Source organism: Hyperolius riggenbachi, chromosome 9, assembly GCF_040937935.1.
Source record: "Hyperolius riggenbachi isolate aHypRig1 chromosome 9, aHypRig1.pri, whole genome shotgun sequence".
Classification (NCBI taxonomy): Eukaryota; Metazoa; Chordata; class Amphibia; order Anura; family Hyperoliidae; genus Hyperolius; species Hyperolius riggenbachi.
This window is the reverse complement of record NC_090654.1, coordinates 195,522,730-195,594,818: the sequence shown is the minus strand read 5'-3', so window position 1 is coordinate 195,594,818 and position 72,089 is coordinate 195,522,730. Positions and strand designations below refer to the sequence as shown.

The following is a 72,089-nucleotide window of genomic DNA, read 5'->3' as shown; positions in this document are numbered from 1 at the left end:
GAACTAAGATGTGCCAGCGCGTACCTACAGGTGGAAGTCAGTGGTTCGGAGTCTGGTCCTCAGGAAGTGGATTACTGGTATTGCTGCTTTCCTATCTACTAAGATATGTGCCACGCGTACCTACAGGTGTAAGTCAGTGGTTCGAGTCTGGTCCTCAGAAGTGGATTACATGGTATTGTGTGTGTGTGTGTGTGTGTGTGTGTGTGTGTGTGTGTGTGTGTGTGTGTGTGTGTGTGTGTGTGTGTGTGTGTGTGTGTGTGTGTGTGTGTGTGTGTGTGTGTGTGTGTGTGTGTGTGTGTGTGTGTGTGTGTGTGTGTGTGTGTGTGTGTGTGTGTGTGTGTGTGTGTGTGTGTGTATGTATGTGTGTGTATATATATATATATATATATATATATATATATATATATATATATATATATATATATATATATATATATATATATATATATATATATATATATATATATATATATATATATATATATATATATATATATATATATATATTTATATATATATATTTATATATATATATTTATATATATATTTATATATATATATTTATATATATATATTTATATATATATATTTATATATATATATTTATATATATATATTTATATATATATATATATGTATATATATATATATGTATGTATGTATGTATGTATGTGTATGTATATGTATGTATGTGTATATTTTTTTTCATCACCTGTGCATTAATTACAGAGCCTATGTATATTTCTGATGCAGTTAAAGAGACTCTGAAGCGAGTATCAATTTACTTTTTTAAAATGCAGTAATGTTAATCAGTATAGCCGCTATCCTGCGGCAAAACGAGGGGTCTTTACCCCCAAATCCCCCCTGCCTCCATGCGCATCAATCGCCGCATGGATCTCCGCCTCTCCTCCGCCCCTCTCTGTGAAGGCAGATTGAAAGGGGCGGGAGAAGCGGTGATCAGGGCTTAGCTCTACCTCTTCAGGAAGCGCTGCCCCCCCCCCCGAGCTTACAGATGGGATTTGGGGGGTAAAGACCCCTCGTTTTGCAGTGGGATAGTGGCGTTTTAGCAGCGGTTATACTGATTAACATTACTGCATGTTAAAGTGAATTGATACTCGCTTCAGAGTCTCTTGAACCTAGCATCATGTGGGTGCTGTATATTCTGCAATGGTTTGTAGAGTATCACTTTGTAACAGTCTCTGCAGAAGTGTAGTGTAATGTTCCTGACACATTCACACACTCTAGGGGCAATTGTGGTCCAAATAATTTTGCTGTGCTTGCGATATTAGAGTTATCTGTCGCACTTGTGGAAAGCTCACGCGGGCATGGGAAAGATAAGTAGACTGCATGCAGACAGTGTCCTTGGCAGGACTGGAACCCAGGCCTATAGAGGAGTAAAGCCTTGTACACATATATGAGGACTGTCACTCGGAAGGGATCAGAACTCCTTTCCTTGGATGACAATGCAGGGCCAAGGCTGTATAGATGCACTGCTAGTCCTAGTGACGTGTTCTATTGCTATGCAGGGGGTGGAGGGCCGACAGAGCGGCACAGAATGGAGCTGCAAAGAGCTAGCATGGGGAGAACAATGCCCTCTGCCAAGTCAATCCTCCAGGTGGCTAATGCACTGATCCGCTGTATACACGCAAAATTCTCAAAGGCTGAGTTTATTCTTGCAAGTGTATGTAGCTTTAGGATGACTAGTTTGCCAATGCTCTGTCTGTTCAATATCAGGCTTAGTAAAATGACTAAAGCTTTCTATACATAAGAATTCTAAATATAAAATCCACGCAACAGTGTTCACATATAAGGTAACTTGCTTTTCTCCACGGTTCTGTTTTTAACTCTCAATACCATTTGTCAGTCGTCTTAGTCATGAAGCCATTTGAAGTGATGGTTGAGTAACAGCATAAAATGATTTCCATTTTCTCTATTCTGGAGTCACCTTTGCCCCAGGGGATTACTGACTGTGACATTGCTTTCTTGCTCTCTACAGCAGGAGAATGATCACGTGACTCAGAGGTGAAAATTACTGTGTGTTAAGTTACATGCTTGCTTTCACAACCTGATGACCATTACTTGTGCTCATAGAAGTCTCATCACTAAAAAGGATTAAATGCCATGTACAGTCTTTACCTTTAGCTTAAAGCACCCCTGAACTAAAAAACAAAGGCTGAACAAGCATATGTTATAAATGCACACCCCCTGCGGGTTCAGTCTGGCTTCTTCTTTTTGCTATGGCGTCCTGTTCATCCGCTGCTAGTTTCAAAAAATATCCTCCATTTTGAAGATGGCAGCAAATCCAGAATAGCTTCGTAAGTTGGGTTTTTTTGCTCTTTAAGCCGTGTGCGCTCTGCAGAGAAGTAAGGGAACGTTGATGGATCAGCCAGTAAGGGGTGGGAAGAGGTTGCCGACCGGGGTGTGAAAAGGGTACAGACTGGGTGGTACTGGGTGTGGAAAGAGGTCTGCCTCTTCCTTGTTGTCCATACGCAACTGCAGTGGAAGATTTACAGCAGGAATTGCGGGGATCAGGGTGGGGGAACATTATAGAATGGAGAATGCTGTGAGGTTTGTGTCAGGTATCTGTGCATGCTTGTATGTTTACATTGATTACATAACTCGCTTCAGGTGGTTTTTAAAGGAGTGTACAGATATTGAGCTTTTGATCACCAATCAGTCTTGAATGATTTGACTGTCAGTCTGATGTCTCTGCACCCATCAAGGGAGATGAGCAGTAAGCCATGGTGGAAATTTTTAGCCTTGCTTTGTTTTTGGGTGTTGCAGGAAACCTCTTGTTCCTCCCCCTTCCATTGGACAATATGTTTCGTCATGCATGGCTGCCACTGCCTGACTGCAGACTGTTGGCTTAAGCAATCACAAACTGTTATTTCAGCTGGCAAAAACTAGTGTTTGTCCAGGCCTTAAGTCTGCTGGTAGCTTGGCAAGCATCTACAGCAAGCTTCCCATTCACAGGCATGCCCATAGATCCCAGAGAGAGCAGTGTCTGTTGAAGCAGTGTGTATTAGCTGTTTCATCTGAGAAGGATCCACTCATTAAGGCTCATACACACGGGGTACAGCCGTCGCGGCAACCACGTGGCACGCGCGTGTTGCGGCGACAGGTCGCCCGTGTGTATGACGCGCGCGCCCCGAACCGTCGCCCGTCGGAGCTGTCGCCAGGCGATTGACATGTTCAATCGCCGGCTACAGCTGTCGCCGCAACTTCGCCGGAACTGTCGCTAGTCCCGCATGTGTATGCGGGCTAGCGACAGCAACCCACACACAGCACACGGAGCTTCCGGCAGGGGGGAGGAACCTCGGCGACAGCTTCCGCCGCATCGATAATCCCTCTGCTGCCGTGTGGATGCAGAGGGACTTGGCGACGAGCTGTCGCCGAGCTGTCGCGCACACGCTCCCGTGTGCTAGCGACAGCTACAATTGTCCCCTGTGTGTACTTAGCTTAAGTGTGCGATGCAGGGTTTAATGTAGTTTCTCCATTCATTGCTGGCAGGTTGCCATGGATATGCGATGCTCCCTGATCCTTGGCAGAAAATACCCTTTCTGGTGCATCAGGATTTTGTCTTGAGAGCGATTGCTTATCAGCGAACGCTGATCAGATGACTGTCCGTTTGTAGATAGGCCTACATTGGCCGTTTCAGCAAACCTAAGCATCATGTATATGGGTAAATATACATAGAATCGCAGGCTTTCTGGGGAGTGCTTGTTTTTTTACGTGTCTGTGGTATAGAATTTTTCAGCACAGCAGAATAAAACATATATTGACATTATCACACTGCCAGGTTTTGACTTCTTGTATCAAAAAACCTTAAACTACTATGTAAGATCCAACATATACAGTGCTATGTTGTGCATTGATATACAACCTCTATCAATACAGACTTTAAATAATTGTACTCTGAACTGATTATTGGGGAACATGTCAAGAGATGTGCAGGCATCCTGCTCTGCCCAAGACCGGATTTATACTTTTGCGCCCCTAGGCAAAGTATGTTGTGGCTCCCCTTTCTTGTGCCAAAGCAGCACTCCAATTCCATGCACTGCTCCCTCTTCCATGTGTATCACCCATGTACAGTAACCCCTTTCTTTTGTGAACAGCTCCCTTTAAGGACCACTATTGCGAAAAATTTTAAATACGTGTAAACATATACAAATAAAATTATTTTTCTTGCAGAGTAAAATGAGCCATAAATGACTTTCTCCTATGTTGCTGTCACTTACAGCAGGTAGTAAAATCTGACAGAACCAACAGGTTTTGGACCAGTCCATCTCTTCATGGGGGATTCTTTATAAAGACTTCCTGAAAAGGATTGATACAATGATGCTGACCAGCCTCCCTGCTCGTTTCACACTTTTAATGGCAGTTGGACAGAGCAACTGCCATTCATTAAGTGTTTTTGACAATAAACCAAACCCTGAGAATCCTTATGAGGAGATGGGCTAGTCGAAAACCTGTTGGTTCTGTCAGATTTCTACTGCCTACTGTAAGTGACAGCAACATATGAGGAAAATAATTTATGGCTTGTTTTACTCTGGAAGAAACATACCTTTTTATTTGTAAGTGTTTACATATATTTTACATTTTACAAATTGCGCGATAGTGGTCTTTTAAGCATCAGCTTCCTGTTTCATGTTTTACTCCCCATTTTCACCCTCCTATTCCTTATGTAGTAACCCTCTTTCATGACCAGCTGCCTCTTGTCCTGCAGCCACCCAAGGCCCGGGACTTTATGGCCCAGAAATCTGGCTCTGCGTATGCAGTGGGGAGGGGAAGAAGCGAGATTGTGCCTTGCTGTAATGACAAAGGTATTCCCTGCAACTGAAATAGTGACGGGATCAGAGCAATTTGTTGCACTGAATTGTTAACAAGCTAGTGATTTCAGAGGAATGCAGTACAGATTCAATATTCCTTTCTACTAAACAAAATAAAACTAAATTATCTCTTGCTTTAAAAGGTAAATAGAACTTAAAGTAAATGTAATTTAAAGTTATGAATGCACAGATATGGAACCGGCATCCACATAGATGCAGCCAAAGCAAAGGATGGAAGGCAACAGCCATATGGGTTGTATGGACACCAAGAGTAGAGAGGGCTCCTACATGATGGGCAACTGCTGTTCAGATTTTTTTCAGGCAGATCATTCTTTGTACTCTACAGCTTGACAAATGGCTGTGTGGCTTGTCTGAATGTCTCCAGCACGTGCTACAAAGGGAGTGGGGGGCAGGAGCAGGGGACAATTTTGCCACTGCATGTTAATTGGCGAAAGGAGGAGGGGGGGTTGCAGTAATGACCAAGCAAGCTTTACAGGTTTCCTTGTTTTTTTTCCCCTCAATTCACTCTTCTGGAGGCATTTGTCAAGAGAGCCACACACAGTCCAGATGAAAAGGACTGGCTCAGCCAGTTATTATCTCTTTGTCTTTGGGTACGTTTTAGTAAAAAGGCTTAAAATGCAAATGGAATGGAATGCTAGGTACAGTCAATGAGATTTTCTGGCAGATTTACTGTCTGATCGATTATTTCCAACATCTGATTTCTAATTGATTTTCAGATAAATTTTCCATCAAAGTGTGCTTCTAATGTGCCGCGCCCATCGCGCGTACGAGGCACGCGCCCGTCCTCCTCCGGCTCTCCGCAGTGTCTCTGCGTCTGTCCCTGCACATGCGCAGTGCTAAAAAGCACTGACACGGACAGACGCAGGGACATTAGGGTTTTATTATATAGGATTTAAACAATGATGCTGGCCAGCCTCCCTGCTCGCTACAGTTTTTTGGCAGTTGGACAGAGCAACTGCCATTCACTAAGTGCTTTTGAAAATAAATAAATCCCTGAAAATCCCCCCATGAAGAGATGGACTAGTCCAAAATGTGTCGCTTCTGTCGGATTTCTACTACCTACTAGTGCAGGCTTTCTCAACCAGGGTTCCTTGAGGACTCTGCAGGGGTTCCCTGGCATTTTACCCCATCGTGAGGGAAGTATAATAGAGCACATTGTAATAGGGGGTACTGTTAAAAGAAGCACTAAATTGGGGGTCAGAATAATAATGAGCACAGTATAATAAGTGGCAGTGGAATAGGAGGTAGTGAAAATAACAGCCTTGCCTACTTTTTTTTTTTTACAAAAAAAAAAAAAACTTTTTATAGAATTTTTGGCCCTACAATAAAGAAATTCAACAATCAAACAGTGGAACATAAATTATCTTGTTACTTCTTAGAATGACAAGTAATAAACAATATGTAAGTACAAGTACTCTGAAAAGCCGTTATAAGGTAGTAGCAGATGAGGAGCCAAACCTAGGTTCATAGATGTTAGCTTAAAGTCGGTATAATGGGCTCTCGCCCTTCCAGAGGATGGTTCTAGATTTGGATTATGTAATATACTCTGAAGATGGATATCCATTAGGGAATGGCCTGAATTGGTCAGCTCTTATATAAACAATGTAGGTATGTAACTAAATAGAAAAATTATATAGATAGGAAGGGGAGTGCGAGATGGAAGCGAAGATAAAGAAAGAGAAGTTCGAGGGAAGGGAGGGGTGTGCTGCTACTCCACATCCCATTTAGATAGGTACTTACCACCTATTAGTTAGGGGGGGAAGCCAGTGCATAGATTGCAACAAATCTGGAAGTTAGGACACCAAATTAGAGCATGTCCCGTGCTTTAGTGGAATCTCGAAAGTCTACCCATACTGCCCACCTCTTAGTAAATGCTTCAGCAGAGCTTTGGGTGTCGGTATAAAGTTCCTCCATTCTCATGCCATGGTTGATTTCCTTAAAGAGTTCTGTCATGGAGGGTATAGTAGTGGATTTCCAGTGGCGTGAGATGAGCAATCTGTCTGCCACCATTAGCTGAGGTGTCAAGGATTTTTTTTATTGCAGAGGTTTTTCTAGGAAGTAGGGTTAGCAATGTCGTGGAGATTGATGGTTTGAGAGCTCTGCAATAGAGGTGTTTGTGGACCAGGAAGACCTTGGCCCAGAAGGGTTGGATACAGGAGCATCCCCACCATATATTGAAGAATGTACTGGGTACTTGTGAACATCTCCAGCATGTAGTTGGAGTGTCTGGGTTGTATTTAGCAACCTGTACCGGGGTACGATACCACCTAGAGAAGACCTTATAATTTCTTTCTTGGTGAAGTGTGGATATAGAAGTTTTGTGGATGAGTACGAAAACTTTTTCCCACTGCTCTGCTAACGGGGGGTCTCTATCCTATGTGTCTGTAAGTTTAATTAGGTCCTTTTCACTAATGGAGCAAATAAGAAAGCCTTGCCTACTTTTAAAGACCCTGCCGCCTGCAAAATAAATGCAGGGGTTCCTCAAGATCAAAGAATTGTTTGCAGGGGTTCCTTGAGATCCAAAAGTTATTTGCAGGGTTCCTCCACGGTAAAAAGGTTGAGAACGGCTGAACTAGTGTGTGGCTGGATAGTGTACTGGTTAAGGGCTCTGCCTCTGACACATGAGACCAGGGTTTGAATCTCGCTCTGCTTGTTTAGTAAGCCAGCACCTATTCAGTAGGAGACCTTAGGCAAGTCTCCCTAACACTGCTACTGCTTTAGAGTGCATCCTAGTGGCTGCAGCTCTGGCGCTTATATAATGTTATTTGTCTTGTCTACTGTAAGTGACAGCAACATAGGAGAAAAGTAATTTATTACTCATTTTACTCTGGCAAAAAAAGTACTGATCTCCTTAAATTAGTACATATATTAAATTTTTTTCGCCATAGTGCCCCTTTAACCACTTGCCGACCGCACGCTTATACCGTGCGTCGGCAAAGTGGCAGCTGCAGGCCCAGCGACGCAGTTCTGCGTCGCCAGCTGCAGGCTGATTAATCAGGAAGCAGCCGCTCGCACGAGCGGCTGCTTCCTGTCAATTCACGGCGGGGGGCTCCGTGAATAGCCTGCGGGCCGCCGATGGCGGCTCGCAGGCTAAATGTAAACACAAGCGGAAATAATCCGCTTTGTTTACATTGTACGCCGCTGTTGCGCAGCAGCGCCGTAAGGCAGATCGGCGATCCCCGGCCAATCAGCGGCCGGGGATCGCCGCCATGTGAAAGGGGACGTCCTGTCACTGGCTGCACAGGACGGATAGCGTCCTGTGCAGCCCGGATCACCGGGGGGGAAAGGTAGGAGAGGGAGGGGGAGAATGTCGCCGCGGAGGGGGGCTTTGAGGTGCCCCCCCCCCCGCAACTAGCCTGCACGCAGGAGCGATCAGACCCCCCCTGCACATCATCCCCATACGGGGGAAAAAGGGGGGCGATCTGATCGCTCTGCGTGCACCCTGATCTGTGCTGGGGGCTGCAGAGCCCACCCAGCACAGATCACAACAAACAGCGCTGGTCCTTAAGGGGGGGGGGGTAAAGGGTGGGTCCTCAAGTGGTTAACGTATCGGTATGGTTTTGGCATGTGGGAGGAAATCTGAATGCATGGAGGAAACCCACGCAGACTCAGGGAGAACATACAAATTCCCTACAGCTGCCTGGAATTTGAGCCAGGGACTCAGTGCTGCAAGGCGGAAGTGCTATCCACTACGCTGCCATGCTGCCCAGCTATGCCGCATACTGTTGAGTAGATTAATTTAATGACCATATAAAATTCTTCTAACAAAGTCCTTTCTTGTACATTTGCATGTCAAAATAGAGATGCATATCTTCCAGTTACAAGCTGTTGCTACCGTAGCAGCAAATGCATATCCAAGTGAACATTCTACAGATTGCTGAATTACCGTAATTTGGCGGTCTAGTGCCGGGGTGGACAAATCTGTATAGAATTCAGGAATCATTCTGTGGAGTCTAGGAGCAAACAAAAAATGTATATGAACCAGCTCTGTTGACAACAGAAAGAGTCAATTCAACCATTGGGCAGTTAAGTATTTATGAAGGGCCTAGATTGCCTGTCTCCAGGGATTTGTCCAGCCCTTCTGTAGTGGGTCACTGTGTACATTTCTGATAGTAAAGTTGTGTACACACGCACTATGGCCGCCGTTCAGAAACAGACTTAGCAGTCCGCCGACAGCGCGTTCATACGCACTACTGTTGGCTGAACATCCGCACAGCGAGAGGGTCTGACGGACCCGTCGTTGCCGGATGAAATGCGTGTGTACGCACCTTAAAGAGAACCTGAACTGAAAATTAAAAGTCAAAATAACCATACACAGGTCATACTTAACTCCTGTGTAGTCTACTAATCAATCTCTCTCCTATTCTGCATCCCATTTGTCCACTGTGATCAATGGATTTCTCTGTCCTCCATTTTAAAAATGGCCATTACCCCATAACCGCTTCCTGGTCAGCACACTGTTAAACTGTAATATCACCCACTTGAGCCATAGGGAAACATGGACATTGCCTTGCACATTCAGTTGTAACTGACAGCTGCTGATATATAACTGGTATATTTCAGTTCTGACAAAATATTGTCAGAACTGGAAGGGATCACTGTAAGAAGAAAATTGTGAACTTTTGAGAGGAACTGGCGGTGAGGTTAGTATGTAATATTCATTTGCAGCTACGTCATGTGTTTATTTTAAATAATTTTCCTTGCTTCAGGTTCCACACTAAACTTTCTTCTGTTAACTCTTTTCACTGCAAATACCATACTGTGAAATACTGACTGTATTCTCCCTGATGCAGCTGAAATTCTTACCTCTTAATTGTGGCCTTCCTTATCTTTTGTTTATTTTTGTTGACGTCATCTATGGGATTTAATTGGTCACTTAAAGGCAGCCATACACTGGCCGATGTGCCATCAGATCGACCAGCTGACAGATCCCTATCTGATCGAATCTGATCAGATAGGGATCGTATGGCTGCCTTTACTGCAAACAGATTGTGAATCGATTTCAGCCTGAAACCGATCACAATCTGTTCAGCTGCTCCTGCCGCCTGTCCCCCCCCCCCCCCCCGTATACATTACCTGATGCGGGCTCCCGGGCGTCTTCTCTGCATCTTCTCAGCGCTGCACCCGCTCCATCCCGGCGCTTCCTGTGTCACTCCGTGACCAGGAAGTTCAAATAGAGCGCCCTCTATTTGAACTTCCTGGGTCACTGCAGTGACCCAGGAAGCGCCGGGATGGAGCGGGTGCAGCGCTGAGAAGATGCAGAGAAGACGCCCGGGAGCCCGCATCAGGTAATGTATTTTTCATCGGATCGGCCGCCGCTAGCGACGCGCACTTAACCGCGGGCGATCGAGGGTAATTTCCCGCACGGCGCGATCGACGGACCGATCCGATTTCGGGAGGAAATCGGATCGTCGGCGGCGTTTACCGCGAACGATTGGCAGCAGATTCGATCCCAGGATCGAATCTGCTGTCGAAACGGCCGGGAATCGGGCCAGTGTATGGCCACCTTTAGGGCAGTATGTGGTTTTGAAAAAGTTTTTCTCCAATCAGGAAAGACCGTGTTACCTGACAGAGGATATAAAGTTCAACACAACAGTTAAATACTTTTCCTTCCCCACCATAAACCAAAGTTTGTTTACAACCATCCTGGCACAAGTTTTATCGGCATATTTTTACTGACTCCTGCCACAGTGTGGGTTCTCTCATCTGACTGTATGTGATAGCCTAGCCATTCTGTGGTGAAGGTAGTCTGCTGCCATGTGTTACATTATTTAAAGTATTGCCTTTTGGCTCTTGTCGGTACACACACCACCAAAGACGTTGTGAGGCCAGATGTCTGGCTCTCTTGTGCTCGCATGACACGCGTGGAGGCTGTGGTAATGCAATCAGTATTACAAAGCTAGTGTGCATCAGCGGTTCTATCAATATTCAGATTTCTGATGAAATTTTATTGATCTCGAGTGGTGAAACTGTCTTCACTGAGTTTCAACCATAAAAATACATGTCCTACGTATACATAGTGCATGCCTCGTTTGCGCAGCACGTTTCTGGCAGCGGGAGTGTGATTGCGAGAGGCAGGCCTAAAAACTGCTGATAGAGGGTCCCTGGAGCACAGTGGAACTGTGGCAAGGGACACATAGACTTCTAGGGTCTGGGAGAAGCCCCGGGTAAGTAAAGCTGTGTATGCTATCCAGGACTGTGGAGTCGGTACAAAAATCATTTGACTCCTCAGTTTATGAAATCTCCGACTCCAGGTAACCCAAAATAGCTCCGACTCAACTCCAACGCCACGTCTCCGACTCCTTAGACTTAAGGCCCATACACACGTTGGATTTTCCCGAACAATTTTTTTGAACGTCCCTTCGTTCAGTCGTCCGCACGCCAAATCGGGTGTGTGTACAGTCCGTCGTTCGGGTGATAAGACTGATTTTGAGACCAGTCTTATCACCCGAACGACGGACTGTACACACACCTGATTTGGCGTGCGGACGACTGAACGACGGGACGTTCAAACGACCCGTCCGGGAAAATCCGACGTGTGTATGGGCCTTAATCCTTACCAGAGCTGTGGATTTGGTTCAAAAATCATCCAACTCAGTTTATGAAACCACCGACTCCGACTCCAGGTGCCCAAAATAGCTCTGACTCCTTGACTCAGACTCCACAGTCCTGATTATATTTTCACCTTTATAATACAATACCCTTTGTAAAGCACTTTTTTCCCATAGGACTCAAATCGCATACATATGTCCTTTAAGGCTTCCCAGCAGCACTGCTGCAACCAGTATTTGCTGGGAGTTTTGTTTGGCACTGACAGATGTTTCTGGTCAGGGTGAACTGCTATATTTGGGTTTGTGTGTTGGAGCATATCTATCTTTTTGTACTGTAGAGTTAAGGTAGCCACACATCAGGCGACTTGGTGGCCGATCGACCATCCAATTTGATTATTGTTGCTGCCAATTGCATGCCTAACCGACAATGCTACCAATTTCGGCCCCAAAATTGGTTGCATGGTCGATTTGCACATGCTGCAAGATATTGGGCCAAATTGCTCGATCAGGAACTCTGTGGTAACGGCGTGCAATTTCGGGACAATCGACTAATGCGATTAAACCCCCGGCGCAGTCTCTCCCTAGTGTTAAATGTTCCCCCCGGTGCCTAGTGCAAGTGATACATTACCTGCCCTCGGCCTCCACTTGCCGTCCGCTGCTCCGGGCGCATTCTGCTCTACATACATGCGTGCCCCATGTCGTTGCCTAGTAAGGGCGTGCATGTGTACGCCAGACATTATCAAGCAACAACATGGCACGCATGTATGGAGAAGCAGCGGAGGCCGCGGATAGGTAACGTTTCACTTGGACTGGGCACCGGATGGAAGGGGGGGGGGGGGGGCGCTGCACGCGGATTGGCCAGAAGCAGTGAATATGTATGAGTGTTAATGAGCGGGGGGGGGGGGGGGGGCGGATCCACTCGAGCAAGCGGCCGGGCACGTACAGCATTACCAATCACTGGCTAGCGATGGAATGACGGCAGCGGTAGGCGGAGCTGTATGCTCTGTACAGCTCCGCCTACCACTGCCATCATTCCATCGCTAGCCAGTGATTGGTAATACTGCTGTATGTGCCCGGCTGCTCGCTCGAGTGGATCCGCCCCCCGCTCATTAACACTCATACATATTCACTGCTTCTGGCCAATCCGGTCCGCACTACCCGGTTCGCTGTCTGTAATACCTTGATTCTGGCCCCGCTGTGCGTGGATTGGCCAGAAGCAGTGAATATTGCTTGCTGTGGGCAAGATCCGAGATGTACAAAGGAAAAGTATGATGGATGGATTTGTATGCCAGGAAGAATAGTTGGGGAGGGGGGGTTGATAGGTAGGGGGAAATTTTGATGATGGGTGAGACATGAGTGACTCCTGTAAACTCCAAAAAGTTGTCCAGAACAATATCTGTGTAGATAAGTGGGGCCCGATAGTGAGTTATACATTACTTTTCTCCTATGTTGCTGTCACTTACAGTAGGTAGTAGAAATCTGACAGAAGCAACAGGTTTTGGGCTAGTCCATCTCTTCATGGCAGATTCTTAGCATGGTCTTTATTCTTTATAAAAACATTCCCTGAAAAAGATTTAAACAAAGATGCTGGCCAGCCTATCTGCGCACTGCACACTTTTTTGGCAGTTGGATGGAGCAACTGCCATTCACTAAATGCTTTTAAAAATAAAGAAAACCCAGAGAAACCCCCCCCCCCCCCCCCCCCCCCCCCAAGTCCAAAATCTGTTGCTAATGTCAGGTTTCTACTACTTTAATTTACAGCAACATAAGAGAAAAGTAATTTATGGCTCATTTTACTCTGGAAGAAACTTACTGCTTGTTTGTATCTGTTTACATGTAGTTTAGATTTTAAGATTTTTTGTGACAGAGGTCCTTTAAGCACTGTAACGCGATCGCTCGAGAATCGTGGCAAAATGCAGCAGACATATTTCGTGATTGCCATTAATCGTGGAACGCCTGGCATCAGTGGCGATTGCGGCAGTGAGATCACTGCCATCTAATTATAATTGCGCTAGCGCTTAAACGATTAGTGGGAATCACCTGCTGGTTTACTTTCAAATAAGGTGTTTCTAATTTTTTGGCCAGTCAGTGTGGATCTTTCATATAAAAGTAGATTGCTGCTTTTTGTGGTTCAGAGCCAGTAGCAACAGACCTTGTAACATCACATGCATATGGGACCTGTGCTCACATAATCTCTCATAATAAACTTGGTTGACCAAAGCTCATGTTGTGATTTTTGCTACAGTGAATTTCCTGCTTGGAACAGGTGACATGTCTGTAAATTCCACATTCCTTTCCTGCTGTATGAAGCCGCACCCTCCAGAAGCTTGTCTTCTCTCTTGGCATGATAGCAAGACAATATTTAGACATCATGAACTTTTAGTATTGTAAGCACCGACTAGAAGTAAAGTGGAAGCACAGAAAACAGAAGACCACTACCTCAAACCAGTGAAGGAAAACGTGCAATCGGATGGGGGAGGGGGGGAGTAAACAAGAGTTGGGCTGCTTTTCCACTTGCAAGCGCAATTGCGTTTGCAAAAGTTTTTTTCCACTTGCGTCGATTGCAACATGAGCAGTCGGGAATGAAACGCAATTGCACCAATAATCGTGCAGCCTGACAATGGCGATTTGTGGATAATCGAAACACACTAATGGAAAAGTGCACCGTGATTTACATGTAAATCACGGTGCACTAGCGATCAGCAAAATGCCGGCTTGTTCAAGCGGATTGCGGCTAGTGGAAAAGGGCCCTCATACCAGGCTCTTGTTCTGAAGGTGGCCACTAATTTGCCGAATGATTGTTTACAAACAACTTGATATGAATGATCAAAAATTATCGCTTGGGACCACAAACGGACAAAAATCTCCTAACCAATCCGAGCAGATTGACGGGATCAATCTGAAAATTGAATCGATTTCGTTTAATCTGACCGGATTGACTTGGAGATATTTTTTTTCCATTAGTGGTCACAAATGAATATTTTAAATCGTTAATACACAGAATCGTTCATAAATGATAAATGACGATACGTTAGTGGCCATTTTTAGACTCTCCCAGGCAATAGAAACATATAGTATCCGTCATTATGGCCTGGATTTATGATAATCCGCGAGAAAAGTTTCCTGCTTAATATCAAACCACAGCCACGGTTGCTGAAAGGGGTGGATGAGGTCTGCTTGAATGCAGATACTAGTCTGTTCAGTCCAGGAGTCAGTAGGAATATTTTTGGAGCCAGCTCCAGTGATAACAATTATTGATACATTCAAAAGTGAAGCGCCAATGTAATTTTTAAGGATCCTTTGCTTTCTCTTTCCTGGGTTAGTGGATGCATTTATGATGACTATAGTTCAACCACGAATACTATTAATACATTTAAGCTTTGTTCACAGACGCAGAATGGCCGTGCGATCGCAACTCAATGCACGCGATCGCAAGGCATCTGCGCCGCTTTGTGCTGCTGATGACATTCATTACAGTAAATGGGTTCAGCGCTGCGCTTGGCTGGAGATGCATGCAGCAGTGCGATAGCGCATCGCACTGCTGTGCAGCGCATGTGATCTGAACTGTAGAAGCTGTCTATGCACTTCTGCCGTTCTTGCGTGTCACAAACCATACGTGCTGCCGAAATGAGCACGGCAGTGCATATAGTGGGAAAGAGGCCTTAAAACCATCTGATGAGAACAACCGATAGGACGTGGGCATATAGTGTGGATCTAGCATGAACAAATCGATGTGGTATCCTTTAAAGGGAATGACCAAGCAAATTAAAAAAAAAAAAAATCTACTTATCTGGGGCTTTCTGCAGCCCCTGGCAGCCGATATATCCCTCGCCGCAGCTCCGCTCCCAACCGGTGGCCTGGGGTCCCCTCTGATGCAGATGCTGACCTCGCCAGGTCAGAATCTTCTGCGCCTGTGTGAGCACACCTCGCAATCTCGCTCACATGGTCTGGAGTGTTCTGCGCAGACGCGCAGTGTGTTCTCCAGACCACGTTAGTGTGATGCCGATCGGCATCTGCAACGGAGGGGACCCCGGCTTAAAGCGGAACTGCAACAAGGGAGACATCGGCAGCCAGAGGGGTAAGTAAATGTTTTTTTTTTTTTTATTTAGTTTGCATCTGTTTTGAGACATTTATAATTCATGTTACTGATTTGTTCCTTTTAGAGATGTACAGAGTCCATACGAATAGTGTCTTGACCAGGATTTAGCTCTGCAAGCCACAGAGAGCAAAGATGGCTTGAGGTATAATAGTATGGAGAAAACCAAGGTATAATGAGATACAGGAGGTATGTGGAGTTGTAATTCAATGCACTGAGTAATTCAGTTGAGTTTGACAGAGGCCTGGTTATACAGACTAAAGTTGAATGATGCTCTCAGTATGATAAAATATAGATTTAGAGCATTAGTAATGAGAAGAAAAAAATTATTTTAACCTTCTAATTGCCCCTACCGAGGAGGCGGAAGTTGGGATTAGCTCAGTTGAAGCTAACTATTGTTAGAATTTTTAATATTTTTTCCACTGTCACTACGTCTGTACTGAGTAGTGACGTGTCTGCTCATGTCTGATTCACGACGTTTACAAGTTTAGCGCATAAGCATTTGGACAGCATGGATATTGTAAAGAATGCTTCTAACGTTAAATGCCTGTAAGGTGTGTCACTAACACATCTGACAGGTTCAACCAGTTATCCTGTGTGTAGCTGGATATATCTTGGGAGGTTTCTTTATTTAGATGAAGGATGTTCTAATACTGGCATCAAAGGATCCAAAGGGTAAACAAGGTCGCCTCAACTGGACACCTCTATTTGTTCTGATGTTACAGAGTAACTACTTAACTCCTTACTAGTGAAAGAGGGACTGAGGCATTTTGACATGAGTCCTAATTTTGGAACCTGGACCATTTTTGAAAAAAAATACTGTACTGTTTTATCATGTTATCCTAGAAACAGTACTGTGTGCTATTTGCACAGTGCTTTTCTTCACTATAAGGGTTAATAACCCAGTGTTTCAAATAAATCTATCTGTAGTCCAATGGCTGCAGTGCAAGTCTTCCTGATAAACCAACTACAAACACCAAAACTGTAGCAGTGGTTGGATGGTGTATTGGTTAAGGGCTCTGCCTCTGACACAGGAGACCAGGGTTCGAATCTCGGCTCTGCCTGTTCAGTAAGCCAGCACCTATTCAGTAGGAGACCTTAGGCAAGTCTCCCTAACATTGCTACTGCCTATAGAGCGCGTCCTAGTGGCTGCAGCTCTAACGCTTTGAGTCCGCCAGGAGAAAAGCGCGATATAAATGTTATTTGTCTCATCTGGCTTGTGTGTGGCTGTGCCAAACTCCTCAGGCATCAGGGAAGAGTTACTGTGCATAACACATGAACAATTGTAGTTGCCAGCAGGGATCAGGACCTGATCTCTCAGGCAACAGTTTGGGGCCATGTTCTGAACGGAAGGGGCAAGGAGCTACATTTTTCACTCCTCATCTCAAGTTTATTGCTGGTGATTGTGCGAGCGATTCTAGCGTCGTCTGCGGTTCTGTATCCCCTAGGGCAGGGGTCAGGAACCTTTTTGGCTGAGAGAGCCATAAACGCCACATATTTTAAAATGTATCTCCATGAGAGCCATACAATATGCTTCAAACTGGCACAGTGCGCATGCGCAGCAGAGGGCTCATGTCCCTGCTGCCATGGTGATGTGTATACAGTTGATCTGCCGAGCAGCGGAAGTTACAGACACGTCTTCAACTTCTCTTGGGTTTCAGCAACATGAGCAATTTCCCCGAGAGCCAGACAGAAGAAATACCGACTAACAGCTTGTACAATTAGCTATCTGACTTGGGGGCGGATTCACTTTGTAGGACAAAATCCCTGCACTTGTCAAGTGACAGACAGCCTAGTGGGCCAATCAAAGTGCGGGGATCTTGTCCTACAAAGTCACTGGAACTGATAGGGTCCAGGGTGGGACAGTTGGAGCGGCCGTTACTTTGGGGGGGGGGGTGAGTAAGTCAGTAGTGCATGCCTACTTTGAAAATGTTACTTGCGCTGACACACTGAGCTGCGCTGCTTAAGCAGTGTAGCTTAGTGAATCAACCCCTACTGATTTGTCTGAGCCAGATGCAGCCATCAAAAGAGCCACATCTGGCTCCTGAGCCATAGCTTCCCTACCCCTGCCCTAGGGGCTCAAAATGTGACATCACAACAATGGGAACCAATGTCGAATGCTTTTCAGTTTGGTATCAGAGACGCATGTAGCATCAGTTAAATGAGATGCTGGCTGTGTGACCTGGCCCTAATGTGGGTTTTTCATTGACCTTTTCATGCATACAGCATCAGGTTATGAAATGAATTAAACATGGTTTATCTGCTCTTTGAAATACAGAGAGGTTTCTGTTCCTCCTCCTTTGTCTGGCCAGCTGCCACACTTCCCTCTGTGGGCTGCGTTCTGAAGGTTTGTAAACTCTAAAAGATGAGCTACTGACTCTTGAGATTGTGTGACCTTACCTTACATCTGGCCCCAGTGATGATGTAAGTGCTGTTTTGAAGATAAGTTACACAATTTCTTTGTTCAAGTCCTTTGATGTTTGAAGGCCAAATTTCAGGCTCACATTTGAGGGCACATTTTGTGAAATCTATCATAATTTGCAGTATAAGGGTTTCTGTGAATTGCACATAAACCATTTTTGAATGATTTATTTATTATTACCGGGCTTGTAGAACAGTCTCTCTGTGCTGATGTTAGAGGCGAATTGTCTGTGGTCTACATTTGGTGTCCTACTATCCCATTATTCATGGGAAGATATGGAGTATCTGAGAGGGTGCACCATCTAGTCTTTCCTACTGAGCACAGGGTTTATGCTCTCCACCCCCTTTGCTACCCAGGAGGCAGCGGAAGGAGGAAGTGGGTAGGGTCAGGGTTAGCTCTGTTCTGGAAAGCAACCTCTGCTCTCCTGAAGCTCTTTCAGGTGCTGTCTTTGTGAACGTGCCTCTAAAGCATGGATAACATAGTGGTTAAGGTTTTTGCCTTTGATGTAGGGTTTGAGCTTTGACCAGGGTTTGAATCCTGGCTCAAGCCAACGGTACAATAGCCAATACAATTGGTTTGAATCCCAGCTCAAGCCAACAGTACATAAAACAGTAAGACTATGGGCAGGGTTCCCTAATTATCCTGGTTCCCCATAGAGCGTGCCCTAAGTGGCTGTAACCCTGAAGCACTTTGAGTCCACCAGGTGAAAAATGGAATGTTGTGTTGCGTTTCATCTAAAGCCCATGTCCAAGAGATTTTACAGTGGTTTGCAAAAGTATTCGACCCTCTTGAAGTTTTCCACATTTTGTCATATTACTGCCACAAACCTGAATCAATATTAATGGAATTCCATGAGGAAGACCAATACAAAGTGGTGTGTACACGTGAGAAGTGGAACGAAAATCCTACCTGATTCCAAACATTTAAAAACAAACAAACTGCAAAGTGGGGTGTGCGTAATTATTCAGCCCCCTGAGTCAATACTTTGTAAAACCACCTTTTGCTGCAATTACAGCTACCAGTATTTTAGAGTATGTCTCTACCAGCTTTGTACAGCTAGAGACTGAAGTCCATGCCCATTTTTCTTCTCAAAACAGCTCCAGCTCAGTTAGATTAGATGGGCAGTGTTTGTGAACAGCAGTTTTCAGATCTTGCCACAGATTTTCGATTGGATTTAGATCTTGACTTTGACTAGGCCATTCTAACACATGGATATGTTTTGTTTTAAATCATTCCTTTGTTGCCCTGGCTTTATGTTTAGGGTTGTTGTCCTGCTGGAAGGTGAACCTCCGCCCCAGTCTCAAGTCTTTTGCAGACTCCAAGCAGTTTTCTTCCAAGATTGCCCTGTATTTGGCTCCATCCATCTTCCCATCAACTCTGACCAGCTTCCCTGTCCCTGCTGAAGAGAAGCACTCCCAGAGCTTGATGCTGCCACCACCATATTTGACAGTGAGGATGGTGTGTTCAGAGTGATGTGCAGTGTTTTCCGCCTCACATAGCGTTTTGCATTTTGGCAAAAAAGTTCCATTTTGGTCTCATCTGACCAGAGTGCCTTTTTCCACATGTTTGCTGTGTCCCCCACATGGCTTGTGGCAAACTGCAAACGGGACTTCTTATGCTTTTCTGTTAACAATGGCTTTCTTCTTGCCACGCTTTCATAAAGACCAACTTTGTGCAGTGCACGACTAATAGTTGTCCTATGGACAGATTCCCCCACCTGAGCTGTAGATCTCTGCAGCTTGTCCAGAATCACCATGGGCCTCTTGACTGCATTTCTGATCAGCGCTCTCCTTGTTCGGCCTGTGAGTTTAGGTGGATGGCCTTTTCTTGGTAGGTTTACAGTTGTGCCATACTCCTTCCATTTCTGAATGATTGTTTGAACAGTGCTTTGTGGGATGGTCAAGGCTTTGGAAATATTTTTGTAACCTAAGCCTACTTTAAATTTCTCAATAACTTTATCCCTGAACTGTCTGGTGTGTTCTTTGGACTTCATGGTGTTGTTGCTCCCAATATTCTCTTAGACAACCTCTGAGGCCGTCACAGAGCAGCTGTATTTGTACTGACATTAATTACACACAGGTGCACTCTGTTTAGTCATTCGCACTCATCAGGCAATGCCTATTGGCAACTGACTGCACTTAGATCAAAGGGGGCTGAATAATTACGCACACCCCACTTTGCAGATGTTTATTTGTAAAAAAAATTTGGAATCCTGTATGATTTTCGTTCCACTTCTCATGTGTACACCACTTTGTATTGGTCTATCACATGGAAGTCCAATAAAATTGATTCATGTTTGTGGCAGTAATATGACAAAATGTGGAAAACTTCAAGGGGGCCGAATACTTTTGCAAACCACTGTATGTATGTCCCAATTGCTGAGATTTTCTCTCGCTTCCTGTCCCTGGGACCTCCATGGAGCTTTATTGATTTAGTAGATAACCACTACACTCTGGTACAGTAAATAAAATGCATCAATAAATTGTTGGTTTTTAAAGGGAAGGTTCAGGGAGGGGATTAAAAAAATAAAAATGAATTTCCACTTACCTGGGGCTTCCTCCAGCCCGTGGCAGGCAGGAGGTGCCCTCGCCGCCGCTCCGCAGGCTCCCGGTGTTCTCCGGTGCCCGACCCGACCTGGCCAGGCCGGCTGCCAGGTCGGGCTCTTCTGCGCTCCATTTCCTGGCACTTCTGCGTCCCACGCCGGCGCGCTGACGTCATCGCGCTGACGTCATCGGACGGCCGCCGTGCATGCGCAGTACAGCACGTCGGCCGTCCGATGACGTCAGCGCGCCGGCGTGGGACGCAGAAGTGCCAGGAAATGGAGCGCAGAAGAGCCCGACCTGGCAGCCGGCCTGGTCGGGTCAGGCACCGGAGACCACCGGGAGCCTGCGGAGCGGCGGCGAGGGCACCTCCTGCCTGCCACGGGCTGGAGGAAGCCCCAGGTAAGTGGAAATTTATTTTTAATTTTTTAATCCCCTCCCTGAACCTTCCCTTTAAGGGCAACTTCACATTGGAGCGCGTCCGGTTCCGTTAGCGGAACACAAGGTCCCGACATGTCAGGAACGTCCGCTCCAATGAGTGGAAAGCAGGTAACGGAACGGAGCGGAACAGAGCAATGTGAACTTTCCCATCGGGAAAGCATTGCTGCTACGTTCTGCTCATCGGAGCGGAACGTAACTCAATGTGAACCGAGCCTTTCTCTTCTTCCATCTGCAAGCTTGTTTCCACTTTATGAGATTTCCTCACTTCTTGTCTGAACAGGACATGATGCAAATTCTCTCACAGTTGGAAAACACTGGACAGCAGTTTTTATGTCCAAACCCCTTGAAATACTTCTAAAACTCGGGACCATATTGGGGCAAATGTTATGTAAGAGATGCAGTTGTGATGTAAAACATGGCTGCCCTCACTAAGGCTGTGCCATAGTGCTTCATGAGAGTGAAGGTCTGCTTGAAGTTTTTATGCACCTTGCTCAGCAGCCTGGGTGATAAGCACCCAGTGTGTATGACCAGCGAGCAGCTGACTAGATGAAGCAGTTTGTCTTTATTTGCTGTTAGCAGTTCCTGGACTTTCTGGTTACTTGTTTAGGGTTACCACTGTGTGGTCACTTCCTGTTGGTGATTCTTCATCTTTCCCTCAGACAGAGAAAGTATTTATGCTTGCTGCTCATGCATATTTTGTGGAGAGATCTCCTCAGCCTGAGTCATTAAACTGCTGTCTGGCTGTTATATACACAAAGGCCACAGTCTGGACTCCTTAGCATCTGTGTGAGAGGCTGATTGATGCCTAGGCTGACCCTGAGGCACTCCAGTGACCCAGCCATCTGTCCATAGATATGACACAAGCAACTTCTGTATTTCAGATTGGGATGTCATTTAATTTGCATTTCAATACAAGTAAAAAAGGGGTCTCTTGAAGTTAATTGAGAGTGAAAGCCACAAGCTGCCTTGTAGCCTTTATACTTTCTTTGTACAGGGCAGAGCCCTGCTATGCCATGTTCTTGCCAATGCTGAAGGATAATTGCTGATATTAAAGGACGCACAGACTCTAGATGTTCATTGCTAATGTAATTAGAGATGATTGTTTGTAATCACATCATGTCCAAATGATCAATACATCTGCCCTACAATGTTGCATCATTTTTTGTCATGATCGATTGTTGAACGACGCACCATAGTTTTTTTTTTTTTTTAGTCTTTCACATTGCATGTTTCACTCTGTCTTCTGCCACCTGTCCCCACTCTATTCTCCACAGAGCACAGTAGGCCACTCTGCTGTTGCTGAACACCATGTCTATGCAGAGATTGTTCCTAAATGCTCATTATTATTATTATTTAGTATTTATATAACGCTGACATCTTCTGCAGCGATGTACAGAGTGTGTGTGTGTATATGTATATATATATATATATATATATATCTATCAGTTGTGATCAAAATTATTCAACCCCCACTGAAATTGAGTGTTTTGGCCAGTTTGACATTGATTTTGAACATTTCAGTCATCTTGTTTACAATTAAATCAGAGGCACTTGTAAGTCAGACAAATGTAACATAACATTTATAATGAAATAACCACAAATGTCTTTTCTGTGCTTACATCATTATCAGTTTTATTCAACCCCCAAGTGACATTCATTCTTAGCTTTTAAACGTGAAGCATAGCTTGACACAAGTGTCTTGCAGCGATCTACGGGTATCTTAGCCCATTCTTCATGGGCAAAAGCCTCCAGTTCAGTCACATTCTTAGGCTTGCGCGCTGCAACTGCTTTAAGTCCCACCAGAGGGTCTCAATCGGATTTAAGTCTGGTGACTGCGATAGCCACTCCAAAATGTTCCAGCCTTTAATCTGCAACCATGCTCTAGTGCAGGGTTTCTCAAGAGGCGGTACGCGTACCCCTGGGGGTACGCGAGACTACTGCCGGGGGTACGCCTGCCATCCCCGCAGCCACAGACCTCCGATCATCGCTGCCTGCTGTCCCCGCTGCCTTCGCGCTACAGTAGCAATGATCACTACACTTCAGATCAACGGGACAGTGAAGGCGCATGGTCCCTGCGCACAGTACTGCAAATGCCGAAGTGATGTCATTAGTCACTTCCGCATGTGAAGTACAGCCATCAGGCGCGGGGACCATGCGCCTTCACTGTCCCGTTGATCTGAAGTGTAATGATCATTGCTACTGTAACGCGGAGGCAGCTGGAACAGCAGGCAGCGCTGATCGGAAATCTGAGGCTGCGATGGGAAGGCAGCGGGGATGATCGGCACTGGACAGGTCTGTAACAGAGACGGGTGAGAGGCCGCTCATACTGCGGGGACCACTTGGGGGACCACTTATTGGTAAACTGTGGGGGCTGCTTATAATGAGGGCACTACTGACTACTTAAACTGGTGGGGCTGCCTATACCGAGGACACCACTCACTACCTAAACTGGGGGGGGGGGGGCTGTCTGTACTGGGGGGACCTCTCAACCAGGGCACAGGAGGTGACACAGGGGAACAAGAGGAGGTCCCTCACCACCCATCACCCTGTACTAGCCTCAGCCAGCACCCTCACCACCCATAACCCTGTGCCAGCCTCAGCCAGCACCCTCACCAGTCCCTCACCACCGATCACCCTCTGCCAGCACCCTCACCTGTCTCTCCCACCCTTCACCCTCTGCCAGCTTCAGCCAGCACCCTCACCTGTCTCTCCCACCCTTCAGCCTCTACCAGCTTCAGTTAACACCCTCACCTGTCTCTCCCACCCTTCACCCTCTACCAGCTTCAGTTAGCACCCTTACCTGTCTCTCCCACCCTTCACCCTCTGCCAGCTTCAGCCAGCACCCACCTGTCTCTCCCACCCTTCACCCTCTGCCAGCTTCAGCCAGCACCCTCACCTGTCTCTCCCACCCTTCACCCTCTACCAGCTTCAGCCAGCACCCTCACCTGTCTCTCCCACCCTTCACCCTCTGCCAGCCACTGAAAGCACCCTCTCCAGTCCCTCACCGCCCATCACTCTCTGCCAGCCTCAGCCAGCACCCTCACCTGTCCCTCAACAGTTTCTCCCCACCCAGCACCCTCATCTGCCTCTCCCCATTCAGCTCCCCCAGTGTGTGTGTGTGTGTGTGTGTGTGTGTGTGTGTGTGTGTGTGTGTGTGTGTGTGTGTGTGTGCGCGCGCGCACTTTGTAGAGATGGAGTAGCAATAAGGGGTACTTGGCTTAAAAAAGTTGAAGTTGAGAAACACTGCTCTAGTGGACTTGGAGGTATGCTTGAGATCCTTGTCCTGTTAAAAGGTCCAAACTCTCCCAAGCCTCAGGTTTGTGACGGACTGCATCACATTTTCTTCTAGTATCTCCTGGTACTGAAGAGAATTCATGGTACCTTGTACACGCTGAAACTTCCCTGTACCTGTAGAAGCAAAACAGCCTCAAAGCATGATTGACCCCCCGCCCATGCTTCACAGTAGGCAAGGTGTTCTTTTCTTCATTGACCTTGTTCTTCCTCCTCCAAACATAGTGTTGATCCATGAGCCCAAACAGTTCTAATTTCGTTTCATCAGTCCACAGAACACTATCCCAAAATTTTTGTGGTAGTGTTCTGTGGACTGATGAAACGAAATTAGAACTGTTTGGGCCCATGGATCAACGCTATGTTTAGAGGAGGAAGAACAAGGCCTATGAAGAGAGATAGATATATATATATATATCTTAGTAATTGGTAATTGGTTTAGATTGGTGCTAAACTACCAACAAAAACAGCTGGGCCAGGCTAATTTTCCTGAACATCTCATACATCCCCCATCTTTAAAATCATTCCATGTTTGCTTGGATTCTAAAAACATATTAAATAATTTTTATTCCGGCTTTCTGCATCTTCTAGAAATGAGGAATTTGGTAATGCATGCATGTATGGTCAGGAATGATGTTCTGTGTGGTTCAGTGACTTGCATAGTTTTCATATTTATCCCCACTTAACAGCTGATGCCATAATTTGTCTGTCAAATATCAACCCTTCATACTCCTGCCTCTCTAAGAGCAGAGCTGGAACAAGGTCCTCCAGCACCCAAGGCTGACACACCAAAGTGCACCCCTCCATCCCTCCCACCCCAGCATTGCACACTGATTGCTATTAGACTAAGAGGGGCTCCAGGGCCCCCCAACACCTACATCTCTAGTTATCTGGCTTGCAGTCACTTCCATGTATCCCCTTGTATTATTTATCTCTGCTTCAAACACAATGGAGGAATGATAGCTGAGTGATTTGTGTGCCCCCTCCTACACTGCGCCCTGAGGCTGGAGCCCCTCTGCCTCGGCCCAGCCCTGTCTAAGAGCCTCTGACTTTAATATGGAAATCTCATCTGAAAGTAGAACTTGGCATATGGTGCCTTGATGTTGGTTGGGTCCAGAGATTAGTCTGACATGATATTATGCTGGGGTTGGGAGTGGATAAGATATGGTCAAGAGGTTCTTGGTTGTTTGTGAAGATGTGAGCTTCTTGGAGATGCCAGTCAGGAACTATGTGCCATATTTTTGGCATATAAAATGCACCTAGGCTTAGAGGGCAAAAAGTATGGAGAAAAAAAAATACTAAACCTGGTGCGTCCAATAGTCCAGGAGCGTCTTGTAGATGTTCTCCCTCAATTATTGTTTTTTCCTGTGTCCCCTTCTCGGCCCCATGTGTCCCCTGCGTTCCCCAGTGTGGCCCCTTATGTGTCCAGTTTGGCCTCTGCTCCTCGTTTATCCTCCTCTGCCCCCCATGTGTAAGTATGAAAAAGGCAGTGTGGCTCGCTTCATCAATGGATTCAGCAGTGAACACAGACCCCTCTTCTCAAGGATGGCTCCCCTAATGTTGCCTTTTGATCATGAAGCAATGTCTTTGTTCGCCGCAGGAGTCATTGATGAGGTGAAGGTGGTTTGTAAAGATGGGCGTTCGTAAGTCCCTGTATTTGGCATATAAAACACAAAGTGCATTTTATATGCTGAAAAATGTTAAATTATGTCTTTCACAGCCAGTATCAGACTTGTGAAACGGGCAGTTCTCAGTGAGTAATTGCCATTATGTGCTCCATATTCAGCGTAACATCACTAGCAGTAGAGTGATGTGTTGCTCCATGTGTCCGGCTGCAGTTATTTTGGTGTTGCTGACTAATGGTTTAGCCTTCATCATAACAGGAAATGTCTGCTGTCATCCGTGAAATCACTAGGTAGCACCAGTCAGCACTGTTTTAAGTGCCATCATTCTCCACTAAAAGTGCCCCAAGCAAGCCCTGTAATGGTTCCTGTCAACCAGGCCTGTTGAGTTGGTATGTGAATCTTTTGACTCCCAACTCCTCCATTTATGGTACCTACAACTCCGGCTTCTTTAGTTTTAATACGTGTATTTTCCATGTTTCTTGACTGCAACATACAAGGCATTTTCGGTTTTTTTAACAAATTTATAATGGTGCGAAAATTCACAATACTTCTGTTTCTGAGCTTGTGCTTCTGACTGCCTCCTGCGCAAGGATGTGGAGTCGGTACAAAAAACCTCCGACTCCTCAGTTTATGAAACCACCTAACACCAAAATTGCTCTTACTCTTCGAGTCCGACTCCACAGCCCTGCTCCTGTGCCTGTGTACACAACGGACAGTGGATGTTGTAACATTTTTATCCATAGAAATTACAGTACGCTAATACGATCTTGTAGGTTTGGCACAAGATTCAGGCAATGTGTCATTTTCTATTTGCGCTTGCGTTAAGCCATGTGAAGAAACCCTGAAACTTGTCGTCCAGGTGTTGGAGGACATAAGACATTTGCACATAAAACCGGTTTTGTACTAGAGTGTCTTGATTCTTGTAAAGCTTTATGAAATTCTACTTCTTTCATTTACAGCCCACATTCCCTTTCTATGAAATCATTTGCACATACACCTCTATATTCCCCTCCAATGTACTGTGAGCTTCAGTATCTAGCCATGCTTTGCCTGCCTAGCTTTATAGGTTCAATCTAGCAACAACAGAAGCAATGGAAATCAGATGTGTACATGATGGGACAAAACTATACAAACTGAATATATCTGAAGTAAAGGTTCAGAAAATGTTTTACTTTCATTTTGGTTTAATTCGGTTAGGCTTGCAGCCTTAAATTGGCCATACGTGGCTTGACAGAAACAGCTGATTTTTGGCAGATGTTTTGCAGTGCTTTAGATAACCATGGAGTATTGTAGTAAAATGATCATTTGAATAAATGTTAGGTTCATACCAAAGCCTACACGGCAGTGCGTTTATGAAATGTCTGATGCAACAGACATATCTGAACAAGGCTCAAGTCATGGATGGCAACAGCATAGGCCCATTATAGTGCTGTACCCATGCAGTATTCTAATGTGGCGCTGGTGCAGATCTACTCACTATCCACATTGCAACCTTTGCCATGGGTCAATAATGGAAAAAACTGCCTATCTCAATCATGGAAGGTCGACCGCAGTCAGGCGGGTACCATGATTTTTGCCCAATTCGACGTGTGAATGTCGAATTGGGCAAAAATCTATCAGAGGTAGTCCCACAAGCACTTGCAATCAGCATGTTTTCGCAAAATTCTTCAGCTGGTGGTGTGCTGATGCAGTAGCGAATGCAGTTTGTTCATTCAGCACTGGGCGAGTATCCATGAATTCCGTGACACCTGTTTCTTAGCGGAGAAAAAGATTTTTGTTTTGGTAGATCAATTTGTCAGCCAAGAAAGTTTTTCCCTCGGGCAAGAGTTTCGGGCTGTGTGGTTTACAGATGTATCGCTAGCCTATAGACTTTCAACCCATCTGTTGCTATGGGGGCAGGGTGAGGAGACCACACACAGCAGCTTTCAGTTGGCAGGGTGAGGAGAAAAACAAAGTGTTTGGAGATTCTCTGGCATCTGATTCTAGAGCCTTTTCCGGCTGCTACAATTTTTTATCTCACTATCATTTGTCAACTTACGATGTGAAATAGCTAATCTATTTTTTACTCGCCTTCCAGCCCCTCGCAGCCATTTCAGTCCCTCGCCACAGCCGCGGTCCTCCTCTGTGTTCCCGCTGGCCACCCTTGATGATAGTGACCTGCCAGTGGGGTCAGCTCTTCCACGCTCCCTTGCATCCACGTCATCTTGCGCAAACTACAACTGCGCACAACTACTGGGCGCAGAAGAGCCGACACCGCCGGCTGGTCGCGATCACTGCGGGCGGCCAGCGGGGACACCGAGGAGGACCAGGGCCGTGGCGAGGGACTGAGATGAGACTACTGCGAGGGGCTGGAAGAAGCCCCAGTTGAGTAAAAAAAAAAAAAATAGCTATTTCGCATTGGAAGTCCTTTAAGAAAGTTTATTTGAATTGTTAGTTCTACAAATATATTTAATTAGCCAATTAAAGGTATTGCCTACAACAACAATTTTTGTTTCAGAAAACGCATCTTGCTTGATGGCAGAGACTGAGTAGGAAGTAAGGGGAGATTATAGCAGGCACAGACGGTAATAATGTAAAAGTAAATGGAAAAAATTAAGATCTATATTTTCTTTGTGGGAAAAAAAAAACTCTCTTAAGGCCTGTACTCAATGATAGATGGATCGAGGAACACTCAGCCTCAGCGACCCAAGCATTTCCAGATCCATCTTTCTACCATCTGCTAGTTTAGTAAGCAGTGTGACCAGATTACGCTGTATGAGTGTGCGTCTGAAATAGCTAAAATTCTAATTTAAAAACTTTAGTCATATAACTTAAAGCAGTTCAACTCTTTTTCTGTGGGTAGTGGTGTGTGTGGGTGCTCTTCCACAGATGCTTAGCTTCCTGGACAGCTGAGGCTATAGCACAGCAGTCATTTCTTGACGGCTCTAGCTCCTATTCAGTAGTGCAAGGCTCTTGTGCCATTCAGTGAATGGGAATGCAGGTAACATGTTTGCCCCAAACTTTTTCAGATGACTTTGGGATGCAGGTTAGTAACTTGTGCTTTACTGTCCAGCCCTCAAGCAAGCAGTGTACGCATCTCTATGGAGAGAGGAGCAGCATAGTGGCCAGTGCACTTTCTGCACAGAGTTTGTATGTTCTCCCGATGTCTGCGTGGGTTTCCACTGGGCACTCCATAAAACGTACAAGACTACATATACTCTGTGAAACCCTGCGGAAGATGGCGCTATAACATACTAATTAAATAATAAAAAAAAAGGAGGAAGCAGATGTCTGAGTGGAATGCAGTAAGGTTACATTAGTCCTCCCTGTGCAAACTTTTAGCCAAGGTTGCAGTCCCAGTGCAGCTTCTCCTGCAGGACCGCAAACTTGAGATTGTTTTATTGAGCAAACAGGAGACACTACATTTTACCGGAGCTCTGACCCTTTCATAGTTTAGTCCCTTTAATCCAGTACAGCTGAATGAGGCAGTCTGGCTTTTGGCAGATCGGCAAACTCTTGCTGCATGATTATTTTAGGTACTTTTCCCGTGGAAGTGTTTGAATATTGGAACATGTTAGAGCTAATTCATCAAGACAAATATAAAGCAAACTGGAACAGCAACCCTGTGCAACCAGTTAGCATCTTTGTTGCATTTATGTGGTGAAAGCTGGCTGGTTGCCAGGGGCATTTTTTTGGTTAAAGGGTGGAGGATTTAGAACTGAGAGATTATTGCTGTCTGTGCTCAAATTATATAGATTTAGTTTAATGTCCTGCTTCACTGACCACAGCATAAGGTATGAGGCCATCTCCCAAGTGGGTACACAAACAGCAGTAAAAACTTCATAGTTTTTCATGGTGCTGCACAGCATCATGGTAGCAATCGCTATAGAGATCTGTGGAATCTGCTACCTTGAGGCCATTGTACATAATGCTGTTCTGAACCTCTAAAGGCTCTTGCAACTGCCTGACTTAAAGGAACCTGTAAGTACTTCTACTGGCCCCCTGCAACCATCCTGTGCCCACGGGGGCAAAATGATCCTCCAGTCCAGCCCCGCCCCCGCGACGGCTCAGTTTCGGTAATACCAATTTCCAAGGCGACTGCCACTGCCCCTGCAAAGCACTGGCTGCACGTGTCCTCGTTCGTGCTCTTGTAGCCAGGCGTATCCTGCGCAGGCGCAGTATGAGAAAACCTTGTACAGTGCCTGTGCAGGGGCACAAGGGCACAGGTGCAATGACCGGCGACAGGCTCAGTTGCCGAAAATGAAACTGATCCACAGCAGGAGGCTGGAGGATGTCCCGGCACGGGCACTTTTTTTTTTCTTTTATAAAGTACTTACAGGTTTCCTGTAAAGTCAGCTGAGGCGGTTGATAATGACTGACTTAGCCGAAAATCAGGCGTGTCTACAGAGGCCTAAGATCTGCCTGGAGGATCAACACCCCCCGCAACGGCCGATCCCATGTTACACACTGCTCCGCTGCATGAGGTCTCTCAGCCTTCCCACATAGCAATGCAGCACGTAGTCATCAGCTACAGAGCTGACTCGCGCTGTGCAGTCCAGCAATGTCGCCCAAGGAGATCGGATCCTGATCCCTGACAGGCGACATCCATCAAAGGTGCAGTGTGTATGCACCTTAAGCAGCCATGAAGAGACAAAGAAGACAATAACGTTGTGTACAAACATCCAATTTTTGATTGGCCAATTTTTCCACTTCCCTGTAGTATGACCGTCAACAAATTTTAAATATTATTGGTGGATTGTATATGTAAGCTCTCATATTACCAGGAAATGGTAAAATTGGCCAATCAATATTGAATGTGTGTGCCCACCCTAAAACACAAAATTAGAAGGACTTACTGTGAAAAGTGGCATACATGTATACAGGGAGTGCAGAATTATTAGGCAAGTGGTATTTTTGAGGAATAATTTTATTATTGAACAACCATGTTCTCAATAAACCCCAAAAACTCATTAATATCAAAGCTGAATATTTTTGAAAGTAGTTTTTAGTTTGTTTTTAGTTTTAGCTATTTTAGGGGGATATCTGTGTGTGCAGGTGACTATTACTGTGCATAATTATTAGGCAACTTAACAAAAAACAAATATATACTCATTTCAATTATTTATTTTTACCAGTGAAACCAATATAACATCTCAACATTCACAAATACCGGTATACATTTCTGACATTCAAAAACAAAACAAAAATAAATCAGTGACCAATATAGCCACCTTTCTTTGCAAGGACACTCAAAAGCCTGCCATCCATGGATCCTGTCAGTGTTTTGATCTGTTCACCATCAACATTGCGTGCAGCAGCAACCACAGCCTCCCAGACACTGTTCAGAGAAGTGTACTGGTTTCCCTCCTTGTAAATCTCACATTTTAAGATGGACCACAGGTTCTCAATGGGGTTCAGATCAGGTGAACAAGAAGGCCATGTCATTCGTTTTTCTTCTTTTATACCCTTTCTTGCCAGCCACGCTGTGGAGTACTTGGACACGTGTGATGGAGCATTGTCCTGCATGAAAATCATGTTTTTCTTGAAGGATGCAGACTTCTTCCTGTACCACTGCTTGAAGAAGGTGTCTTCCAGAAACTGGCAGTAGGACTGGGAGTTGAGCTTGACTCCATCCTCAACCCGAAAAGGCCCCACAAGCTCATCTTTGATGATACCAGCCCAAACCAGTACTCCACCTCCACCTTGCTGGCGTCTGAGTCGGACTGGAGCTCTCTGCCCTTTACCAATCCAGCCACGGGCCCATCCATCTGGCCCATCAAGACTCACTCTCATTTCCTCAGTCCATAAAACCTTAGAAAAATCAGTCTAGAGATATTTCTTGGCCCAGTCTTGACGTTTCAGCTTGTGTGTCTTGTTCAGTGGTGCTCGTCTTTCAGCCTTTCTTACCTTGGCCATGTCTCTGAGTATTGCACACCTTGTGATTTTGGGCACTCCAGTGATGTTGCAGCTCTGAAATATGGCCAAACTGGTGGCAAGTGGCATCTCGGCAGCTGCACGCTTGACTTTTCTCAGTTCATCGGCAGTTATTTTGCACCTTGGTTTTTCCACACGCTTATTGCGACCCTGTTGACTATTTTGAATGAAACGCTTGATTGTTCGATGATCACGCTTCAGAAGCTTTGCAATTTTAAGAGTGCTGCATCCCTTTGCAAGATATCTCACAATTTTTTACTTTTCTGAGCCTGTCAAGTCCTTCTTTTGACCCATTTTGCCAAAGGAAATGAAGTTGCCTAATTATGCACACCTGATATAGGGTGTTGATGTCATTAGACCACACTCCTTCTCATTACAGAGATGCACATCACCTAATATGCTTAAAGGACTTACGAGGCCAAAATCTGCCCCCAAAACGTAAAAAAGTTAACTACCTGCATGACTTTGTAAGGCACGGAGGACGCCGTCCGCGCCCTCCGTGCCGTTCCGCCTGGTCTCCTCTGCTCAATAGCCCCCCGAAAGGCTGCGACCCCACGGTCCGGGTCGGTATCTGCACCCTGCATAAAGATGGCCGCCGGAGCTGGCCACAGCTGCACAGTCCGCATAGCCGCTACTGCGGCTGCGCAGCTTTAGGGCCAACCCTCCGGTCCACGCTGCCTGTTATGTGGATCGGGGGGTTGGCCCTAGAGCTGCGCAGACGCAGTAGTGGCTATGCGGACTGCGCAGCCGTGGCCATCTCCGGCGGCCATCTTTATGCAGGCTGCAGATACCGACCCGGACCGTGGGGTCGCAGCCTTTCGGGGGGCTATTGAGCAGAGGGGACCAGGCGGAAGGGCGCGAACGGCGTCCTCCGTGCCTTACAAAGTCATGCAGGTAGTTAACTTTTTTTACGTTTTGGGGGCAGATTTTGGCCTCGTAAGTCCTTTAATTGGTAGTAGGCTTTCGAGCCTATACAGCTTGGAGTAAGACAATATGCATAAAGAGGATGATGTGGTCAAAATACTCATTTGCCTAATAATTCTGCACTCCCTGTAGGTGTTAGTTACATACACACCTTCACCTTATTTTGGCATTAGGGGTGTTCTCCATAAAGACATTTGGCTTGTGTGCTTTTTCTTTAGTTATTTTAATAAAGCAAACTTTCCGCACTATGTGGAATGTAACATTACCCTGAACTGTCTGTTTATGAATGTTGTTTTTGTGCTTTTCCTAATGTAGCTTCTGCAGGTCTTGCTGTGGTTAATGTCAGTTATGTTTGTACCTTGTGACTGCTTAGTCTACACAACATTTTCCGTGTGAGGCTTCTGAAATGACTGCACAGCTTTGTAAATGCGCACTGTGGTGAGGTCACTCTCCTGTGAATGCTGGCATTGAGGCGGAGTCATTCACTGTCCATACCTGATTTTATTGTTTGTTGAAAAGTGAAAAAAAAAAAAAGATTTACAAGATATGGTGTTTTTATTAGATAGGCTGGGTTGCAACAATGGGAGGCAGCATACAAGGAGAGTTAAAGTGAACCTCCAGACTAAAAATCGACTCAGCGGCACTGAAAAGGCCTGGTGTTTCTTTAACAGTTTCACAGCACCAGAACTTTGTTTCTCTTATACAAGCCTCATTTTTAGCTGCACAGAAGAAAACTGCCCGGGCAGTTTTCCCCTTATGCTGTGCAAAGCATAATGGGATTTCTGATGTTGTTCTCGTTCTGCTGTTTTGGTGCAATTTTTTTTTTTTGACATTTTGAATTTGACATTTGAAGCCTAGTGTGTGCAGCTGGGAGGGGTTATCAGGACACAGGACAGTTGGAACTGTGTGTCATGCTCCCTGTCACCTCCTTTCAACCAAAAAGATGGCTGCTCCCATGACAAAGATGGCAGCCCCAATGAATCACAAACATTTGCCTGTTCTTTTAAAACAGGGTGGGTAAAAGATTATATTGCCTATCTATTCTAATTAACATAACTAATGTAACTGAATAACAGTATGTTTGTTTAGGCTGAAGTTCCCCTTTAAGTGGATTTATGGTTAAATACACAAAATGCAATCCCCAGCAAGGCTGAGGAGTCGAAGCAATTTGGGGTACCTGGAGTCAGAGTTGGTGGTTTCCTAAACTGAGGAGTCTGAGTCGGATTATTTTTGTACCCACTCCACAGCCCTGATTCCCCCGTTCGATTCATGCGATCTGTCTATTATTTCTCACATATCCAATCTGTTTATGGTTTATAACGGGATCAGTTCTGCAAAGTTATCGATCAGGAGCAGTTTGGACAGCTACATGTGATACAATGTCCCGTCAGATAACAGCTCTGCTTTAGCTCTAATTTTACTTGCTCAGACTTGCATAAATCTGCCTTCATTAAAGGGATACTGTAGGGGGGTCAGGGGAAAATGAGTTGAACTTACAAATACAGCTGCTCTGTGATGGCCTCAGATGTTGTCTAAGAGAATATTGGGAGCAACAACACCATGAAGTCCAAAGAACACACCAGACAGGTCAGGGATAAAGTTATTGAGAAATTTAAAGCAGGCTTAGGCTACAAAAAGATTTCCAAAGCTTTGAACATCCCACGAAGCACCGTTCAAGTGATCAGTCAGAAATGGAAGGAGTATGGCACAACTGTAAACCTACCAAGACAAGGCCATCCACCTAAACTCACAGGCCGAACAAGGAAAGCGATGATCAGAAATGCAGTCAAGAGGCCCATGGTGACTCTAGACGAACTGCAGAGGTCTACAGGTCAGGTGGGAGTATCTGTCCATAGGACAACTATTAGTCGTGCACTGTACAAAGTTGGCCTTTTTGGAAGAGTGGCAAGAAGAAAGCCATTGTTAACAGAAAACCATAAGAAGTCCTGTTTGCAGTTTGCCACAAGCCATGTGGGGGACACAGCAAACATGTGGAAGAAGGTGCTCTGGTCAGATGAGACCAAAATGGAACTTTTTTTGGCCAAAATGCAAAACGCTATGTGTGGCGGAAAACTAACACTGCACATCACTCTGAACACACCAACCCCACTGTCAAATATGGTGGTGGCAGCATCATGCTCTGAGGTTGCTTCTCTTCAGCAGGGACAGGGAAGCTCGTCAGAGTTGATGGGAATATGGGTGGAGCCAAATACAGGGCGATCTTAGAAGAAAACCTCTTGGAGTCTGCAAAAGACTTGAGACTGGGGCGGAGGTTTACCTTCCAGCAGGATAACAACCCTAAACATAAAGCCAGGGAAACAATGGAATGGTTTAAAACAAAACATATCCATGTGTTAGAATGGCCCAGTCAAAGTCCAGATCTAAATCCAATTGAGAATCTGTGGCAAGATCTGAAAACTGCTGTTCACAAACGCAGTCCATCTAATCTGACTGAGCTTGGAGCTGTTTTGTAAAGAAGAATGGGCAAGGATTTCAGTCTCTAGATGTGCAAAGGTGATAGAGACATACCCTAAAAGACTGGCAGCTGTAATTGCAGCAAAAGGTGGTTCTACAAAGTATTGACTCAGGGGGCTGAATAATTACGCACACCCCACTTTGCAGTTATTTATTTTTTAAAAATGTTTGGAATCGTGTATGATTTTCGTTCCATTTCTCACGTGTACACCACTTTGTATTGGTCTTTCATGTGGAATTCCAATAAAATTGATTCATGTTTGTGGCAGTAATACGACAAAATGTGGAAAACGTCAAGGGGGCCGAATACTTTTGCAAGCCACTGTAACTCACCCCTGTGGTAGAACCAATTTGACATTTGTTCTTAAAGGGAACCCAAGGCGAGAGGGATATGTAGGCTGACATGTTTGTTTAATTTTAAATAATGCAGATTGCCAGACTGTCCTGTAGATCCTTTGCCTCTAATACTTTAAGCCATATACCCTGAACAAGCATGCAGATCAGATGTCTATGACAAATCTGACAAGATTAGCTGCATGGTTGTTTTAGGTGTGTGATTTAGACCCTACTGACCAGAATGATCAGCAGTACTGCCAGGCAACTGGTATTGAGTAAAAGGAAAAAAAATGGCAGCTTCCATAGGTCTCACATTTCGGGTTCCTTTTAAAGTACACACAGAACTGACATTTAAATCACTACATAATCTGGGCCCTGGATACATGAAAGAAATGTTGCAGCTGCGTAGCAATACCTGCAATCTAGAAATGTGGTTAGAACTCCTGCACATGGACTGTAGACTTTTGCCACTTTAAACCATTTATGATTATTTTAGGAGAATTTCTACTATGTATATAGGAGTCTTGTAATGCAGGTTTATGCCTCTTCAGTAGTTGGTTGTTTTGGAAAGTCCATAACCAGTTGCTGCTGTTCTGTATATGACTCCTGATCATCCAGACCTCCCCCCCCCCCCCCCCTACATAGGACAGAACGTCCTGCTAGGTAAGGAGCCCAGCAGTATGTCTGTACAGTAAACGGACACTCAAAACATTTGTGAAACATTTCAGGTGATTGAATTATTAAAGTGTAAAGGTGGCCATACTCTTATAGATTTGCAGCAGATTCGACCATCAGATTCCTGTCAGATGCCTGTCAAGTCCAATCTGACAGGAATCTATCTGATGTGTGCCGCTCACTAGGAACAGATTTCCAATAGATTTCAGAATGAAATCTATTGGAAATCGATCTAAATGCATTATTGGACCATTAGATCCAATGCAACTCTATGGGCCATCGATCTGCTGCCAGCAGCAGATCGACCTAGATTTTCCATCCTGTCAGTTAGATCAAATCGATCGAAATTGATCGAAAGCGGCGGCAATTCGATCGAATGGGGAATTTGATAGAATCGATTTCTGATTGATCGATTCTATAGAATTGATTGATGGCTGAAATCGACCAGTGTATGAGCTCCTTAAGGATTTATAACACAGAAAAAACACTGGACAAATGCGCGCTTTTTTGAGCGATCGAGATTTGCGCTTCTATGAAGGCTGATCGCGATTGCTCCAGTATCGCCGCAAAACTGCTGCAGGTAACACTTTTGCAATTGGCGCTAATCGCAAAACGCTCGGCGCCAATCTCAGCAGTGAGAACACTGCCATAGGGTAACAAAGTACTAGCGCTTTAGCGATTAGCTTATGTGTGAATTGGCACTCCATCGGGCTGTAATGAGTAATGCACAATACTCGCACTATACGTAGAAATGTCTCATTGGTACAGTGCTCCTGACTATGGAAGTGAGCATTACAGTATATCGGTCCAGAGATAAGCAGTTGAGACACATAGTTTACAACAAAACAAGCAGGCATCTGCACACACTGCAGCTATTTTACTATCAGTACTACTAGCATAGGCACAGATTGACATTTTACAGTGAACGTACTGGAGGTGCCGTATCAGTGTTGTATCAGTAATATAGGTGTACTGAATTATTGAACAGAACAGTCTGAGCTCTTTAGGAATCTCTTCAGTGTATGACCCTCCTGTGATCCTGCTTAAAGTGGACCTGAGACATCTGAAACAACAATGTATACTTACCTGGGGCTTCCTCCAGCCCCCTTTAGTCCGTCTGCTCCTTTGTCATCCTCTCAATATAGATGTGGCATCTTACAACGGAAGGTATTTGCAGTAATTCCACTTTAAGTGGTCCAGAAATATTTTCCATAATCCGAAATCAGAATCAGAAAACATTTTATTCAGCATGCACGACTGGGCAGTGCTGAGAATTGGGTTTGACACTTACAAAGCTCTAAGTGGAGACAGAAATATAGATAGTACAACAATCACAAAGTACAGCAAAGTTCAATAGTACAGCATTGACCGCAAGACATGCAGTACGAAAGCGGTGTTTCCGCTACACAGTCTAATTGATTCAGCATCCACAAACCTAGCCACTTCACCCCTAATGGACAAGAGCGATTTTCAGCTTTCAGCGCTCATCCCTTTCATTTGCCAATAGCTTAATCACTAATAATCACAATGAAATTATCAATATCTTGTTTTTTTTCACCACCAATTAGGCTTTTTGGGGTTGATATTTGTTTTCAGTAATTACTTTATTTTCTATGCATTTTAAAGGGAAAAAATGAAACCATACACTTTCTCCAATTTCATCCCCTACAGTTTTAATATAAACACTGCTACTGTACATAAAACCCACACATTTTATCTGCCTATTTGTCCTGGCTATTACAAGACTTGAATTATGTCCCTAGTACAAAGTATGGAGACAATATATTATTTGGAAATAAAGGTGTATTTTTTCGTGTTTTTTGTTTCACTGTTCTCATGTGCACACGCGCGGAAAAATGTCCTGCAGCTGTTAACAGGCTCCAGCAGGACGTTTTAATACGCCTGCTTGTCTTTAAGTGGTTAAGTGTGGAAGAATGTGAGGGGAGTGGGTGCTGGAGGTGGGAGGGCAATGATTGAGTTCAAGAGGTTTACCACATGGGGGAAGTATTCCTATGCCTTGAAGTTCTGGTGGAGATGTCCCAAAACCTGCAGCCTGATGGTAGCCGACTGAAGAAGCAGTGGCCAGGTTGTGAGGGGTCGTCGGCAATCCTCATAGCTCTGGTGCGCAGTCTGGAGTTGTAGAGGAGGATACATCACTGGTGGATATGCAAATTTTGTCCTTATGCTCCTAAACGCACCCAGAACCACTGGTGAACAGCCTATACATTCTATATAGACACACTTTATACCAGCGGTTCTGGGTGTGTGTCTTCTTTTTAAGGTGTACCTGAGATGAAAGACATCTCAGGAACCTTACTTACCTGGGGCTTCCTTGAGGCCGCTCAGTCCCTCGTCTCCCTGGGTGGCTTCTGTCCCCCACAATACCGCCCAAAGCCTGGCAGAGTCACGCTTCGTCAGGAATGCGCAGCCCGGGCAGATGCGCTTGCATGGTTGGGAGCGTTCTGCGCTTGTGCAGTACTACTGCGCAGGCTTCTGGGGGTTCTGGGTCACCATGAGCAATCTGCTTACTCTGGGCTGTTGTAAAAGGAATGTTAAACATCCCATATATGTTTTGTAAAAGAAAAATTTAACAGATTAGATAAATGTTATTTCATGGACATATAAATATGACATTGTTTTCCTAAAATTGATTGAAAATCAGCAGCGATCCTCAGTCAGTTACAAGAAAATTTGTGCTGTGGAAATACAATAACTGATAATGCAAGAATAGACATGTTTTAGGTACTACAGTGTTTCCTGTAGAAAGCCCTGTAGGAAAGGTGTGTGATGTATGGGATGCTGCATCCTGTGAGTAGTATGGCTACAGGAGGAACATCTTCACCCACACACCAATCTGTTGCAGTGTGAGGTAGTGCTACTTGGTGTCAGTCCAGCTGATGATCTCATTTGGCATTGCTTTGTGGAGCTCCATTTGCTGTACTAGGACACAACCGTGTATGCCTTTAGCTTGAGCATATGCTCACTGTTTCTGCTCACTTTCTAATTATAAGACATGCGGATTAATAAATTACAAATGATAAACACGGAGAACAAGCCGTGTGTTTTAAATCTTTCACATCGCTGCCACCAAGGTTTATTTCTAGTAGTGTTGGACGTAGTTCATAGTTCTGTGGACCATGTTCCAATAGGTGTACATGAAATCTTATTTTTGCTTTCCTCCCTCCCACTTGATCGATCGATCGCTTTTACTCCAAATGATGATATGCTAAGGCTACTGCTCTTTTCACACCGAATATTGCAATCAGCAGCGATGCCGATTTTCAACATTTAAACAGGAGTATTTTTTCCCGGCCAAAACCAACACTGCCTTTTTTAAGGAGGGCTGCCTCATTGCAGCGGCCCGGTCTCCTGCTGGCCGTTGCAGCGGCCCGGTCTCCTGCTGGCCGTTGCAACGGCCCGGTCTCCTGCTGGCCGTTGCAACGGCCCAAGTCTACTTCTGGGGTAGCTCATACTCTTCTGTATTTGTTTTTTATTTTAGTTAGAAAAAAAAAAAGGCAAGTTGCCAAACAATTAGAAATATTTACATCTGTGTAGGTATGTTATGCGGTTTGCAAATTTTTCTGAGTTTTCTAATAAGAAATTTTTGTGCTACTTCCATGCCTGGAGAACTTTTTTTTTAAAGCTGCATACGCAACGCAAACCTTTTTAATGTGTTTATACAAGGTAAGCAGAGAGAAATGAATCCAAATGTATAGGTGTAGAAAGCTGGAATAGCATATTTCCCAACAACAGTGGAGTTTTGTTTTAAAGGATGTGGCCAAGGGAAAAAAAAAGATCTACTTACCTGGGGCTTCCTCCAGTCCCTGGCAAGGCTATAAGTCCCTCACCGCAGCTCCAGTGTCCACGGATCCCCTCCCTTGCAGATGCCGACCTCACCAGTACTTCTGCGACTGCACAGAGCGATCCAGGCTACATGAGTGCGCTCGCCAGCGGGGTGCAGGCGCAGTAGATGCAGACCTGGCGAGGTCGGCATCTGCAACAGAGGGGATGCATGGACACCGTAGCTCCGGCGAGGGACTTATGGGCTGCCAGGGGCTGTAGGAAGACCACCAATTAAAGAGCAGGGGGAGGGGGTGTGGTTCCGAAGAAGGATGGGCACCGTGCGGAGGGTGACACAGGACACTTAATATATAAATGCACACATGGTGGGTGCATTTATACACTGAGGGGCAATGGCGGATGTTGCCGATCCCTGAAAGATTTCATGCTGAAATCAATTGGGAATCTTACGGTGTGTGGGCAGCTGACAGATCTCTCTCTAATCAGATTTGATCAGAAGCAGAGACGGGACAAGGTCCTCCAGCACCCAAGGCTGAGACACCAAGTGCACCGCTCCAGCCATCAAACACTGATTGCTATTAGACTAAAGGTTTGGACGTCCAAACGACGGGTTGTTTGCGCAAATCCGACGTGTGTATGTCCCTTAAGAGGTGCCTCAGGACTAACATTTCCCCCCCCCCCCCCCCCCCCCCCCAGCACTTTAATCTCTACTTATCTGGCTTGCAGTCACTGCCATGTATCCCCTTTTCTTATTTCTCTCTGCTTCAAACACAATAGGGGAATAATAGCTGAGTGAGTTGTGCTGCCCTCCTACACTGCGCCCTGAGGCTGGAGCCTCTCTCGCCTCTGCCCAGCCCCGATCAGAGGTTGAATCCACCAATCATCACCAGATGTATAGCTACCTTTAATGCTGGGTACGCACAATACGTTTTTCCACCCGATCGGTTTTTCTGCTCGATTCTCTTATCTTCCACTCGTTTTTCTTATCCTTTTCCATTCATTTCTAGGGGAAATCGAGCCTGAAAAACGATCGGAAGGAATATCGGACATGTGGGAAATTATCAATCGAACCCATCTATCGGGGGTAAAAACATATGGTGTATTCCCAGCATAAGACAATAGATGTATCCCTGTCATTTGTGTTTAGTCTAGCAGCTGTATTCAATGTTACTCTGCACTGCCATGTGCTGGTCAGTTGTGGTGTATGTGGAACGTTCATGTGTTATGTTTCATGTTAATCTGATTAACATAATATAAAAAAAAGGAAAGGGGGAAAAATATTTAATGTAGTATATAAAATGTTGAATTTGTCTTTAACTGTCTAGCCTGTGTACATTTTTGTTATGTACTTATTTTCAGCTCCTACCTAGAAGTATCCCAGTCCATCTCACTATTCTTTGTAAAAATAAAAGGATTATATGATCCACTAATTTGCCTTCCACCCATATACACACTGCAGAAAACAGCTGGATTTTACATAGTAGTCATTTGACTTGAGGAAAGTACACTTTTCAATTGTGCTGTAAATCATGTGATTAGATTGCCTTATTACTGGTATACATACAGTTGGCACCATAAATATCCCCTCCCACCACTTCCCCCTTCTGGTCTGTGTGATGTATACAAGTGGTGTTCTGGTGTTCCCTTCATACTCCCTGCCCCCCTCAGCTGCTTGTTTTCATGTGTGTGGTTTCCTGCAGTTATTGATGTTCTGCTTCAGCTGCTGCAACCACATAAACGTCCTCCTCACAAGCTCTGTGCAGCTTCTACTAGTGATCACTGGCTGTTCTCAGCTGTTCAAGCCACGTGGACAGCTAACTCTAAATATGGGGTCCTGAGGGAACAGGCCATCTGCTGTGTAAGACATGAGAAAGCTGTGCAGCGATCTTCCTGCCTTGACTTGCTCTTAGCTTCTGTTTTGTTACACTTCCTCCTTAGCTCAGCCTACTTGCTGGTAAATTCCTCCTACAGCAAGATTCTGTCTGTGGTCACAACTGTGAGGCCTTGCTTATTCTCTGAGTTCTCAAGTTGTTCTTCTGGAGGGTCTGTAGTCTTTATTTTGGGGAATACATCCATCATCCACATTTCCCAAATCACAATTACTGCTAGGTTTCTTTCTAGTTTTATTTTTAGCACTAAATGTTTGTTTAGTTTGACGGCACATGTGGAAGTGGCTACTCCGGCAATGTACAGAAACATCTATTGCTCCGTCAATGTACTGCTGGCTAAAACCATTTTTTTTAGTGATCATTTTGGCTCCTTTAGCAGGCAATGACAGATCATTCTTGGTGTGCTGCATGTTCTGCCAAATGGAGAGGGAAGGGTGTGGATAAGCCATAAGGGTGCCCATTAAGGGTACAATTTTTCACTAAATGCTATCTTTCGATGCAATTTTAATGATCGTAACTAATCGTAAGGCAATTATCGATTGTTCACATTTATTGAACGATTCTTAAAATTTGATCATAAAATCCAACTTTCAGATCGATTTTATCCTATTTAGCAATCAACCAAAGAATTGTTCCTTATTGATTGCCTTTATAAATGGCAAATTTTCTATACAATTCGATCGTAAAAATCACATCGATTGTTGAAAAATTGTACGGTTAAAGGGCACCTACAATGTAACCACAGTGCCCAAAGCAGTTATGTGAAAAGTTCCTCTGTGCAGCACTACAAACAGTCCTCTTCTGCATCAGTGAGTGTGGGAGGGGCTCATATCAGTATTTACACTTTACACCCCTCTAGCATCTCCCATAATACGTCGTATTTAAAGTGACTGTAGTGAGGACATGAAGGCTGCTATATTTAATTAATTAAAAATAAAAAAAGCCAGTTGTCTTGTTTTCCTGCTAATCTTTCTGGCTTTGATAATGTCCGAATCACACACATAGATGACCAATGAACTGCAATTCCTCCCAAATTGGTGCCAAGTTGGTTGCAGTAAGTTTATGGATTGAAATTGGACCAATCAGCAGCTACATTCAGTTGGTCCAGTTTCAATCTGCGCTCCAATTTGGATGAATTGCATTTCATTGGTCATCATCTCTGTACTTGAAACAATCATGATACTGAAATTACGCATGCGCTCCTGCAAGGGGGTTGAGCTACAACACATGAGCTGGTACTGGCCCTGCCCCTGATACTCCTGTCTTCTTTCTGTCAGTTTGGTTTCCTGTTTTGTAAAACATTGTGTGAATAATGGTCTAATAATCTGTCCTTTTCTTCCCCTTAGTTTGTCCCCCACCCCCGGAGCCAGAGAATGGTGGCTTTATGTGTCACCCTCCACACTGTGAAAAGCCCTTCACGTCTGGTAGCGTCATAGAGTATTTCTGCGCAGAAGGATACATGCTTAAAGGAGACTACAAATTCCTCACATGCAAGAATGGTGCCTGGAGCCCACCTATGGGAATTAGCTGTAGACAGAGCCAAGGTAAGTGCTTGTGACCTTATAGGACTGTCTGCCTGCAGCATTGCCCCTCCTGGGTATCCTTAGTATGCCTATAGCCTTGTGCACACGCCAGACTGTTCTAGGCTGAGGTTGGCAGTCAAAGTAATCTCAGCTGAGAATCTAATGTGTACAGATGTCTCCCGAGGTCGCTCAATGATCAGGCATGCTGGATATTTAAGCGATTGATTGTTGACCATAATTTCCGCCACCATCGTCCCTCCTTTCATCCTCATTTGGAATTTGCCTAGTGACATGTCTATACAGCATAGGTGCCCAACAGTGTCACCTGAGCCCAACCCCCCCCCCCCCCCCCCGAGCGCATTGTGTACCTCTCTACTATCTACCTTTATTCTGCTCCATTGTGCGCCACACGGGCTGATTCATAACATGACAGCAATGCAAGCTAAATACAGGGAGGCGTGATAGGTGCAGTCGTGCAGCGTAGTGTGCCTTCCTTAGATATGCGTGTTGCTTCCATAGAAAAGTGCGCTCCATGTCGGCTGCTACTTTGTTAATTAATGTAGCCACGATACGTCACAGGCATTTAAAGGAGCATGCGTTACTATGTAAGCAACACGTGTAACTAAGGAAGGCACGCGATCGTGAATCAGCCCATCCATAGTCCCTTCCTCTCCCCTTCCATAGTCCCTTCCTCTCCCCTTCCATAGTCCCTTCCTCTCCCCTTCCATAGTCCCTTCCTCTCCCCTTCCATAGTCCCTTCCTCTCCCCTTCCATAGTCCCTTCCTCTCCCCTTCCATAGCAACACACCACTTTCCTTTAGGCAAGTGGTCGAACACTTGACATTAAACTGTCGCTCGAAGGATCGAGACTATCCCTATGGGCCCCACAAATGGGAAGTGTGTACGAGGCTATAATAGACACCTTCAGCTCTCTTGTTATGTGTGTGACAGTAGGACTGTTGATAACCTCCCCCCCGCGCCCCCCCCCCCCCCCCCACACACACAACACACACCTCTGGTGTAAGCGGGTACATAACCAGATCTTCCAGGGTGCTCTGAGGCAGAATGCTGCATGACTTTGTAGCCTAGGCTAAGCATCTCACTGTAGGTGTGGGTTACTTACCAATATACAGTAATGTATAGATTTGAGAAATGTTTCTGATGCTGAAACTAGAATGAAGGTAAAAATAAATAGCTGTAATATTTTCTACTATCTGTCATTATGGATCTATTTTAGTGTGCGTAAAGTGTCTTAAAATATCATCTTCATCAATAAATGCAGTAGGTGTGCATTTAGGCCCATTTTATAATCCGGAAATATTACCTCATTATGTTATTTTATAAGTATACTGGTATTAAACTATCTACAGTGTTTGCTTTTGCCTGCTTAAAAAAAAATGTGCTTCAAAACTGTTCCTACTGTTTCTGCAGTGTTCCCTTACCCCTCCCTAGTGGAGAATTGGGAGAGAGCATTAACGATGTATGTTGCTATGCAGGGAGGTGGCGGTATGACGAGTGGTGTGAATGGCCGCATCCGGTGCTCTGGCTTTGCTAAAGATCAGACATGCTGGGTCGTGCGGCTGCAGTACCACCGCTGATCTGACTACCCAATGCTCTACCATGGCGGTCATTAACTTACTCCGCGGCCGAGTTCAGACCAGCGTGGGCTTAGGCCTTTCCTGCCTGTTTGGGAGCCAGTTCTAGTATAAACCGTAGGAATGACATGCCACTATATTAAAGTAAGACTAAAAATCAATTGTGTACTTATGACTTTAAAGTGGACCTGAACTCAGAACTTCTCTCTGCTCTAAAAGATGCACAACAGCATAATAACCTTTAAACAAAAACATATCTTTGTTACAGCTCATACAAATCCTAAAATACATTTTCACAGTTTCTACTTCTTTATTCATGGAAGCAGACACATTGTTTACAGCCTGTGCTTTCAAATGGGCGTATCTGCCATAGGCAGTCATGTGACACAGAGGAGGATCAAATTACAACTAGTGATTATACACAAATGAGGGAAATGCTAAACTCTCTAAATACATTCAGGGTACATTTCTCTACGTTTTCCTTCTGTCTTCTGCAAGAGTTTAGGTCCACTTTAAGTTTGATAAAAGGGTTTTAAACAGTAAAGTTGCTCTGACATGACATAGCAAAAAAATGTTAGATATGTACCTCAGTAGTGGAAAAGCTCTGGATGGTACAGAGGCTTTCTGCATCCTCCTGCAGTCACTTTTCCTGCGTGGGGTTACTCTATACTTGTTGACTTGCATCAGTCAAATGGGTTTCTACTGGCTGCGAGCACTACCCTGGAGGAGCTCATGTGGATTAGGCAAGTCCGCACACGCCCAATCCTTCTGCTCATGCCCAATCCTGATGATCTTGCCCATGGCCGCACAGGAATCCTATTTGACTGTTGCGAGTTCAATAGGTGCAGAGAATGGTGGGCTGCAGGTGTCCTGGATACCTAGATCATCCTGCTGAGCACACTTGCCCACGTCTACATTATTCAGCAACACATAAACGTTAAAGACTGGGTCGCATTGCTGAAAAATGCACAGATGTGTGCAGGTGTACTTAGGCTGTTATGCTTACAAGTGACCGTCATCCACTGTGTGGTCTGTGCTTTATGCTCTATCACTGTATGTTTAAATTGCATTCATAACTTTGCTAGAAATTTATATGAAGTTCAATTGCAAAATTTCTTTTTCTGATATAGACACCAGCCAAAACACCAGCCTTGGGGTTCCCACACTTTCCATTGTTGCCTCAACAGCCAGTTCTGTGGCCCTGATTTTACTCCTAATCGTCTTATTTGTGTTGCTGCAGCCAAAAATCAAGTCCTTTCACCACAGCAGGTTTGTTACGTTTCTTTTGTGTAATTTCCTCACCTTCACATTTGCTGTACTTTTTGTAATTGCTCATGTAAATAATCGTGCAAGCGTCTCAACAGGTTCACTTCCCCCAGGCAGCTTCCAGAAAGAGCAGGTGTTTTTGGCAGATGCTCTTTCTCTTATCATAGTCATTTATAGTTTCTGTAAAACCTGAAAAACCAAACTGTATAGATGAGAGGTAAATCCTCATATAAACCAACTTTCACTTTACAGCGATGTAAAATATGAGGTAAACCTGCTTTCATGCTATTCAAAGAAAAAATAAAATTCTTTAACACAACACTTTGTGCTCTACAAGACATTCTATAAAGTGTGGCTTCTTCTGCTCAACTGGGGTGAAAGAAATAGGAAAATGTGTATATGTATAGATAATTTACTTATACCAGGTAAAAGTTTCATGCAAGCTGTATCTGTATTATTTCAAAGTGAAAAATAAAAAGGTTTAAATATGTATTTACCATGCTGATCCCTAGGCTCTTTTGAACCCCTCCATGGTTCTTACTGCCTCCGGTCTCCCCTACATCTTGCCACTGTATGCCCTGTACCTAGCTAGTCCGAGTACACTGTATGGGCTCCCTCGTCCCCAGCATATAGTGCTCCTGCAGGTGGTGCACAGCAGCTGTGTCCAGGGAAAGAATCTGTGCATGCCCAAGGGGCTCCCGGCTGCAGCTACTACGCACTGCGGGAATGATTACAGTGCAGGCGCGTGGATGAGCAGCGCATGCATCCTGAAAATCTCACCGGAGTCCCAAACTAGGCATGCAGCGGCAAGACTGAGGGGAAGCCAGATGCAGTATGGAGCTTAGAAGGTTCTGAAAAACCTATATATAGATCAGTGAGGGAAGTATATGTGCATGCTTTTTTTTTTTTTTTTTCTCCTCAGGTTTACTTTCATTTGTAGAGAAGGAGAACATACAGTCGGCACTGCTGACGACCTTTTAATGGTACTGTGTGATTATGCTGGATGTGTATTACAATTTCAATGTCCACAATAATTACACCCATACCGATGCGGGCGTAAACAGTGGGGGGTGCTGGGCACAGCCTCAGGTGTAGGCAGGGAACACATAACCTTTTCCACGCAAATCCCAGGTTTCTGTCTTTGGGGGTTGGCATTTTCTCATACACGTTTTTTCCTATTTAGTTTGGATTTTTTTATGTGGCAGAATACATTCTACATACGAAGCTGTCCAATTCACAAATTTACTGGGAAAACGCGAACACAGAACATGGACGCAAATGTGTGTACGATTCCCACGCGGACTGTTGACTATAATGGCCAATGGCAGTAGTGCACCTTTTGCCCTGTGCGGCAAAACGCACGCACCTCTACATGTGTGTTCCCTGCTTAAGGGCCTGATCATACGAACCAGCTTCTGTCTGCCTTTTTCCATTTGTAACATTGTGTTGCTGAAAAGTGAACAGAAGCGCACTATTATATCTGTGCCTAGCGCCCACCACTGTTTACACCCACAACGGTATGTGTTTAGTTGCTGCATGGACTCTATTGTTATGCATATCCAGCGTAATCACACAGTACCACTGAAAAGTTTATCAGCAGTGTTTGACTGTCTCACCTTCTCTGCATATTGTCAGCTTAAGGGACAACTGAAGTGAGAAGAATATGGAAGCATCCATATTTTTTTTAAACAATACCAGTTTCCTGGCAGCCCTGCTGATCTATTCGGCTGCAGTAGTGTCTGAATAATACCAGGAACAAGCATGCCACTAATCTTGCCAGATCTGAATAATGTGAAGTCTATATGGCTAAAAATATTGGAGACAGAAAATCGGCAGGACAGCCAGGCAACTGGTATTCCTTAAAAGTAAATAAATATGGCAGCCTCCATATCTCTTTCACTTCAGTTATCCTTTAATTTCTGGCTAGTGCAACCGGTTATCCTTTAAAGCGGATCCGAGATGAAAAACTAAGTATAACAAGTAACTTGTCTATATATCTTATCTAAAGTTTAGACAGCAAATCTAACTGCAAACAGCTTTAACAGAATATGATTGATTATTCCTGTGATACAATGACAGCAGCCATGTTGTTGGTAAACATTACACAGAGGCAGGCTTATCTGCATCTTGAGCAAAGAAACCTAATCCCCCCTCCTCCTCCCTCTGCCTCTGAAATGTCTGGCTAGTAATACCTCCCCCTCCTCCTGCCTAGACTGAGCTCCCATGAGCCCTTGCTACTGTCTGAAAGTGCCTTGGCTCTCTGAAAACCCGTGGGCGTGGCTTATGTAGTTTATAGGGAATTAGAGTATTAAAACAAAAACAAAAAAGTATTTGGTTTGAGGAATGCCCTATAAACAATAGGAAAGGAACACAATTATGCAATGAGTAAAAGTTCATCTCGGATCCACTTTAAGTGCAGGGAATTAAGTCAACCAATCATCACCCCTCTGCTATGCCATAGTACTTACGGTCCTTTGCTTCTCCATGTTGACATTACGTTAATTTGTATAGCCTCAAACTGTACAGCAGGACCGGAGTTCCAGGACTCAGCATGCCCAATATTGCATTCAGTGGATAGAATACTCTTCATTAACTTTACATACCCGTACATTACAGGTTAAATAAAAACCTTCATTCTAATGAAATTCTATTGAGACTATAACATTTTCAATATTCAATGATAGATAGATAGATAGATAGATAGATAGATAGATAGATAGATAGATAGATAGATAGATCATACATAGATTGGAAATGCTGATTGATTTTTTTTTTTAGAGAAGCATCACACAATTTTCTGGGAAGACGGTATTCAATGCCAGTCTGTGGTGCAGAAAGTGGCCCTTGTCTGGGTTCCTCACCAGAAACTTTGAAAGTGAAGTTTAAAGCTGACCTGAACTAATGCACAGGTCGCAAGGAAAACACAGAAAAAACGACCGTGTGTGTGTGTATTTAGAGAGAAGAACCTGTCTAACTCCCCCTCATCTTCAAGCAAACACAAGTGTAATTTGAGCTCTCGGCTGTGTAGGCACAGGAATTTGGCAGACACAGCGTCTAAGATTTGTAGAGAAGAGGAACATAAAACAAATGTGATTTCTGAGTTGTCTGATCATGTGATCTCTCTTCCAGGCGGGAAACGCATGTTCCAGGGGAGCAAGTTTCTATCATGGTTGATGGGGTGCAGGTAGCCCTTCCTTCCTATGAAGAAGCTGTTTATGGCAGCGCTGGAAACTGTATTCCATCTGCCAGCTCTCGTGTACAGATCGTGTTATCAGAAGGCCCAGGAGAAGAACAGGATATACAGCAGGAGATATCTGGCTCCAGCAACCAAGGACAATCAGTGGAGAGTAGCCCTGTCACTGACCAAGACATGGCAAATACTTCACAGTACACAGCTGGCAGCTCACAGCGATCAGAGACTGTGCTGGTCCATCAGACTTCTTCCCAGTGGGTGTCTGGAGCACATAGGACACCAGGAAGGGAGGGAGCTGACTCGGAAAGTAGTGACGTGCAGAGTCTTCTGTCGCTCTCCTCTGAGGAATATACAGATGGTAAGGATAGAAGGATAGTTGCGTATGTATATGAAAGTGTGTGTGGTAGAATTCATCGCACGTGGTATTTATATAATTACTGTATAGCATTCTGCAAAAGTTCAAAATATGTACAATCTTATTTGTTCTATCCAAGGGGAATAACAACAAAGTTCAGTAAGTTTTAAAGAAATAAGTTAATCTAAACCTATTGGGGAACAATTGGGGTACAGCATGCCCTGTTCCATAAGAGTTAATTCTATGAGGTACCGTATGTTGCTGCATTAAACAATCCATATCTACTGCTTCAGCTGCAATAGACACTGTATCCGCTCAGTGGTGCAATGTTTTGGCGACTAGCTGCCAGGCTGCACTACACATAAAAGATCTGTTTAGTACATACATGTTAAACTCCGGCCTACGGGCAACATCTGGCCCTCAGAGCCATTAAATTGAGCCCTCAAGTGGTCTCCCCACTTTGCATTATGTTTGGCCCACTCTAGACCAACAGGGAAGCTATATTGGAGGTAAAGCACTACTAGATCCTAGGTTCTCAACGGGGTACTTCTGATGGTTCCAGGGGGTCCTCGGGCTTGATATATTTAATCAAGAATAAGAGTCAACACGGAAGCCATATGGGGGAGGTGGGGGGAAAACACTTAACACTAGGGAGCTGTATAGGGGTGGGAGGACCACTAGACACCAGGGAACTGTATAGGGGTTGGAGGGAGGCCATTAGACACCTGGGAACTTTATAAGGGAGGAAGGTAACCAGTAGATATTGAGGTTGGCCTGCGACTAGGTCCCAGTGTTCAATTTTAGCTCACTTCGTATTTGAGTTTTACACACCTGGTTTAGTACAATGAAAAATGCATTGTATACTACGTAGTATTTTATATACTGGAAGAATAATGTAATTTAAAAGCAGTGTTAGAAAAAATGACTAGGGTTTGGATGTGAAAAATCAGAATACTAATAATGTTAACAATATAAATTGAGGAAACAATTGTTCGGGCCCACTAACGTGAAGGAAATCTGCTATGCAATTTGATCAGATTCGTGGAATCGATCCGTTTTTCAGATCAATTCCATCAATCTAATTGAATTGCATAGCAGCTTTCATTTGGTTAGTATGCCTGAACGATCATTTCTGATCAGTATTATGACTGAATAGGATTATCGATTGTCCAGAGAATTGTATAGTTAATGGCCACCATAAGGTAGAGTTTACATATATCGCAGTGTAAGCACCTCTGTACTGTGTACCAACTCTGTGGCTCTAAATACTCAGACCACGGTCTCCGTATTGGTAAGCCTCGGTGAGCTTATACGCTATAATGATGTGTATGGAGCAGAGTAATAGATATGCTGGGGGGAAGAAGCCTGGTTATTTATGCCTTGTTCAAATTATTTTTATTTTACAGTTATTTCTTAAAGTGAACGAAGTACCATTTTTAGCACACCGGGCATTTCAATAGCTCATTTAATATGCATGCCAACAATGTGGCTCATTAATAAGAAAACTTAAACAGTTTCACCTCTTTTTACATTTAAAAGTTTAGCAGATATTGGATACTATGCTTAAAAAAATTTCAGAAGCCACAGATACTATCTGCATACCTCCCCCTAGGTAAATAATGGGCAGCTAGAAGGGGAGGGGGAAACGTGGCAGCTCCTATAGCTAATAGAAACCAGGAAACAAAAGTGCTTGGTTCCCTTTAATTATATTCCTTAAAGGACAGCTGTAGTAAGAGTGATATGGAGGCTGCCATATTTTTTCCTTTTAAGCAATACTATTTACCTGGCTGTCCTGCTGATCCTCTGCCGCTAATACTTTTAGCCATAGACCCTGAACAAGCATGCAAGTAGATCAGGTACTCTGACATTGTCCGATCTGATAAGATTAGCTGCATGCTCGTTTCTGGGCCAAATAGATCAGCAGGTCTGCCAGGCAACTAGTATTGTTTAATGGGAAATAAATATGGCAGCCTCCATATCCCTCTCACTACAGTTGTCCTTTAAATAAGCTGAAGTACCAGAAAGGAGAAAACCAGCCAGCAAATGTATTGGTTCCTAAAATTTGAAAGAAAGGGGGAGAACCGAGAGCCCAATATGGTGTAGTATGTTAATGAGGTGATGTCTGATGCAAACACACACAATGGTTATACTCACAAGGACGGTTCGCCTCCAAGGCAACCACTGGATAAGCAGGCGGGGAGAATTGTAACCTGACCCCGCTCAGGGTTAAGAAGTCGCTCTCTGTAGATAGAAGGAAATGGGGATACACCCCTCCACCAAGGGTGGACTAAACAGTTATGTGGTATAACAGAGGCGCCAAGTAGAGTAAAATTAGTTAAAATTGTTAAAAAGGGGGAAGTGGGTGGACTCACCTCCCTTCTGAAAAAATGGCCAGACAACGGGCAGGTTACTTCAAGTTTAAAGTAACATTTATTATGAGCTCCAAAAGTGCAACGCGTTTCACGGGTAACAGTCCCGCTTCTTCAGGCAAACAATTTTTGGAGGGAGCAAAGTCGGGTCAAGAGCCAGATATAGTGCCTCTGTCTGTCTGTGACAGAGGCGCTATATCTGGCTCTTGACCCGACTTTGCTCCCTCCAAAAATTGTTTGCCTGAAGAAGCGGGACTGTTACCCGTGAAACGCGTTGCACTTTTGGAGCTCATAATAAATGTTACTTTAAACTTGAAGTAACCTGCCCGTTGTCTGGCCATTTTTTCAGAAGGGAGGTGAGTCCACCCACTTCCCCCTTTTTAACAATTTTAACTAATTTTACTCTACTTAGCGCCTCTGTTGTTATACCACATAACTGGTTCCTAAAATTGTTTGAATTGCTGACTGGTCAAATATCAGTGTCTGTTATCTTCAGCTGGAAGTGTGTAGTAATTCCAGAGAGGCTACAGAAGTGACCTACAAATGCATACGTTAACCAGCCAGGCGGTATGGACGAGCTCAGCTCGTCCATCACCGCCGGAGGCTGCCGCTCAGGCCCTGCTGGGCCGATTTTCATCAGATAAAAAGCAGCACACGCAGCCGGCAATTTGCCAGCCGCGTGTGCTGCCTGATCGCCGCCGCGTGCAGCAGCGAAAGAGGGTCCCCCCAGCCGCCTGAGCCCAGCGTAGCCGGAACAAAAAGTTCCAGCCAGCGCTAAGGGCTGGATCGGAGGCGGCTGACGTCAGGACGTCACTCCGCTCGTCGCCATGGCGACGAGGTAAGCGAAACACGGAAGGCCGCCGGAGGCGATCAGAAGAACGCCTCCGGAGCGCCCTCTAGTGGGCTTTCATGCAGCCAACTTTCAGTTGGCTGCATGAAATAGTTTTTTTTTTTTTATTAAAAAAAAAACCCTCCCGCAGCCGCCCTGGCGATCTTAATAGAACGCCAGGGTGGTTAATGCAAAAAGAAAACCTATTCCTACCGCACTGTGCAAGTCTTTCTGTTTGTCCTTGAGTTGTTCCTGTGGAGGCATGAATGGCTTAACTAAACGACCGCTCCACGGCAATCGTCGTGGACGCGGCGGCAACCCCAGGACCACTCAACTCCAATTGGCGTGAAGTGGGGTGGAGATTGCAGGGGATCGCGTGCATCCCCGCTAGAATGACGGAGCTCCGCTCTGTCACCAATCTCCCAGCAGCAATAAGTGTCCATTTACATTGTACAGCACTGCGATCTACAGCAGCGCTGTACTGGGGACAGCCATGTGACACTGCTGTCCCCCTGGGAGGCACAGGAGCGATCGGCTCTCATAGGCTGATGCCTATGACAACGATCGCTATGATTGGCTGGCGGGGGGAGGGAGTGAAATAAAAATAATAAAAAAGAACCATATCTATTAAAAATAAAACATATATATATATATATATATATATATATATATATATATATATATATATATATATATATATATATATATATATATATATATATATATATATATATATATATATATATATATATATATAATTCAGCAGCGATCACAGCCCATCAACAGAAAGCTCTGTTGGAGGGCAGAAAAGGGGGGGGGGGGGATCACTTGTGTGCTGAATTCTACGGCCCTGCAGAGAGGCCTTAAAGCTGCATTGGCCTAAATTGTGAAAAACAGCTGGTTAAACCAGCAGCTTTTATAACTTGTGAACAGTCGATCGTTTTGACGTGATTGTGCCGTTTCATTGTCAGTCAAGCTGAGTAAACACTATGCCATACGCAGACATTTTCCATATTTGGTGCAACCTATGCTGTTGATAAACTCTTTCTGGTTAGAAGTGCAGCTCAGCAGATTTCTTGTCATTCGTTATGAGACTTTTCTGTAGCTGCAGTGTTGGCCATAAAGAGTTACCCTCTCTGCTGAGGTCTGTGGCGAAAGGGAGATCCCATCTGCCATCTCGCCCAGTGCCTTTCTGACGTGTGTGTGTGTGTGTGTGTGTATATATGTGTATATATATATATATATATATATATATATATATATATATATATATATATATATATATATATATATATATATATATATATATATATATATATATATATATATATATATATATATATATATATATATATATATATATATATATATATATATATATATATGTATGTATATATATATGTATAGTGTGTGTTTGTATATGTATAGTGTGTGTTTGTATATGTATAGTGTGTGTGTGTGTGTGGGGGGGGGGGGGGGGCATGGTTTGGGGAATGTGCACAGATTTTATTCTAGAAAAAAAATGCACGTCCTCTCCACAGAAAAGGAAGCTGAAGAATAAGAAATGCAAATTTACTGTTATATGTATTACAAAAAAAAAATGGAGGCTGAACTTGTGCTTCTAAAGGAGTTCAGAGGTGAATCGATCATATGCTTTTTTATTTATTTTTTTATATATATACTTACCTCGGAATTCCTTTAAAGAGAACCTAAAGCGAGGCTTCCATATTTATTTCCTTTTAAGCAATACCAGTGGCCTGGTTATCCTCTTTGGCTGCAATAGTGTATGAATCGCACACCTGAAACAAGCATGCAGCTAATCCAGTCAGATTTCAGTCAGAACACCTGATCTGCATTCTTGTTCAGGGTTTATGGCTAAAAGTATTAAAGGCAGAGGGTCAGCAGGAAAGCCAGACAATATGCAGTTTAGAGCAGAGGTCCCCAAACTTTTTCGGTCAAGGGCCGGGTCAACATACTTCAGACTGTTGGGGGGCCGGAACATACATAAAATGTTGAAAAACGTTCCATTGAATCTAGGTATTGATTCCCCCAACCATGCCCAGAGGAGAACTCTCAGCAGCAACCATTCAGCCATGCAATGCCAGAAGAATGTCTTTGCACCAGACAGTGAAGCATACCCAGGTGTAGGCCTGAACGATAAATCATTTTTAGATAGAAATCGCGATCACGGAAATGACGATTCCGTGATCGCCATAGCCACGATTTTTACCCCCCTCTGCAAGCCAGTCCAGCAGTCCCCTCTGCCGCTCTGTGCAGCGGCAGTTTGCGGTGGCTCAGCGCCATTACCTACACTTGTTCTCCGGGTTGGAGCCGGCTCACTTTCTTCCCCAACTTCCTCCGACTGTGCAGTCAATCAGCGGAGCAGGCGGCAGACTCCACCCATTCCCCGCCCGCTCTCACTCGTGCGGCATACTCCTCCTCCCAACATCTCCCAACATTAGCTGGACGGGCGGCAGACTCCGCCCGCACGGCTGTCAATCACGGAGTGTTGCGAATAGCAGGCTCCGCCCACCCCGCAGGCTCTCACACTCGTGAGGCATACTCCTCGCAACATCTCCCAACATTGGCTTGGCGGGCGGCAGAATCCACCCGCACAGCTGTCAATCACGGAGCTAGGAATAGCAGACTCTGCCCACCTCGCAGGCTCTCGCACTCTGTCCCGGCGGCTCAATATTTCCAGGACCTTCACATCATAAGCCGGACAAGTGGCAGGCTGGCTTGATTTGAAGAAAATCGTGAATCTAATCGAAATCGCAATTTCTGACAGAAATCGTGCGATTCAATCTTTTTCTAAAATCGTTCAGTCCTACCCAGGTGACAACCTGCTGTCCTGTTGGACAGCAGTGTCACCTGATGCAGAATTGGATTGGAAGCCAGCGAATCACTGTTTGCTGGCTTCTACAGTATGTGGATGGGTGGTGCCAGCACTGCTGTTCTATATGCGGGCCGCCGATATTTAAAGGTGCAGCTGGCCTCATCTACAAGTTATGCATTTTGAGTTTGGGGGGCCAGTGAAAAAGCCTCCGCGGGCCTTAGTTTGAGGACCACTGGTTTAGAGGGAAAGAAATATGGCAGCCTCTATATCAGGGGTCAGGAACCTTTTTGGTTGAGAGAGCCATAAACATGACATATTTTAACCACTTGAGGACCTAGGGCTTTACCCCCCTTAAGGACCGGCCACTTTTTTTCCATTCAGACCACTGCAGCTTTCACGGTTTATTGCTCGCTCATACAACCTACCACCTAAATGAATTTTGGCTCCTTTTCTTGTCACTAATAAAGCTTTCTTTTGATGCTATTTGATTGCTCCTGCGATTTTTACTTTTTATTATATTCATCAAAAAAGACATGAATTTTGGCAAAAAAATGATTTTTTTAACTTTCTGTGCTGACAGTTTTCAAATAAAGTAAAATTTCTGTATACATGCAGCGCGAAAAATGTGGACAAACATGTTTTTGATAAAAAAAAAACCATTCAGTGTATATTTATTGGTTTGGGTAAAAGTTATAGCGTTTACAAACTATGGTGCCAAAAGTGAATTTTCCCATTTTCAAGCATCTCTGACTTTTCTGACCCCCTGTCATGTTTCATGAGGGGCTAGAATTCCAGGATAGTATAAATACCCCCCAAATGACCCCATTTTGGAAAGAAGACATCCCAAAGTATTCACTGAGAGGCATAGTGAGTTCATAGAAGATATTATTTTTTGTCACAAGTAAGCGGAAAATGACACTTTGTGAGGAAAAAAAAAAAAAAAAAAGTTTCCATTTCTTCTAACTTGCGACAAAAAAAAATGAAATCTGCCACGGACTCACCATGCCCCTCTCTGAATACCTTGAAGGGTCTACTTTCCAAAATGGGATCATTTGTGGGGTGTGTTTACTGTCCTGACATTTTGGGGGGTGCTAAATTGTAAGCACCCCTGTAAAGCCTAAAGGTGCTCATTGGACTTTGGACCCCTTAGCGCAGTTAGGCTGCAAAAAAGTGCCACACATGTGGTATTGCCGTACTCAGGAGAAGTAGTATAATGTGTTTTGGGGTGTATTTTTACACATACCCATGCTGGGTGGGAGAAATATCTCTGTAAATGACAATTTGTTAATTTTTTTTACACACAATTGTCCATTTACAGAGATATTTCTCCCACTCAGCATGGGTATGTGTAAAAATACACCACAAAACACATTATACTACTTCTCCTGAGTACGGCGATACCACATGTGTGGCACTTTTTTGCACCCTAACTGCGCTAAAGGGCCCAAAGTCCAATGAGTACCTTTAGGATTTCACAGGTCATTTTGAGAAATTTCGTTTCAAGACTACTCCTCACGGTTTAGGGCCCCTAAAATGCCAGGGCAGTATAGGAACCCCACAAATGACCCCATTTTAGAAAGAAGACACCCCAAGGTATTCCGTTAGTAGTATGGCGAGTTCATAGAAGATTTTATTTTTTGTCACAAGTTAGCGGAAAATGACACTTTGTGAAAAAACACAATTAAAATCAATTTCCGCTAACTTTTGACAAAAAATAAAATCTTCTATGAACTCACCATACTCCTAACGGAATACCTTGGGGTGTCTTCTTTCTAAAATGGGGTCATTTGTGGGGTTCCTATACTGCCCTGGCATTTTAGGGGCCCTAAACCGTGAGGAGTAGTCTTGAAACCAAATGTCGCAAAATGACCTGTGAAATCCTAAAGGTACTCATTGGACTTTGGGCCCTTTAGCGCAGTTAGGGTGCAAAAAAGTGCCACACATGTGGTATCGCCATACTCGGGAGAAGTAGTACAATGTGTTTTGGGGTGTATTTTTACACATACCCATGCTGGGTGGGAGAAATACCTCTGTAAATGGACAATTGTGTGTAAAAAAAATCAAAAGATTGTCATTTACAGAGGTATTTCTCCCACCCAGCATGGGTATGTGTAAAAATACACCCCAAAACACATTGTACTACTTCTCCCGAGTACGGCGATACCACATGTGTGGCACTTTTTTGCACCCTAACTGCACTAAGGGGCCCAAAGTCCAATGAGTACCTTTAGGATTTCACAGGTCATTTTTGTTTCAAGACTACTCCTCACGGTTTAGGGCCCCTAAAATGCCAGGGCAGTATAGGAACCCCACTAATGACCCCATTTTAGAAAGAAGACACCCCAAGGTATTCCGTTAGGAGTATGGTGAGTTCATAGAAGTTTTTATTTTTTTGTCACAAGTTAGCGGAAATTGATTTTAATAGTTTTTTTTCACAAAGTGTCATTTTCCGCTAACTTGTGACAAAAAATAAAATCTTCTATGAACTCACCATACTCCGTACGGAATACCTTTGGGTGTCTTCTTTCTAGAATGGGGTCATTTGTGGGGTTCCTATACTGCCCTGGCATTTTAGGGGCCCTAAACCGTGAGGAGTAGTCTTGAAACCAAATGTCGCAAAATGACCTGTGAAATCCTAAAGGTACTCATTGGACTTTGGGCCCCTTAGCGTACTTAGGGTGTAAAAAAGTGCCACACATGTGGTACCGCTGTACTCAGGAGAAGTAGTATAATGCGTTTTGGGGTGTATTTTTACACATACCCATGCTAAGTGGGAGAAATATCTCTGTAAATGACAATTGTTTGATTTTTTTACACACAATTGTCCATTTACATAGAAATTTCTCCCACCCAGCATGGGTATGTGTAAAAATACACCCCAAAACACATTATACTACTTTTCCTGAGTACGGCGGTACCACATGTGTGACACTTTTTTGCAGCCTAGGTGCGCTAAGGGGCCCAACGTCCTATTCACAGGTCATTTTGAAGCATTTGTTTTCTAGACTACTCCTCGCGGTTTAGGGCCCCTAAAATGCCAGGGCAGTATAGGAACCCCACAAGTGACCCCATTTTAGAAAGAAGACACCCCAAGGTATTCCGTTAGGTGTATGGCGAGTTCATAGAAGATTTTATTTTTTGTCACAAGTTAGTGAAAAATGACACTTTGTGAAAAAAAACCAATAAAAATTAATTTCCGCTAACTTTTGACAAAAAATTAAATCTTCTATGAACTCGTCATACACCTAACATAATACCTTGGGGTGTCTTTTTTTTCTAAAATGGGGTCACTTGTGGGGTTCCTATACCGCCCTGGCATTTTACAGGCCCAAAACCGTGAGTAGTCTGGAAACCAAATGTCTCAAAATGACTGTTCAGGGGTATAAGCATCTGCAAATTTTGATGACAGGTGGTCTATGAGGGGGCGAATTTTGTGGAACCGGTCATAAGCAGGGTGGCCTTTTAGATGACAGGTTGTATTAGGCCTGATCTGATGGATAGGAGTGCTAGGGGGGTGACAGGAGGTGATTGATGGGTGTCTCAGGGGGTGGTTAGAGGGGAAAATAGATGCAATCCATGCACTGGGGAGGTGATCGGAAGGGGGTCTGAGGGTTTGGCCGAGTGATCAGGAGCCCACACGGGGCAAATTGGGGCCTGATCTGATGGGTAGGTGTGCTAGGGGGTGACAGGAGGTGATTGATGGGTGTCTCAAGGTGTGATTAGAGGGGGGAATGGATGCAAGCAATGCACTGGCGAGGTGATCAGGGCTGGGGTCTGAGGGCATTCTGAGGGTGTGGGCGGGTGATTGAGTGCCCTAGGGGCAGATAGGGGTCTAATCTGATAGGTAGCAGTGACAGGGGGTGATTGATGGGTAATTAGTGGGTGTTTAGGGTAGAGAATAGATGGAAACACTGCGCTTGGGTGGTGATCTGATGTCGGATCTGCGGGCGATCTATTGGTGTGGGTGGGTGATCAGTTTGCCCGCAAGGGGCAGGTTAGGGGCTGATTGATGGGTGGCAGTGACAGGGGGTGATTGATGGGTGGCAGTGACAGGGGGTGATTGATGGGTGGCAGTGACAGGGGGTGATTGATGGGTGATTGATAGGTGATTGACAGGTAATCAGTGGGTTATTACAGGGGAGAACAGATGTAAATATTGCACTGGCGAATTGATAAGGGGGGGTCTGAGGGCAATCTGAGCGTGTAGGCGGGCGATTGGGTGCCCGCAAGGGGCAGATTAGGGTCTGATCTGATAGGTAACAGTGACAGGTGGTGATAGGGAGTGATTGATGGGTAATTAGTGGGTGTTTAGAGGAGAGAATAGATGGAAACACTGCGCTTGGGTGGTGATCTGATGTCGGATCTGCGGGCGATCTATTGGTGTGGGTGGGTGATCAGATTGCCCGCAAGGGGCAGGTTAGGGGCTGATTGTTGGGTGGCAGTGACAGGGGGTGATTGATGGGTGATAGGTGATTGGCAGGTGATTGACAGGTGATCAGTGGGTTATTACAGGGAAGGACAGATGTAATTAATGCACTGGCGAATTGATAAGGGGGGGGGGGGTCTGAGGGCAATCTGAGCGTGTGGGCGGGTGATTGGGTGCCCGCAAGGGGCAGATTAGGGTCTGATCTGATAGGTAACAGTGACAGGTGGTGATAGGGGGTGATTGATGGGTAATTAGTGGGTGTTTAGAGAAGATAACAGATGTAAACGATACATTTGGGAGGTAATCTGACGGCGGGTTTGCGGGCGATCTAATGGTGTGGGTGGGTGATCAGATTGCCCGCAAGGGGCAGGTTAGGGGCTGATTGATGGGTGGCAGTGACAGGGGGTGACAGGGGGTGATTGATGGGTGATAGGTGATTGGCAGGTGATTGACAGGTGATCAGTGGGTTATTACAGGGAAGAACAGATGTAATTAATGCACTGGTGAATTGATAAGGGGGGGTCAGAGGGCAATCTGAGCGTGTGGGCGGGTGATTGGGTGCCCGCAAGGGGCAGATTAGGGTCTGATCTGATAGGTAAAAGTGACAAGTGGTGATAGGGGGTGATTGATGGGTGATTGATGGGTAATTAGTGGGTGTTTAGAGGAGAGAATAGATGTAAACAATGGATTTGGGAGGTGATCTGATGTCGGATCTGTGGGCGATCTATTGGTGTGGGGGGGTGATCAGATTGCCCGCAAGGGGCAGGTTAGGGGCTGATTGATGGGTGGCAGTGACAGGGGGTGATTGACGGGTGATTGATGGGTGATTGACGGGTGATTGACAGGTGATTGACAGGTGATTGACAGGTGATCAGGGGGATAGATGCATACAGTAAACAGGGGGGGGTGGTCTGGGGGGGGGGGGTCTGGGGAGAATCTGAGGGGTGGGGGGTGATCAGGAGGGGGCAGGGAGCAGGGGGGGGGGATAAAAAAAAAATAGCGTTGACAGATAGTGACAGGGAGTGATTGATGGGTGATTAGGGGGGTGATTGGGTGCAAACAGGGGTCTGGGGGGTGGGCAGGGGGGGGGTCTGATGGGTGCTGTGGGCGATCTGGGGCAGGGGGGGGAGAAATCAGTGTGCTTGGGTGCAGACTAGGGTGGCTGCAGCCTGCCCTGGTGGTCCCTCGGACACTGGGACCACCAGGGCAGGAGGCAGCATGTATAATACACTTTGTAAACATTACAAAGTGTATTATACACTTTGTATGCGGCGATCGCGGGGTTAACATCCCGCCGGCGCTTCCGTATAGCCGGCGGGATGTTGCGGCGAGCGAACGGTGACAGGCGCCGGCGGAGGATCGCGTCACGGATGACGCGATCGCTCCGCCCATGCCCTTAAATGGACCGCCGCCTCTGTGGGTGAGGCCGTCCTGCAGGGCTCCACTTCCCCGCCGCCCCTGTGTAGTGGGCGGTCGGGAAGTGGTTAAAATGTAATTCCGTAAGAGCCATAGAATAGGTTTAAAACTAAATACAAGAAAATGTGTGCATTGTATGTAAAACCAATACTTTTAAAGAACATTAAGTGTCTGAATTCTTTTTAATAATGTTGTTATGCAGTTGCTAACGGTTAGCAACTGCATAAGGACATTATTAAAAAGAATTCAGAAACTTATTGGGGGTATGCGGGGGCAGGTCAGGTTGCAGGGTGGGAGAGGCTGGTCAGGATGGGAGCAGCAGGTCAGGTTGCAGGGTGGGGGGCGGGGGGGGGGGGGGGGCAGAATGCTAGGGGGGGGGGGGGGGGTGTTTAGGATGGGAGAGGCAGGTCAGGGTGCGGAGAGGTAGGTTAAGGTGCAGGGTGGGCAGGTGATATTGATTGGCGAGGTTTAACATGCTAATAGTGCAGCATTAGAAGAGACTGCACAGGGGTACAAGCAATCCAGCGATAAAGAAAAAGGGAGCTTGAAATAGGTAAAGTGCAATCAGTGCAGGCGTGGAATGAAGGAAGGAGTAAGAGCGCTGGACTTACAAATTGCAGTAGCAAGGAGTGATGAACCAGACGGCCAGGCAGCTTCAGAATTCAACACCGCGGAGGCTCAGCTGACATCATCACTGCCAGTCCCGGCACTCCACCAATGAATTTTGAGCATCGCCATGGGGGCGGAGCTACAATATGCTGGCCACAGCGGCTGGAGAAGGCTGCTCACAGCATGGCTATTTGAGGGGAGGTGGTGTAGTGCAGGGAGGCGGTCATGTGAGGGCACGGAGGAGGCATCGGTGCACTGATTTAAAATAGAGATCCGGATCAAAGATCCGAATCGTTAATGATCCGGACAACACTAATTTAAAATTTACCACAGTCTCCCTGGCTGCTCTGTCACCCATTCTTTAGCGAACCAGAGAGCCATATGCAGACATGAAAAGAGCCATATGTGGCTCGCGAGCCATAGGTTCCCGACCCCTGCTCTATATCCTTCTTGCTTTAGGTTCCCTTTAAGTTTCTGTCGCTCAGGTTTGTAATAGCTTTGCTTTAAGGTGTCCATATGCATACAAGTTATCTTTAGAGCAGCATCCGCTGTTCTTGCCATGCACTATTTCTGCAATTAGATGTTTTGGGAAGTGAGAAAATGTCATTGTTCCCACTACATTAGGTTGTGTGTGACTTAAAGGACTCACGAGGTGACATGTGACCTGCTGAGATAGACGTGTGTATGTACAGTGCCTAGCACACACAAATAACTAGGCTATGTTCTTTTTTTTTTCTCTGCCTGAAAAAGTTAAAAATCAGGTATGTAAGTGGCAGTTCCTGTCCGAGAATCGGACACTAGTGTAAAGGCCCATACACACGTCGGATTTTTCCGAACGACAGGTCGTTTGAACGTCCCGTCGTTCAGTCGTCCGTGCGCTAAATCGGGGGTGTGTACAGACTGTCGTTCGGGTGATAAGACTGGTTTTGAGCGATCCGCTGGGAAAAATCCGACGTGTGTATGGGCCTTTACCCTCACTGATGAGGAATTGCAGCCATAAAACACTTTTGAGGCAGTAAATGGCTTCTAAGAGCAGGATAGAGATAAAAAAAAAGGTCACTAGTTAATATATTTTAGCCCTGGCATACTTCAATTAATGCGTCATTGAGAAAAGGCCATGAAACAGTAAAAGCTTAAAAAGTTGATTGAAATATAAAATATTTTTAGAAGGAGGATAGATACAATTGGTTATCTCAGGTTTGTTTTTTTCGCCTCGGATGTCCTTTAAAGAGACACTGAAGCGAAAAAAAAATGATGATATTATGATTTGTATGTGTAGTACAGCTAAGAAATAAAACATTAAGATCAGATACATCAGTCTAATTGTTTCCAGTACAGGAAGAGCTAAGAAACTCCAGTTGTTATCTCTATGCAAAAAAGCCATTAATCTCTACTACTAAGTTAGTCGTGGAGAGGGCTGTTATCTGACTTTTATTATCTCAACTGTAAGTGAACTGTTTTCTTTTTATCTGCTAGAGGTTAAGTCATTACTTCACAGACTGCTCTGATAGACTCATTTTGAAAGCTTAGTGTTGTGTAATCTGCACATATTAGAAAATGATGCAATGTTAGAAAAAACACTATATACCTGAAAATAAAAGTATGAGAATATTTACTTTTCTGCTAATCTTCTAGTAATTATTCATAGTACACAACCAATTCATTATATCATTTTTTTTTCTCGCTTCAGTGTCTCTTTAACCAGTTCGCATTCAGTCGTTTTTCACTTTATGCATCCGAGCTATGTTCACCTCCCATTCATTAGCCTATAACTTTATTACTACTTATCACAATGAACTGATCTATATCTTGTTTTTTCCGCCACCAATTAGGCTTTCTTTGAGGGGTACATTTTGCTAAGAGCCACTTTACTGCAAATGCATTTTAAAAGGAAGAATAAGAAAAAAACGGAAAAAAATCATTATTTCTCACTTTTCGGCAATTATAGTTTTAAAATAATACATGACTCCATGATTAAAACTCACGTATTGTATATGCCCATTTGTCCCGGTTATTACACCGTTTAAATTATGTCCCTATCATAATGTATGGTGACAATATTTTATTTGGAAATAAAAGTGCATTTTTTCCGTTTTGCATTCATCACTATTTACAAGCTTATAATAAAAAAAATTGAAATATTTCAACTTTACATAGATATTTAAAGTGTTTAGACCCTTAGATAAATTTGTGTTTTTTTTTTTTTATTGTAATGTATTTTTTTTTTTTTTTAATTAAACATTTTATGTGGGTATTTTTTGGAGGGTGGGATTTAAATTGTATTTTTTTTTGTAAATATGTGTATTTTTATTTTTATTTAACATTTAGCTGTAGTTTACTATTTGGCCACAAGATGGCAGGCCATGAGTTTGTTTACAGTGACGTCACTCTAAGCGTAACACGTACGCTTAGAGCGACGTAGGGGAACAGAAAAAGCGTAGCTTCCGAGAGAAGCTGTCGCTTTTTCTGCGGGGGAGAGGAATCAGTGATCGGGCACCGTTGCCCGATACACTGATTCGCTGGCTAACAAACCGCGGGCCGGGAGCACGCGTGCACACGCGCGATCAGCCGCGGGAACGCGCAGGAGCGCACATGGCTTCCTGGATGTGAGTTTCACGTCCAGGAACGTCAAATAGTTAAAGTGGACCCAAATTACAAATACAAGATTTCAGAAATAAAATCTATTTTCTAAATTATAATAATAAATCGCAGCCTTTTTTCAGCTGCATGACGACAAATATACAATATTTTACATTTATTGGAGGAACCCCTCCCTTCCTTTCATATTGCCGGGACAGAATCCGGCAAACTGGTGGAGTAGATGGTGTCCAGCAAAGGAGGAATTGCTAATGGCTGCCACCTGTATAACCCTAGTTATGAAAAGAGAAGGGTGTAAAGCATGCACTGAAATGCTCATAGGCTTGAAGGAGTGTTTATTTATCTTTGTATGTGTCAGAGTGGTGCAACTAAATATTTTGAATAAAAAAGTTTGGTTTGGGTCCATTTTAAGGACACCTGAAGTGAGAAACACACGGGGGCTGCCGTATTTGTTTCCTTTGAAACAATTCCAGTTGCCTGGCAGGAATGACAAAAAAACTACACATTTTGGTTTCTATCTGTATGGGGGCAGTGCCCATTAGGAAAGGTCTCACCTGGTTGAAGTGGCTGAAATGGTCTCAGGCACGCTGTAGACATTTGTAATTGCACCTGCTGGTTGGCGCGGGAGTCCCTGGCAGTGAGTGGAGCTACTCGCAATGATGGACTGATGCTTTATTTACAGCATCAGTCAGAAACTTCAGATCTGCACAAACTTTTTCAGGTTTTATGACTTAAAGTATTTGAGACAAATGAGCAGCTGGACAGGTTGGACATGTGCATTGTTTAAAAGGAAATAAATACGGCAACCTTCATATCCTTCTCACTTTAATTGTCCTTTATTATTTCACAACGTGAATGGTGGGACCTGCCTGCATTGAAGTATTGTGGTCGCAATAGAGCATGGACAAATATTTTGCAGGCTGTGCCACCCATGACCAAAAAGAAGTGTGTAAGTGTGGACAGCTTCAGATCAACCAGCACAATAGCAAGTTGGAAACAATACATGATGATTTCTTCTAATGTCTTCTTGTTGTTGTCTCCTCCCAGACATCCCTCTGCTGAAAGAAGCTTGAAGACCTGTGACACCTCACTCAACCCTGCGGGATCCCTGCAATCTTCCTGCTCTGCACTTCCTGTACTGTCAGGAACGCTGGAGCTGACATGTGCCTCCCCCATCCCCGCCAACCCAGTAAGCCCAGACACCCTGTTCCCCGGGGCAGAGTCCCAGGAGCAGACTGTCTGAGCCTTGCTTGCAGAGGTGTACAACTCTATTAATTATGTATGTGTTATGCTATAATCTATATACAGATATGCGAATACTCCTGTGATATGTGCTGGATCATACATTATCTGGCACTTCTCCCATACATACTATATCCATGCCTTCATTGTACTTTCCAGCACATACAGATATAACTGTGGATCTCTGTAAGACACTGTCGGGTCCATGCGGTATATTTACATGACTAAAGAGAAGACCCTTGTCTCAGGTTAAGTCATCTGATTCAGGTGGCAACAAAATGCATTGTCCAGTGCAATATTCACTGTCTTCTCAAGCATCCCTGAACAAGGATACTATCAGACACCCTCGAGGCTGGACCACTTCTCAGACTGGTTGCTGTTTTACATTGGAGGTTTTCCACTGGTCATTGTTGTATATTAATGCTTAGCAACCAATCTGCTTTTAGCATTACAGTCAGATGAAGTCTATTGTTGCTGCTCCTTGCTGACGTTTTCCTTTGGAAATAGTTTTATATTTGGAACCTGAAGCGATTAAAAAAAAAAAAGGAAAGAAACTTTACTAGTAGGAAGCCTCTGAATGGTCCTGAGGTTTCCTGGATTCTCCTGCAGCCCCACTGTTCCAGCACAGGGTCCCTCTATATCTGATTTGCACCAGTAGGATAGGTTTGTAGTGGATGAGTGCATTCAAAGAGGGTTTGTGCAAGTAAGGTCTGTGTATGTCCAGTATGAAGCTCTCATGCATGGAGGAAAGAAACCATGCACAAGCGGCTTTGTCCTACTCAGCATGCATGGACCTTACTCAGCCCAGTTTGGATATGCTAGACCACAGCTGGGAGCCCAGCCAGAAGGTGAAGAGGATCCTGTCCAGGAACTGAGGGCTCAGAGAGCATCTGGGAATCCTCTGGACCATCCAGAGACTTCCTACTGTTGAGCCTTATTACAGGTTTGTTTGAATAACGATGATTAGTTTTCTTCAGAGGCTTAAATCTGAATTCCTATGAGCAACAAGTGAGCAGCCTTCAGTACTACCATGATGGATGGTGTCAAGTGCACACCTTGTGGTGCTGGCTTACATTATAGAATTTTCTTCAAGTTTTGCTTCCGATATCCAGAGCTCTAAATCAAACTGTAGCCAACTGTTCATACAATGAGAAATGGGCCCCTGACCACCTCTTCCTTTCTCAGAAAGCTGCTCCCATGTGAGAAATGGGTGGGCATTATTTGGACACAGGTTCACTTTAACATTTAGATTGATCCATCATATGTAAAGGTAAACCTTTCAGGAACAATTAGGTAATCTAATCAAATATTTTAAAGACCTGTATTTTGTCAGAGTATCCGCCTTTACATGATGGCAGCTGTCGCACATAGTCCTGTTTGGCCAGCCTGTCTCTGGCTCAGGTCCACTACAGTTAGTCTGGATTGTGCCCCCCTCCTGTAAGGCAAAGAATGCAGGTGAGGAGCCCGGTCTAACCTGAGAGATGTTGTCACTCCTCCGTTCCTGAAGTGGCCGTCATCTGACTGTCGCTATGCCAACAAAATACAAGCATTTAAAAGATTTCTAAATTGTACCATTTCTAAATTTAGGCTATGTGGGATGGTTTTCTGAGGTAGAGATTTTCAAAATTGGAAACTGGTTTTACTTTAGATGTACAATGTGATGATGGCATTTATTGCATCTAATAAAAACATTGCTCCCAGGTCAGACTCGATCTAATGTTGAGTAACATTTTAAAACGTAGTCAAATCCGAAATCCCCAGTAAACACAGACCACAATGTTTGGCATGAATGAGATGGTACATACTTGGGAAGTGGGATAGTAACTAGTGAATGGACTAAACGGCTGTATTCACCCCCAATTTGATATTCCGTAATTCTTTCTTTTTAACCACTTGGCGCAGAAAGTTTTATAATTAGAAGCTGGGAAATGCTAAAGGCAGCATGCACCATGTCTGAGGAGTGGATCCTCCCATCCTTGTTCCAAGTTGTAATTTTATGATCTACTGCCACCAACACCGTAGCCTTACTGAGGATGCCCTTTCCCAGAAAGGTCAAAGTGCAGAGGTGATGGCAGGAATTGGATATGAGTGTTAGTTAGGAGGTATGAAACACAGTACAAGAGTTGTCCTAATTATCTGTGCTTGAAAGACCTAAAGGTCCATCCTGTTCAATAAATTGACCAGGGGCCCAATGGAATGAGCACTGAGTGTATCAGGCTACACAGGAAAGGGGAGCAGAAGACATAGGAGATGGCAGCAGGGCTGAGTATAAGGAGTGACTAACTGAGAAGGGAGATTGGAGTCTTAAAAGTGTGTATCGGAGAGTGTGTGTATATTTCATTTACTACGAGACTAATGCCACATGCACACCTACATAATCATCTTATGTATGTGTGCATGCTTTTTTGAGCGTGTGTATATATGAGTGTACATGTTTTTGCGTTGCAGTCTGAATGCTTTTGGGGCCTTTTTTTTTAATTCTATTTTTTTTATTTGGGTTGTTCATAAACGTCACTGTTGCAGTGAGGCTTAAAGCACACCTGCCTCCATAGATCATTTTTTCAACAGGGAACCTGCATAACCTGCAGCTTTAGAGCATTAGAACCTCAGTCTGAAAACCATTTGCTATTGGCTGGTAGGTAAAGCTGTACATTATGCATTTTCTTGTCCTGTTTATAAAATAAATTGAACACTTTACAGGGTGCTCTAAGGTCTGAACGCACAACAGCGTATTATTTACATCTGAGGCAGGGGACACAATTGACTGTTTTTGTGTGCGTTTTCTGCACAGAATTGAGAACTAATGTTAATCAATGGGCTAGTTCATACTTAATGTGTTTTGCGTGCGCAGGAAAAAAAACTGGCATCCTGCAGGATAGTTCTGCACATTTTGTCAGTTTTTCCTATCAATTACATTAGCTGCTGTGAAAAATGAGCGCGTTTTTCTGCATACAAACACAAGTGGCGTGCAGAAAACTGAAAGACAAGTGTGTCCCCTGCCTTAAGAGAAATATCAGTTCACTAGTAAGATGCACTTTTTAAAGCGAGCCTGTCAGATATATACGTAGTGGAGGCAGCCATTTTGTGAGGTCGGTCCATTTTAGGACACTTTAGCTAAGGGAAGTGCAGAGACAGGAATGGACAACTTTCTGATGCACCAATAGGTTGAATTTAATATAAAATGACTGCCTTCACTCGCAGCGGGGGTTTACAACAGTTGTGTTTAGCTCCAGTCCTAAATGTGTACTAAATAAAAAGCAAGGGAACAAATGCATTAATTAGTAACTTAAATAGCCACATCTCATCTGCTGCCTCATCTGTAGCCTCCACCAGCGGCGTCACCATTCCTTCTTTGGCACTCATTATCTCCAATACAGACAGTGCTATGGCAATCGTTTATAAGGGGGTGGGGCTCAATACCAGAAGTGGCTACACGGAGGGTCTTGAAGGCTGAGTAACACAAAACCCACCCCGGGAAGTCAGAACACGCTACATGCCGTGTATATTTTATAGCTTTATAGTCTCTTTAAATGGTGGCAACTAATAATCACCTGGTGTTTATGTAGTGGTTTTCATGGAGGCTGCTCAGAACAGTAAATGGTTTCCAACCTACTGATGGCCTCTTTTGTAAAAGGTTGTCCCTCGGGAGGTCAATGAAGCATTCTGTAGCAGAGTAGGATGTTTAGGTTGGGACACAGATTAACCTTTTTTGTTTGAGTTGTGTTGTAGAGAAAACTGCAAGAAGGTGCTGGGTTCTTAAGGTGGCCGTACATCAGGCGACTTGCCCGTCTGATCGACCATCTGATTCCATTATAATTGGAATCGGATGAAAATTGGGGCCGCCAAGTACAAGCCGATCGACTGTGAAACCACTTACTCAATCAGGTGTGCAGTGGTAACTGTGAGCGATATCGGGACAAGTGACAAACACAACGGACACCTGACTATGTCCCCCTAATTTGTAATGTGCCCCCCAGTGCACTTTACATTACTTGTCCGTGGTTGCTGCTTTTCCTCCGTTGGCTCCGAGCACAGTCCTTCGTCCAAACATGGGCCCCACGTGGTTGCCGGCATACGTGTGGTGCGTGTGTGACGTCACACACCCCCCTGTTACTCCAGCAACCAAGTGGGGCGCGTGTATAGACGAAGGACTGCGCCCAGAGCCAGCGGAGAAGCAGTAACCACGGACAAATAATGTATAGTGCACTGGGAGGCACATTAGGGGGGAGGTAGGGGGTGGCTGCGGCGTCACAAGGCCAATTTCAGAACGATTTCAGTATGAAGTTGGTAGGAAATCAGCCTGTGGTGTATGGGCAGCCGACAAATTTCTCTGAGATTCGATTAGCGAGAGATTTGTCTCTTGTTCGAATCTGCCCATTATTGCTAGCTAATTTTACTATGGGTCTACAAAGGAAATGTAAAAATATGAAGAAGAAAACAGAGAGCCCAATATAGTGTAGTATGTACTGGAAGATGGGTAAGAGTAGATGAAACGTAAGTAATATACTTACAGACCCAGGTTACCTCCAAGGCAACCACTGGAAAGGCAGGTGGGGAGAACAAGCCTGTCCCCACTCAGGATTAAAACGTCGCTCTCTGGAGATAGGGGAAGAAGAGGGTGTAACACCCTTCCACCAAGGATGGATAGCTTGATATGTAGAGATGTACAGAGGCGCCAGTAGGATAAAAATCACTAAAAACATTTAAAACGTTCGGGATGCGGTGGTGGACCAGCCAACCCAAAAACAGACCACAGTACTGTCGATTAAAGTTTTAGGCAATTTATTTGCATACTCCTAAGACAACTGTCTTAGGAGTATGCAAATAAATTGTCTAAAACTTTAATCGACAGTACTTTGGTCTGTTTTTGGGTTGGCTGGTCCACCACCGCATCCCAAACGTTTTAAATGTTTTTAGAAATGTAAAAATACATTGTTTAAAGCATTTGAGGACTGGAGTTGAGCACTGCTGGTATACATGGTGCCACATTCACCTTTCTTTACATTAGGATTGTGTAGCCTGAAACTTAATAACTGCCGGGGAGCTAAAATTCCCAGCATGCCCCGTCAGACACATCACCAGAGCATGCTTGCAGCTGTAGCTCCCCCAGCTGTTGGGTATCAGATTGCCTTTTTCCACTGTGTACAACTTGCCTCTAGATTTCCTTCTCTGTAATCTGAAGTGCAATATTTTCTCAGCATTATTTGTAAGAGCTGCACAATCATTCACTAGTTTGTAAATACCAATAACCCGGCTCCTCTGCAACTATAACCAAGGCTTGACTTTACTTTGTGGGGTCTTTCCATTTCTTTTTTTTTTTGTGTGTGGTTTATTTCTTTGTTCTATATGGGCTCCAACAGGACCCGCTAACGTATATCAGGAAGTTCAGATTTATACCCACTATCTAAGCATTGTGGTTACTGCCCTGGGCATTGCATGAAGAATGACTGTAGTTAACCACTACAATGGCAGTCTATCCTCTATACCGTCTTCCTAGTGTCCATTGCCTGTGTGGCAGTCACCTTGTGTTGTACAGTATATGGGCACTGCATGCCTGTGTACAGGGCTGGGGAACCCTTCTGGTGCCAGAAAGATATGTTATAAATAAATCACAGCTTTATTTCCTCTGCTCTGACTGTCAACTTGGACATTGCTGTGGGGCTGAAGATAATATTTTAATATTTGTACAAAGTAATTTAATTTGAATTGTTCTATGTATATAACTGCATTTCTAAGTAATAAAAAAAAATCTTTTAAAGTTTAAAAACCGTGTGATGCATTATTGAGTGGAGCCTATTTTATTCTGGAAGTAGAAATGTGTTTAAAGTGAATGTGAACGATTTCACAGGACAGAAGGAAAACATTGAGAAATGCACCCTGTATGTGTTTAGAGTTTAGCCTGTCTAATTCCCCCTCATCGGTGACCAATAACAAGTTCTAATTTAATCTCTCAGCTGCGTCAGCTGGCTGCCTCAGCAGAGCAGCTAATTTGAAAACACAGGATGTT

General features: G+C 44.6%; 1 protein-coding gene across 1 annotated transcript; it reads left to right on the top strand.

Moving 5' to 3' along the window:
- The first annotated feature begins 40,995 nt into the window (after window positions 1–40,995).
- SUSD6 (sushi domain containing 6) lies at window positions 40,996–70,842 on the top strand. Its single transcript, XM_068253835.1, has 5 exons — window positions 40,996–41,021; window positions 43,173–43,370; window positions 46,074–46,212; window positions 49,339–49,760; window positions 65,888–70,842. The coding sequence occupies exons 2-5, from the start codon at window positions 43,211–43,213 to the stop codon at window positions 65,911–65,913; spliced, it is 747 nt and encodes a 248-aa protein (XP_068109936.1). The 5' UTR covers window positions 40,996–41,021; window positions 43,173–43,210; the 3' UTR covers window positions 65,914–70,842.
- The last annotated feature ends 1,247 nt before the right edge of the window (window positions 70,843–72,089 follow it).

Coding starts and splice junctions, on each gene's coding strand:
- SUSD6 (XM_068253835.1), top strand. CDS start 43,211: ATGTGTCACCCTCCACACTGTGAAAAGCCCTTCACGTCTGGTAGCGTC. Junction 43,371..46,073: donor TAGCTGTAGACAGAGCCAAG/GTAAGTGCTTGT, acceptor TTTCTGATATAG/ACACCAGCCAAAACACCAGC. Junction 46,213..49,338: donor AAGTCCTTTCACCACAGCAG/GTTTGTTACGTT, acceptor TCTCTCTTCCAG/GCGGGAAACGCATGTTCCAG.